This window comes from Helianthus annuus, chromosome 3 (assembly GCF_002127325.2).
Source record: "Helianthus annuus cultivar XRQ/B chromosome 3, HanXRQr2.0-SUNRISE, whole genome shotgun sequence".
In the NCBI taxonomy this organism is placed as follows: domain Eukaryota; kingdom Viridiplantae; phylum Streptophyta; class Magnoliopsida; order Asterales; family Asteraceae; genus Helianthus; species Helianthus annuus.
The window spans coordinates 36,944,879-37,016,967 of NC_035435.2; the positions used below are offsets into that span (position 1 = coordinate 36,944,879).

At 38.1% G+C, this 72,089-nt stretch overlaps 1 protein-coding gene across 20 annotated transcripts; it reads left to right on the forward strand.

Moving 5' to 3' along the window:
- The first annotated feature begins 33,735 nt into the window (after positions 1-33,735).
- On the forward strand, positions 33,736-39,094 carry LOC110886885 ((R)-mandelonitrile lyase-like). Of its 20 annotated transcripts, XM_035987879.1 has the most exons (11): positions 33,776-34,179; positions 34,322-34,395; positions 34,476-34,514; positions 34,592-34,706; positions 34,886-34,939; positions 35,157-35,257; positions 35,331-35,438; positions 35,623-35,794; positions 35,893-36,538; positions 36,632-37,291; positions 38,095-39,094. In XM_035987879.1, the coding sequence occupies exons 9-11, from the start codon at positions 36,430-36,432 to the stop codon at positions 38,988-38,990; spliced, it is 1,665 nt and encodes a 554-aa protein (XP_035843772.1). In that variant the 5' UTR covers positions 33,776-34,179; positions 34,322-34,395; positions 34,476-34,514; positions 34,592-34,706; positions 34,886-34,939; positions 35,157-35,257; positions 35,331-35,438; positions 35,623-35,794; positions 35,893-36,429; the 3' UTR covers positions 38,991-39,094. The 20 variants fall into 20 exon arrangements, with proteins under 20 accessions (XP_035843761.1, XP_035843772.1, XP_021990447.1 ...); XM_022134755.2 differs by having other exon boundaries at positions 35,619-36,538; XM_022134760.2 differs by having other exon boundaries at positions 34,653-34,706; positions 35,619-36,538.
- The last annotated feature ends 32,995 nt before the right edge of the window (positions 39,095-72,089 follow it).

Here is a 72,089-nt window from a genome sequence, read left to right on the forward strand (position 1 = left end):
GTGCGACCAGACGGCTTGTACACTTGGTTTTCAAATCCCGATTTCATTGTGGATTCGGTTACAATCTTTTAATCGGTTTCCATATTTATCTTTCAATCAACATAATTTCTAGATTCGGTTAACCAACTATAGATCAAACAGGGCAATAACCACATGAATCGTATGAACCCTAATCTAATCAAAATCAACAAGAACAACATGTAACATTCATACGGATTAACCTTATCATCTAAGCATATTATTCGAGTTCAACATCAGCCGATTACATGAACACTTAAACATCATCAATTAGCAACATCCAATCTATCAATATCATACAATAACCCGAGTATATAACATGGTGGCCGATTAACATCTCTTGTGCTTAAATATCATGTTCATCATGCAGTACAAGATCATTCTAGTCTAATCTATGAAATCATGTAATCATCAATTAACAGACAACACAAACACTAACCGGTTAAATTGAAACGAAGAGAGGATGAGCCGAAATAACACGAGATCCTTGATCCGAATAAGGATTGTTTGCCGCCGGGTTCTAATCAAGCCGAGAGAGAGAGAGGAGGTCTAGGGTTCTTGTGCGTATTGTGATTTTGGTAACAAAGTGGAATATGGTTACAACATTCCCTAATGTTAATCGGTTAAGGAGTGATGGGCCGAACCCATCACTTGGGCTGCCATCTAACCGGATTACAAGTGTTACGGCCCTAATACTTGTGCGGTTGGGTGAGTAAATGTTGTGCGGTTCAAGTGGTTGTGTGTGTTGTGCGATCAATACATACATACATACATAAAGCACATAACACATAATATCACTAAATCATATAATTCAGTTCTCAAAAGCACGTAACGTTACATCGAAGTAAGTCTAAAGTTCGAGTTGTCACATTTACGGTAGTAGTCGTCTTTTCCGAATGGATTCTGTGCTCCACTAGCTTCTCTACCTTTGCACTCCCGTTTGAAATGGCCTTTCTCCCTGCATCGAAAACAAGTAACTTTAGATTTATCAAAACCTAAAGTAGAAACATGAGCATCAAGAAAGTCATTTCTCCCAGTGATGGTTTTGAACTTCTCAGCACGTCGAAGAACACTTGCAAGACACCATTTGATATCCATGAGTTCCATCTCTTCGGCGTCTATTTGATCGTAATCCTCCTTTGTAAGCATAGGATTTCCGATCCGACCAGCAACAAGACCTTCATAGGATAACAATACAGAACCAAGAAGTGCCATGTGGTCTTTCGCAGTGTCTTCTGAAAAGCTTTGACCATCTGGAAGGTTAAGAGCTATGTTGCACTGAATAACATATCCATTTCCTGTCTTTGTTCCCTGAGATTGAAATCTTGTCTTTGACTCTTTGGGATTGACACTCGGAAATGATGAGAACCCACTACTGCTATTGCTCGAACCTTGATCAGCTTTTTCAGATGAATCCCCAGCACTGAACGCAGTTTTTTGGACTTTTCTCAGCTTCAGGAGCCGGAATACTACCTTTGTAGTACATTTTCACATCCTGTTGACCACTCGGACTATTCATCCTAGCGATCTTCTGCTGTTCCAGATTCTGACTCTCGATCTTTTCAATAAACTGTCCAATTGTTAATCCTTCATAAACACCAGTATTCTTCAGAATCATCAAATACGTTCCCCATTCTTTCTGCGGTAATGCATCAGCCAGCTTGTCTACCCACTCATCTCTGTCCTTCTTTATACTAAGCATCGACATGGATCGTACTAAATGACAATACCGTTCAATAAGCTGCTTGGTATCTTCTCCGGGTAAACTACTAAAAAGATCAAACTCTTTCTTTAGTAATGCTATCTTGCTCTTTATCATATTTTCACTGCCTTCAAACTTAATACGAAGAGCATCCCAAATAGACTTTGAAGTTTTATCATGCTGAAGCAGTATGAAGATGTCTTCTTTGATGGCTTGTTGAAGCAAACTGATCATCATCTTTTCTGCTCTGTACATAACACGTTCTTGATCCGTGAATTCTAATAATTCCTTTCAACATGCATATCTGTACACGGTAACACATATTTCTTTAGTATACCTCCCATGACCTTAGATGGTTGGCTTGAACCCAGTTTTCAAACCGGTCTTTCCATCCATGATATTCTTCGATACTCATCAATTTAGGAGGTTTTTGGGTTGTTCCTGTCTCATTATCTAAATTCATTGCCTGAAAAACTGCAGCTGGACTTGAAGGTGTTGCAAAAGCATTGTAGAACTCGGTACTCATGTTTCACACAATGAACAGTCTTCAAACGGACTACACAGTTCAAACGGTAGTTGATTCAAACGGAAGTGTAAACTCAAACGAAAGTATTCTCTTTCAAACGACCGGAAGTAACTTTCAAACGACTGGATCACTTTCAAATGACTGGATCACTTTCAAACTGACAGGTAAAGTTCAAACGATCGAATCACTTTTCAAACGAACGGTTCAAACGGTGGACTTTCAAACGAACAGAAGCTGGTTTCAAATGATAGGACAACAGTTTCAAACGATAGGAACTGTTTTCAAGCGATCAGTTCAAACGATAGGACGATCTTCAAACGGAAGGTTCATGACGTCATCATTTTGTCGAATGATTTCAAACGGACAGCCAATTTTTATCAATTTTACTTCGATTTTCAGTCTGAAACTTTCAAGGCTTTGTCAGTTATCAATTCCGAACACAGTGTGAAGTTTTGAGCTGATTTTGACCGTGAAAAGTATCGGTTTTGAACAGAAGGTGTAGAAAAACAGATTTCCAAGCTGAATATGGCAAGAACTCCTCGTCCTGAGCTCTGATACCAATTGTAGGATCGGTTTCGAGACCCGAATGAGTCGGTCGGAAGAGCTCTCGTACGTTTCAGAGGCGGAAACTAAGAAACGCACTAGAAAACAGCTTGATTACACTTTAAACCTCTTTTCTATTGATATGACAGTGATTACAGTACAAGAAAATACCGGCAGCACCTCGGTATCAAATATTCGAATCGTTACTAATGACAACCGCTTGAAGACTATATATAGATCCTACCTGGCCGTTTGAACATGCTCAAACGACCAACTATCATTCAAACGGATCGGCTTCAAACGGATGACCTTCAAACGGATGCCTTCAAACGGAACGGCTTCATTCAAACGAAAGCCTTCCTTCAAATGGCCAGCTATCCTTTTCTTGTTTACTGCTGTCATGCCTGATCAGATCTTCAACGAACTCGAGACTCGACATAAGACGAAGACGACAGATGACTGCACCAACATGTTGACACAGCAGGTGTTACAACAAATGTTTGGATGGAGGTTTGATGTTGGGGGCTTTTAGATAGTGGTTTTGGAGTATGCTTTGTGAGTCTGGATGGTATGGACTTGGGTTCCCTCACTTTTCTAGTGGGATTTCTTTTTAATACAGGATTTTGAACATCCTTTGATTTAGAACAACCCTGTGCATTCAGCTCCATGTAAGCTCTTTTCTCCTCATTCCACCTTGACAAATCCTTTGCCGCTCTGTCCCTTTTTACACTTGCTACAGCTTCATCAAGTGCATTTTGGGTAACATCAACCTTTTTGCTACCATCTGGCAAGGGAATGTTTCTGGTCATAGCATCCTTTTCAGGTTCAACATACAAACCATCATCTATACCCTTCTTTTTCCACTGCTGAATTTTCTCCCCTTTTTGGCATTATCTGGGGGCAGTTGATCGATGAAGAAAACTGTGGGGGGAGCAGTGCCAGTGGTTTCCAATATGTGGGCCTTGATAGCCTTGATATCAGCTTGAGTGTTTCTAAACCTAGACTCCAGCATGTTTCTCAGCTCTTGTACATGTATGGCATGTTGCTGATCAGCCATTTGTTGTTGTTGCTGGAGAAAAGGTTGAAAGAGGTTCCATATCTCATTTGCAGCAGATGCTTGTGGGGAAGCAGGTGCTTGAGGTGGAACATCAGGGGATTGCAGCTTTTGTACTTTCAACAACTGATGCAGCATATCTTTGATTTCTGCAACAGAGGTATCTAGTTTTTCAACTCTGGCCGTCAATTCCTGGTACTTCAAACCATCACCCAACTGAATGGGATCATCTGATTTCCCACTAACAGTGGTTGTATCAGTGGTTGATACATGGAGTGTACTCCAAGCATTATCCACTGATGCCCCTTTTTCTTGGTACTGGGGACTTCTTCCTTCAGCACTTGATAACCTTTTGATAATACCAGTGGTTAAAACAAACTCACTAGTGGTTACCAGAGGTGCTATAGATGGAATTGCCTCCAAGGAAGTCTTATTGATGTAACCACTGTCCAAGTGTAAACCAGTGGGTTCAACACTTGTAGTGGCCGCTTCACTTGGAATACCACCAAGAGTTACTTGTAACTCAAGGGGTGTAACCTCCTCAGGTTGTGTTGGTAGGTTAGCAAGGATTGATACATCAGGCCTAGTCTATTGTTGAGGCATATTCTCATGGACAGGTGATTGAGAAGGACTGGTTTGTGCCTGGTTCAAATCAATTGCATCCAACAGAATCTTTGTATTTGGTGGAATTGTGGATGTGAGGGTAGGTGTAGAAAGAGAATTTGCCCCGGGCATTGGGCTGTGGATGATGGAAACAAGTGATTCGAGAGCATCATATTGTGGTGTCCCTATTTGTACAACCTGTTCTTTTTGAGAAGAAGCAAGAGGAGTTTCAGCCATGGGTTGAGATATTTCTACCAACTGTTGTGAGGAAGTAGCAGCAGTGGTTTCTAGTGACTTTTGTGCTGTCACTGGTAGTTGCTCTGGTATCTCATCCTCCAGAGTTGCTTTTTTGGTAGGTTTGGGGGGTTTTTGGATTTTCTTTTGTTTTGGCTTTTTGGGAATTGTAGGTGTGGGTTTCAAAGCGGTTGTTCTGCTGCTTTGATCACATTGAGCATTGGGCTCAACAGCAGATACCTGAGGAGCAGTGTTTGCTGCTAAATTCTGCTCAGGCACCTCTGCTTGTGTTTTGCAAGGTGTTGACATTCTTGTAAAAATTTCAGCAGTTAAGCTGTGCATTTGAAAAGATTCACCTTGGTTTATTTCAGAAATATCATCCTTACTAAATTTCTTTTCAAAATAATAACTTAGAAATCTTGGAAACAGTAAGAATGACTTATTTTCAACAGTTTTAACTAATTCATTAAAAATTTCCTGAGAATAGTTGAAATCTTCATCTTGAAGAATAGCATATCCTAGATTTTGAATTTTTAATGGTATTTCATTAAAAGAAGTTGTTTTATTTGAAACGCACATTAGCAGGGTATGGAATAAAAATCTTGTTGCAGGAGGAGAGTAACCCTTTTGTAAGGTATCCCTCTTCATCATTGTATATGCATACCCTCTTTCAATGAAGTCAATCTTTAACTCATTTTTGGGAAAAGAATTTTTACCTTCCTGATCATTGAGTTTAAAGACTTCCGAGATGGATTGTGGTGTGATTTTGACAGCTTTACCCTTTAGAGAAGAGTTAATGGCAGTGACAGTCTCACCTTGTTTTTCAAGGGTTGTATTTTTCCAAAACTCTCTTTGGGTCGTCAAATAAATTGGTGCATCTGCTGTTAACAAAGTTTTGTACTTTGAAGCAGTGATCATATCAAGGATGGAATCGAAAGCATCTGTGGTGTCGGGTTTTGTGAGAAGACCCAGAAGATTGTGAGAAGGTTTGTGTGGAATTTCTATGGGTTTAGCCTTTTGAGAGGCTTCTTTTGAAGATGATTTTGTGGTGGATTTTGTGGAAGACTTAGATTTGGTCATTTTTGAAGAAGACGATCGAAGAAATTTTGCAAAGGAATTTGATGAAATGTGATGAAAACTGCTTTGAGAAAAGAATTTTTAAGAATTCAATTCAACAGTAGAACCCTGTTTGGGGTTTTGAAAGGGGGTTTTATGGAGAAAAAGTGAATGCTGACGTGGCAGCGGTTACAAAAGGTCTGACCACTAAGTACTGTCCACGTGCCATCCCTTGATGAAGCGAAGGACAGTACTTTTATGAAAACTACTGATGAAGGTAGTGGTTGCAACGGTAATGAGGACAGTGGATGATTTATACTATCAGTGGATACAACACTGATTTTGAACAACGGTGCTTACCAAAGAAATAAGAGAGCAGGGAATGACTTTCAGCAGTGGATAGACTTTTGAAGTAGATCAAACTTTTGAACTCATCAGTGGTTGTGGCAGACTTTTAAGGATTTAATGAAAGATTCATTTTTATCTATTTTTAAGGATGGATTTTTGATTTTCTGAAAACATTTTAATGCTTTTATTCATAGAAAAACAGGATTTTGCCTATTATTCCATGTTTAGCATGCCAATCCTAGAGATCAAGCTTTCAAAGGTGGATGTGTCTAATGCTTTGGTCAGCATATCTGCCAGTTGATCCTTAGTTGGAACATGATGCAGAGAAATCAAACCTTTTTCATAGCAATCCCTCACAAAGTGATGTCTGATGTCAATGTGTTTGGTGGTTGAATGAGAAACTGGATTTTTGATGATATTTTCTGTTGCTTGGCTGTCCAACATGAGTGGTGTCTTTAAGGCAGTGATACCAAAATCCAGCAACTGATTTTGAAGCCAGAGCAGTTGGGCTGTACAGCTTGCAGCAGCTATATATTCTGCCTCAGAAGTGGATGTGGAAACAGCTGCTTGCTTTTTGCTTTGCCAAGACACTAAGCAATTGCCTAGGAATTGGCACCCTCCTGAAGTGGACTTCCTTGTTTTATCACATCCAGCAAAGTCACTATCTGAGAAACCTGAAAGCTCAATTTTACCATCAGCTGGATACCAGATACCAAGTGTGGGAGCACCTTTGAGGTATCTGAATATCCTTTTTACAGCAATAAGTTTTGACTTTCTAGGGGCTGATTGGGATCTTGCACAGACACATGTTGCAAACATGATGTCTGGTCTAGATGCAGTTAGGTACAGTAAGGACCCAATCATGCTTCTATATAAGGTCTGATCAACCAAATCATCCTTCTCATCAGTCATGACTAATTTATTAGTTGCAATGGGTGTACTGCATAGCTTACAATCATCCATATCAAATTTCTTTAAAAGTTCTTTGGCATATTTGCCTTGATGGATAAAAGTACCATTTTGCAGTTGTTTTACTTGGAAACCAAGAAAACACTGGAGTTCACCCATTACACTCATTTCAAACTCAGCTGTCATGAGTTGCCTAAAGTCCTCACACATTTTGTTACATGTGCTTCCAAAGATGATGTCATCCACATAAATTTGGACAATCATCAAATCCCTCCCTCTCCATTTTAAAAACAATGTATTATCAATTCTTCCTCTAGTGAAACCAATGGAGAGTAGAAAGTTGGAAAGAGTTTCAAACCAGGCTCTTGATGCTTGTTTCAAGCCATACGAAGCTTTATTTAGCTTGTAGACATGATCTGGATTAAATGGATCCTCAAAGCCTGGAGGTTGACAAACATAAACCTCTTCTTGAATCTTACCATAGAGGAATGCACATTTAATGTCCATTTGAAACACCTTGATGTTGTGGTTGACAGCAAAGGCCAGAAATAATCTGATAGCTTCAAGTCTTGCTACAGGGGCAAATGTTTCATCATAGTCAATGCCCTCTTCTTGTCCGTAACCTTGAACCACAAGCCTGGCCTTATTCTTAACAACAATGCCCCTTTCATCAGTTTGGTTTTTGAAGACCCACTTTGTGCCAATAGGACTTACATTCTCTGGCAATGGTACAAGCTCCCATACTTGTTGTCTTTTGAACTGTTGGAGCTCTTCTTGCATGGCTTCTACCCAGCTATTGTCTTTCAGTGCCTCTTGGTACTTGACTGGCTGATGGAGAGATAGAATGCCAGCAAAAAGACAAAATTTTTGGGATTGACTTCTTGTGAGCACCCCTTCATTGATGTTGCCAATGATTTGGTCTGGTGGATGAGATTTCAAGAAGATCAACTCTCCTTGGTATGGGACAATGGCATTAAGTGGTGAAGGCTGCAGATGTGAATCATCTGAGCTAGCCACTGCTGGTGACTTTGATGATCCAACAGTGGCTTCAAAAGGTGGTGGAATGGGAGGTAATGGCGAGGACACATGCTGACTTTGATCGACTATTTGAGGACTTTTATCAGCAGTGTTTGATGATGAGGAAGCAGGGGTTAAAGGGCTACTTTGGTCAACAACTGTTGAGGTAGCATTGGTTGAGCTTTGACAAATGTTTTGAACACCTGCTGCTCTTCTCATTGTGGCAGACTTTTGTTGAGGAATGATGATCTCATACCCATAGTCTGGTGATGAATTCTCAGATGGACCTGGACTGTTAGTCTTGACATCAGTATTTTCAAAAGTGAATTTATCAAGATCAAACAAATCTGCAGGATTTGCTGGGATTTTCATTGATGAAAGTTCATTGAACTTTACATTCAAAGTCTCTTCCACTGTTTTGGTCCTTGTGTTAAACACTTTGTAGGCCTTAGCAGTGGTTGAGTATCTCAGATGATAACCACAATCAATTTTGGCTGCAAACTTTGAGATAGAATCTTTTAAGTTCAAAATGAAGCATGGGCAACCAAAAACTTTGAAATATGAGATTAATGGCTTTATTTTATACAGCAGTTCATAGGCAGTCTTTTGATGCCTGGGGTTGATTAAAACTCTGTTTTGAACATAGCAAGCAGTGTTTACTGCCTCTGCCCAAAAAGTTAATGGCAAACCTGAATCTGCAAGCATGGTTCTGGCAGCCTCAATCAAAGTTCTGTTCTTCCTTTCAACAACCCCATTTTGTTTTGGTGTCCTTGGAATGCTGTATTGCCTCACAATTCCTTTTGACACACAGAAATCATCCAACTCCTTGTTCCTGAACTCTGTGCCATTGCCACTTCTGAAGATTTTTACCGGAAGGTCAAACTGCTTTTTAACCTGTTTCACAAAGTCTTGTAGAATGCCTGCAGTCTCATCTTTTGAGTGTAAAAAGTAAGTCCATGTAAACCTAGAAAAGTTATCAACAATGACTAAACAATATCTCTTTTTCTTAAGACTCATGACTTTAACTGGGCCAAACAAATCCATATGAAGCATTTGCAAGCATTTGGTTGTTTTGGGAAACACTCAGGAGGTTGAATTTTACACTCATTTGGGAAACACTCAGGAGGTTGAATTTTAGATTGTCTATAAGATTGACATTTTCAAATTTTACATTACCAGATTTCACTATACCAGACCCCAGAACTTTCCCATTACTATTATTACCAAAGGATATATCACCCCCTCCATGAGTTTTGAAATCTTGAAGAAGGGCTTTACATCTTGTCATGTGCCTGGAGCCTCCACTATCTACATACCAAAGACTATCTAAGCATGCAGAAGCTCCCTGCAAATGAAGTAAAAGGATTAGTTCATTAAGGTCTCCGAAGCCAATAAGGCTTTGGATGGGGTCTCAACAGTGTCTGGGATGGTGGTAGATGCACGGAGAGTGGTTAGCTCAGGGGTTGAACATTTTTGGGAATGTTTTTCTCTAACCACTGTTGAGGGTCTTGGCCAATCACCTGTTGATAACCAAAAGGATGCCTGTTCACTCTTGGTTTGAGGGCTTTTTGTAAGCCTCATAAACATGTGGGATCCTTTAGTATGATGGTTGTCCTTTGCCTCTCCTGAATTGATTGGCAGGAGGTGCATCAGTCACTTAAACATCTCTTTGAACAGATGTTTGATTCAGCTGTTTTGTGACAGTTGTTTGGACAGGGACAAACAGTGGTTGTTTCTTGGTGAATTTGACAGATGATGCTGATGAACTTAAGGATGTTTTTGCAGTGTATTCATTCTTTTTCTCATCAAAGTTTTTGAGATACATACATTCCTTAGTTTTGTGGTTATTCTTACCACAGATGGTGTAGCTTAAAGCAGGTACAATGACACATGTTTTGTTTAGATCATATGCTTTTAGATCAAAACAGTCTTTTGTTAGATGATTTCTCTTTTCACAAAAATCACAAAACATGTTTTTCATCTTTTCTCTTTTCTTCCTTATCCCAGATTCCTTAGCAACAGAGTTTTGAACCACTGTTGGGATATCTTTGATAGGAATGACCTTTGCTTTTGGAGCTTTTACACCATCAGTAGTTGTGAAATCCATTGGTTGGAAGTTTTCCAGGATGTCACACTCATCAGATCATGTGGGTTTAAATTGATATTTCTCAATCTCCTCAAAAGTTGAGGATCCCACAGATCTTTCCAGAGTAATTTTTTTACCAAGTTTGTCAGTTATTTTAACCTCTTGGCCATCCTTGTTTGTGGGAATAACTTCAACAATGGTTTGAACAGATTCTTTGGAAGCATTGTTTTCAATTTCATCATGTTTTCTAAAACCAACACCAAATTTTACATTGCTCTTAATCTGTTTTTCAAGCATGACCTCATAACCTTTGCAAGATTCCACCCATTTTTCACAGGTAATTTGGGTGGATTCCAACTCCTTTTTGCAAACTTGGTATTTTTCTACCATAGTTTGGAGTTGAGTCTTGGTTATGCTTTGCTCTTCTTTGAGACTGCTGATTTCCTTGTTTTTTTCAGCCAATTTGTTTTTAAGTTCTTTTAATGACTTTTCAAATTTGAATTCATCAGATATGACCTTATCCCTAAGGTTTTCATTAACCTCTTTAATGTTAGCAAATGCAATTATGCATTTATCTGAACACAGTTTTTCAAGAACTTGAGGTGTTACCTTAGCAGCAGCCATCATGGCACAATCACATTGATGATCACCTTTTTCATCAGCTCTAATTTCTTTCTCACCTGCTTTCTTCTCTTCCTCCTTTCCTTTGTTTTCTTTGGACCAAGGGTCTGACAGTGGTTCAATCGGGGTTTCTGAATTTTCTCCCAGCAGTAGTTCACCAGCAACTTCAGTAACCACTGCTTCAGCAACTTCATCCACTGTTTCAGCACTTAGCTGTTCACTTTCAGTTTCCACCCCTTTTGGTATTGTCTTTAAAGCCATCAAACAAAATTCATCATAAAAAGTATCATTTGAAGCATAGAGAGCAAAATTTTCATCACCAAGTTCATCAGACATGCTGCTCCAATCAACAAAGCCTTGAGTGAAAAAGCTTTGCTGATCTGGTTGTACCACTGTTGGAGCAGCTTGTTGAGATGCAACAGGTTGCACTTGTGCCTGAGGAACAGGGGCTTGAACATACTGAATTTGTGGAACAGTGGTTTGAACATAATGCACAGGCACAGGGGTTGCAGCATAGTGAGCAGTGTTAACATGTGCTGCAGGGGTATATTGGGTATAGTGCATAGTGCTTTGTTGTTGTGGTCTAGGGTTTGAGCTGGGATGAGTAATTATTGGACCAGTGGTTTGACTCCTGCAATTCCTAGCAAAATGACCTAGCCTTTTGCATTTGTAGCACTTAATTTTTGACTTATCCAACCCCACCTTTAAATTCCCATGAAGCCCTGGGAATTTTCTCCCTGTTCTTTTGGAGAATTTGCTTGTTCTAACACTAAGCAAAGCCAATTGATGCAAAATGTCCATCTCTTCTAAGTCAGTGGGATCAAAATGTTGCAAATCATTGAGTTCAAAGCACAAATTATCTGACATCTGGTTTTCACAATTTGCAGTGAAAGCATAATTTGCAGAGTGAGAAACAGAGTTGTTAAAATTTCCACCAGCTGTTATGTCAATAAAATGATCATAACTCTGATCCTTACTACTGCTACCAGATTCTTCCTGACCAAAAAGAGCTATGCTGCCAAATGAATAATCATCAGCAACTTTACCAGACTCTTGCAACTTCCTTTTCTGGTTTAACTCCCTTTCATAGGTCAGGAGTCTACCATGGAGTTGGGTCAGGGTCAGATCTTTGAACTCAGCCGAATTTCTAGTGAAAAAAGCAATTGTGTCCCATTTTTCAGGTAGTGATCTAAGAAACCTGCTATTTTGAGTTGCATTTGGAAATGTGACTTTAACAAGCCTTAGTTCACTAATGAGACAGCTAAAACGTTCAAACTGTTGGGTTAATGATTCACCCTTGATGTGACAAAATGTTTCATACTGCTGATTCAGAATTTCCCTGTTGTTTTCAATAACCTCTTCCGTCCCCCCAAATTGTTCCTTCAATGCATCCCATAATTCTTTGGCACTGATACAATGTAACAGCCCAGCATAGATTTCATTGGGCAATGCAGATGTTGTGATGCTAAATGCTTTGGCATCGAGTTCGAACTTTTGAAAGTCAGTTTCAGTATAGTTTTTAGTTGGTTTAGGTACGAACTTCTTTGCATCCTCAGCATTTGGCACCATAGGAACATGGGGACCAAAAACAACAGACCTCCAACATCCAGTATTCTGTTGAGCAAGGATGTGACCCATCCTTCTCTCCCAGATGTTCTATTCATTACTTTTAAGCATGGGTGGTTTGAAAAGAGAGCCAATGTTATTCTTATCATCTTGAGATTGTGACGTCATCCTGGTTGTTTTACAGGCACTGATTAATCAACTTTGATGGTGATTAAACCTTGCCCTGTTTTTCAACAAAATGAACAAACTATCAGTATCAACGATTGTGAGCTGAACTATTTATGTCAAAATGATTGTTAAATCAAATTTGACTGTCCAAGCTCTGATACCAATTGTTAGGATCTGAGTTTGGTTTTGATTGTGTTTTACGTTTGAATTAAGATGAAGATGAATGAGTTGTGCAGCGGAATTAACATGGAAGCAAACTTTTCACAATCAAACAGGAGAATTGCTTTTAACATACGAGTTTAACATTGAACTGAATGATTGAATTTAATTTCAACAACGATTACAATTTGCAAGTATGCAACAAACTCCCCCTCAGCCTGAGCTCACAGTATTTGTTCGTGCAGGAAGAAGATAGTGAAAGAGCTCATAGAACAGTGCAGAGCACTGTTCTATTTATAGGCACGAGCAAACCACTGAAGCATCTAAGCTGACGTCACCATGAAAGTGACATCTAACCTCCTAACAAACTCTAACACCTAATCTATACAACCTCTGCTATGCTAACTACTATTATTACATTTCATTACATAAAGACATCTAAACTACTATTGCATCCTTCCACTGATGTGAACCCAGCAGTGTGACACCCTAGGGAAACCAGTAAACGATACAACTTAACTAGCTTCTTTAGTAACCGCATGCTAAATTTCAGGACGAAATTTCTCTCAAGTTGGGGATAATGTGACAACCCGTAACTTCAGGTTAATGCTTTAACTTAACACAATTAAGTTGGTCTCACAATCTTTAGCATTGCATGGAACTGTTCATTACTTTATGCATTATTTGACTTACATGAGAACTTTGTGTCTTGACTGTAAATTATATGTGGTGTGTGTGTTTTATGTAAAAGATGATACTTAAGGGTGAGTAGAGTAGTTAGTGAAACCTTAATAACCCCTAACCCTAACCTCTCTCACAAATCATTACGTATTTCAATCTTCCTCTACAATCATCTCCTGCAATCATCTTTTTCATCATTCTTGGTGGCACAAGCTCTCAATCATCATTTTTGATCCCTCTCTCCATCTAGAATCAATCTAAGGTAAACGTTTAATGATTATTTGTTGTTAATCATTGGTTATTTGATTCATGCAAACCCTAGTTCTCCAAACAATGGTTCTGTGTTTATTGATCATCCTGATTATTGTGAAATGGTTTGTGAATAGTTGTGTAATCACTTGTCTGACATTAAGATGCCTGATATGTTAGAGGTGTTTGATTGTTGATTAGATTACAGCATTGCCAATGTATGAAAATTAGGGTTTTTGATCGTAACCTGCAATGTAACTGTTCCATTGAAAACTGTAAAAAGGTTTTGGAAATCACGCATGTTGTTAACTCAGAGTTAAGGTCAGGGCTTGTGAAGTCACAAGTCCGAGTTTTGATTGAATGCTTGATCTGAGTTTTGTAAATGAAACATGGTCCGAATTTTGTAATGCATGTATGGTCCGAATTTTGTAATGCATGTATGGTCCGAATTTTGTTAAGCATGTATGGTCCGAGTTTTATATGTGATACATGGTCCGACTTTTGTGAATAAGCATGGTCCGAATTTTACAAGGACTTGTGGTCCGAGTTTTAGTTGATTCTCTAGTCCGAGTTTTGGTTGATTGTTGGTCCGAATTTTATAAAGGGAACTCATGGTCCGAGTATTTGATGTTTATAAGGTCCGAATTTCATTTAAGATGTTTGGTCCGAGTTTATGAGAGGATGCTTAGTCCGAGTTTGATGTGTGTGTGTGTAGTCCGAATTTCATGTATATATAAGTGCCTGAATTTATTGTAAACACCAGTATTAGAGCTTAATGATAAGACTAGGGATCCGAGTTTACATATAATGCTAAGTTCAAAACCCTGTACGAGGAACACCTTGTATGCCACTGCATGTTACTGCATGTTACTGTATGTTACTGTATGTTACCGTATGTTACTGTATGTTACTGTATGTATGTGCAATCTATGTCATGCTAATCTGTAAACAATTATCACACGGAACACAGTACTTTGGACACCAAGGAATTGTAAACCTTAATTGAACGTAAATACTTACATTGAGTTTATGTGCAATGTACCTTAGGTCGTGTGTAACGGACCTAACCATTAATTAACACTAGAAGCACAATAACAAACCGAGCAAACCAAGGTGAGTTCCCACTTTTACCAAGGCATGGGATTCCCGGAGTAGGGAATGGGATTGGATGATTATATGTATTTACGTTGTTGTCGGGAATTATGAAATACTGACCTCGGTTGGGATAGGTCACTTATAGATATTACTAGACTAGTGATACATGGGGAAGCCCCCACTACTCTTCGCACACATGCCTGTAATGGCCGCGACACTGATACTGATCTTCGCACACATGCCTGGAATGGCCGTGATACTGATACTAAACTTCGCATACATGCCTGGAGGGCCGTGATACAAATTAAACTAGTCTACAATACATGGGAAACCCCCACAAATCTTCGCAAACATGCCTGGAGGGCCGCGATGTAATTATAAACGACACATGGGTTACTAAACAAGCAAACGTTTTACAAAATGAACACTATTACTAAATAACCCACTGTGAACTCGCTCAACTAGTTGTTGACTCTCTGTTACATGCCTTGCAGGTCGTTAGATATACATGGAGCTTGCACTGGGAGGCGTGGTCGTTGTGGACAAGGATCGTGAATGCTATGATTAAACATTTTGACATTACATATTCATACTTATGTTGGGTTTATTTTTATGCTTCCGCTAAACATTGATATTGCACTTATGTTTTGAACACCTTTCATATTGGTTTGGTTGAATTACATTTACTTTTACTTATTACTTACATGTTCAATATGATTGGTGGCATGATCCTGGTCAGTCACGCTCCCAAGCGGTGATACTCCGCGGGTGGATTTTGGGGGTGTGACAGATTGGTATCAGAGCCATTGGTTATAGAGAACTTGGTTTTAATATGGGGAAAACGTTTTTATTAAAACCAGACTATAACCAGTACAATGCTCAACGATCCACAACGACGCTTCGCTCCACGTGCAAGGCTCAACATCATAGGTACTACTATTCATGTTTACTTTACCTACTTGCTAGAATTACACAGAACTTTGCTCGTGGTATGCTTAGATTACATTGCCTACTTTTCGTTATTTCTTGAGAACACTTGTGTGCTTACTCTCTTCTGTCATCGCACTATTCGCGAATGCTCTCTCACTTATGTTACCTTTGCTATGAAGATCATGGCTGGATGCATAAACTTGACACAAGCCGAGTTGACGGCTCTCATCAACGAACAAGTTCCTGCGGCACTTGCAGCCGCACAAGCAGGAGGTATACCCTGCAGTCGTAACTCACACTAGGATCTTTAGATCCTACACTCCTACACCAACTCTTGTGTTTAACCTTGTCCTGTTCTTATATACACAACAGGTCAACAAGCTCAGCCAACTGTTTGCACTTTCAAGAATTTAATGGACTGTCGTCCAAGCACGTTCAGTGGCACAGAGGGAGCAGTGGGACTCCTCCATTGGTTTGAAAAGCTCGAGTCGGTGTTTGAGATGTGTGAATGCCCTGAGGCTCGCAGGGTGAAATACGCCACTGGTACTCTGTAAGGAATCGCGCTGACTTGGTGGAATGCGCAAGTTCAACTTTTAGGATTGGCAGCTGCTAACGCTACTCCTTGGAATGATTTCAAGGAGCTGATTAAACGGGAATACTGCACCCGTGACGACATCCACAAGTTAGAGGTGGAGTTCTTTCATCTGAAAATGACCGGGTCGGAAATTGAGGCATATACTAAAAGGTCAAACGAGCTGGCCGTTCTGTGTCCAACTATGGTGGACCCTCCTATCAGACGTATTGAGTTGTATCTCAAAGGGTTGGCACCAGAAATTCAAAGCCACGTGACATCGGCCAACCTTGCTAACATCCAGGATATTCAGCGTCTTGCTCATCGCCTCACAGATCAGGCAGTGGAACAGAACTGGCTGCCTAAACGTGTCAGTGCTACCGATGCTACTACTTCCGCTACTCCTAGTGACAACAAGCGGAACTGGATGGGGATTCCAGCAAAGGTTCCGCTACAACTCAATCTCAGGTTCAGCAGCGCAAGACTGATAACTACCAGAGCCCTGGTCAGCAATCTTCGGGTAGTCAAAGACAGGGTGGATATCGGGGAAATCTCCCAAGGTGCAATACTTGCAACAAGCATCACAACGGCCAATGCAACAAGGGTCGTTGTCAGCGGTGCCTCAAGATGGGTCATGAGGCTAAAGATTACAGAAGCTCACGACCTGCGAACCAGAATCAGCAACAACAACCACCTGCTCCACGAAACCAGCAGCAACAACAGTAGCGAGGCAACAGAGGATGGTATCAATGTGGTGCTGAAGGCCACTTTAAACGTGACTGCCCCCAGTTAAACCAGAACTAGAACAACAACAATAACAACAATCAGGGCAATGGCAACAACAACGGGGGAAACAATAATGGCAACGATGCTAGGGGTCGTGTGTTCGTGAAGGGGCAAGGTGACGCAAGGAATGATCCTAACGTGGTTATGGGTAAGTTTCTTCTCGACGACTTTTATGTTTCTGTATTGTTTGATTCGGGTGCGGATATCAGTTATGTGTCTCAAAAAGTTAGTCAAATGTTAAAACGTACACCAACACCCTTAAACACCAAACATGTCGTAGAGATAGCCAATGGTAAAAGTTTAGAGGCCACACATGTAGTCAAAGGTTGTAACATCGTCTTAGTTGGTCAGACTTTGTCCATCGACCTCATTCCTATAGTTCTGGGTAGTTTCGACATCGTTATTGGGATGGATTGGTTATCCCAGCAGCAAGCAGAGATCCTATGCAAGGAGATGATAGTTCGTATTCCCCGTTCTGGTAAAGAACCTCTCGAAGTTCAAGGCGATAAGAGTGGTGCTGTGGTTGGCATCATCTCCTTTTTGAAGGCTCAGAAATGTTTACGAAAGGGTCACACTACCATTCTAGCACTTGTTACAGATGCGTCAATGAAAGAGAAGAGATTAGAGGATATCCCTGTTGTACGCGATTTTCCTCAAGTGTTTCCTGAAGATTTACCTGGTCTACCGCCTCACCGCCAGGTCGAATTTCAAATCGAATTAGCTCCTGGAGCAGCACCTATAGCTCGCGCACCGTATCGATTAGCTCCAACCGAACTGGAAGAACTGTCTAAGCAATTGCAAGAGCTCTTGGATAAGGGCTTTATTCGTCCTAGCTCTTCGCCTTGGGGAGCTCCAGTGTTATTCGTGAAAAAAAGGACGGTACCTTCAGGATGTGCATAGATTACCGCGAACTAAACAAGGTGACAGTGAAGAACCGCTATCCCCTGCCACGTATCGATGACTTATTCGACCAGCTGCAAGGGTCGAGCTACTACTCCAAGATTGACCTGAGGTCAGGTTACCATCAACTGAGAGTCTGGGATGAGGACGTCTCTAAGACAGCATTCAGAACTCGCTACGGCCACTACAAGTTTCTAGTCATGCCATTCGGGCTAACGAACGTGTCTGCAGTTTTCATGGATCTTATGAGCAGGGTGTGCAAGCTTTATTTAGACAAGTTTGTGATTGTTTTCATCGACAACATTCTGATCTACTCCAAGAGTCAGGAGGAACACAAGCAGCATCTACGACTTATCTTTGAACTTCTTCGAAAGGAACAACTGTACGCCAAGTTTTCAAAATGCAACTTGTGGCTTCGTGAAGTCCATTTCCTAGGCCATGTGGTAAACAAGGATGGGATTCATGTTGATCCATCCAAGGTAGATTCGATACGAAACTGGCCTGCACCGCGTACACCAACGGAAATACGCCACCATGTACAATCACACACTACGATTCATTGCACCAAAACGTATTCAATTCCATAGCAACAAGTTGTGCAATTAATCCACTAAACAAGACAAGAACGTGCAATAAATGCGAAATAGAATCTTGGAAATTCGAGTTGTCACATTATCCCCAACTTAAAAGAAATTTCGTCCCGAAATTTGGTACGCACTCACTGAGGAAGCTAGGTAAGCTGTATTGTTCACTGGTTTTCCTGGGGTGTCACATCATCCCCCCGTTGATTTGGAATTTCGTCCCGAAATTCAGTAGTAGTAGCTTCAGCCTCAGTAGTGGTTGCATTGGTTTCGAATCATTGGGGGTACTTTTCTTTCATTTGGTCTTCGCGTTCCCAGGTGTACTCTGGGCCACGTCGGGAGTTCCAACGAACTCGAACAAGAGGGATTCTCTTGTGTTTGAGGACCTTAATATCCCGGTCCGTGATTTCAACTGGTTCCTCGACGAACTGCAACCGCTCATCAATAGTGAGTTCCTTAAAAGGAACTATGAGGGTCTCATCTGACAGGCACTTCTTCAAATTCGACACGTGAAATACATTGTGAACTGCACCGAGTTCAGCTGGTAGGTTCAGTCTGTAGGCTACTGGGCCTATTCTTTCAGTGATTTCGAACGGTCCAACATTCCGTGGATTGAGTTTGCCTCGTTTACCAAATCAAACCACACCCTTCCAGGGTGAGACTTTAAGTAAAACCCGGTCCCCGACCTGAAATTCCAACGGTTTCTTACGCTTATCCGCGTATGCTTTCTGACGGTCGCGTGCTGCCGCCATGCGTTGTCGTATTTGTGCAATCTTTTCTGTGGCGTCCACTACAATCTCTGGACCCGTAATCTGACTATCCCCCACCTCTGCCCAACAGAGAGGTGACCGACATTTACGTTCGTACAATGCCTCGAATGGAGCGGCTTGTATGCTGGTGTGATAACTATTATTATACGAAAACTCCAGTAACGGGAGATGCTTTTCCCAGCCGTTGCCGAAATCGATAACACATGCCCGAAGCATGTCTTCAAGAGTTTGGATTGTTCGCTCAGACTGCCCATCCGTCTGAGGATGATATGTTGTGCTCATGTCTAATCGTGAGCCAAAAGATTTGTGCATCGCTTGCCATAGCTCTGACGTGAATCGTGCATCCCGATCCGAAATGATGGAGGTGGGCACCCCGTGCCTCGAAACAACTTCTTTAAGATAGATGTCTGCGAGAGTGGAGAACTTATCCGTTTCCCTTATAGCCAGGAAGTGCGCAGACTTGGTGAGTCGATCCACGATCACCCATATGGTATCATTCCCACGCTGGGATCTGGATAGGCCTGTAACAAAATCCATGGAAATTTCTTCCCATTTCCATTGCGGTATCCTGGGTTGCTGAAGTAGGCCCGCTGGTTTCTGATACTCCACTTTGACTTTTGCACATGTCAAACATTTACCGACGTAGGTTGCAGTGTGGGCCTTCATGCTAGGCCACCAGTATGTAGTTCTGATGTCGTGGTACATTTTATCCGACCCTGGATGTACCGAGTAGCGAGACTTGTGAGCTTCGTCCATTACAAGCTCTCGTAAGCCGCCATAAAGTGGGACCCAAATACGCCCCGTTACATAGTATGCGTCGTCTTCCTTTTGTTCCATTCGTTGCCTTGAGCCGCGTAAAGCTTCAGCTTTGACGTTTTCGGGTTTCCATGCTTCTACCTGAGCAGTTCGTATCTGTGCAGGAAGACTGGACTGGATAGTGAGCTGCAAGGCTCGTACGCGTCTAGGTAGAGTGTCCTTTCGACTGAGAGCGTCAGCCACAACATTGGCCTTGCCTGGATGGTACTTGATGGCGCATTCGTAATCGTTCAGAAATTCGACCCATCTTCGTTGACGCATGTTCAAATCCTTCTGCTTGAAGATATACTCGAGACTCCTGTGATCGGTGTAAATAGTGCACTTGGTACCGTACAGGTAGTGTCGCCATATCTTAAGCGCGAAAACGACAGCTCCCAACTCTAAATCGTGCGTCGTGTAGTTCCGTTCATGGGTCTTTAGTTGACGAGAGGCGTAGGCAATAACTTTATCCCGCTGCATCAATACGCAACCCAGACCCTGTATAGATGCATCACAATATACTACAAAGTCATCCGTGCCCTCTGGCAATGAGAGAATAGGTGCGCTGCAAAGCCTATCCCTTAGGTACTGAAAATTAGTTTCCTGCGTATTACCCCATCTGTAAACGATACCTTTCTGTGTCAGTAATGTGAGCGGTTGAGCGATCTTTGAGAAGTCTTTGATGAACTGCCGATAATAACCTGCCAAACCCAAGAATTGGCGTATTTCTATCGGTGTACGCGATGCAGGCCAGTTTCGTATCGAATCTACCTTGGATGGATCGACATGAATCCCATCCCTGTTCACCACATGGCCTAAGAAGTGGACTTCACGAAGCCAGAAGTCGCATTTTGAAAACTTGGCGTACAGTTGTTCCTGAAGTTCCAAGATAAGACGTAAGTGCTGCTCGTGTTCCTCCTGACTCTTGGAGTAGATCAGAATGTCGTCGATGAAGACAATGACGAACTTGTCTAGATAAGGTTTGCACACCCTGTTCATAAGATCCATGAAGACTGCAGGCGCGTTCGTAAGCCCGAATGGCATGACTAGGAACTCGTAGTGACCATAGCGAGTTCTGAATGCTGTTTTGGAGACGTCCTCATCCCGGACTCTCAGCTGATGATAACCGGACCTTAGATCAATCTTGGAGTAGTAACTCGACCCTTGCAACTGGTCGAATAAGTCGTCAATACGAGGAAGAGGATAACGGTTCTTCACTGTGACTTTGTTCAGTTCGCGGTAATCGATGCACATCCTGAAAGTGTCATCCTTCTTTTTCACGAATAAAACTGGAGCTCCCCAAGGCGAAGAGCTTGGACGAATGAAGCCCTTATCCAAGAGCTCTTGTAGTTGCTTTTACAGTTCCTCCAGTTCGGTTGGAGCTAAGCGATACGGTGCGCGGGCTATAGGTGCTGCTCCTGGAGCTAGTTCAACTTGAAATTCGACCTGACGATGAGGCGGTAGACCGGGTAAATCCTCTGGAAACACTTGAGGAAATTCGCGTACAACTGGAATATCCTCTATTCTTTTCTCTTTCGTCGCTGCATCAGTAACTAGTGCCAAGATAGCCGTATGACCCTTTCTTAAACATTTGTGAGCCTTCAAGAAAGAGATGATGCCAACCACAGCACCACTCTTGTCGCCTTGAACTTCGAGAGGTTCTTGGCCAGAACGAGAAATGCGAACAACCTTTTCTTTGCATAGGATTTCTGCTTGCTGTTGTTGCTGGCGATTCTGATTTGCAGGCCGTGGGCTCCTGAATCCTTAGCTTCATGGCCCATCTTGAGACACCTCTGGCAACGTCCCTCGTTGCACTAACCACCGTGGTGTCTGTTGCATTAGTTACACATTGGGTGAATTCCCCGATATCCACCTTGCCCCTGACCACCAGAAGTTGGCTGACTCGGCTCTGGTGATCACTATTCTTGCGCTGCTGCTGTGCTTGAGACTGAACGGTAGCGGAACCCTTGCTGGAATACCCATCCCATTTCCTCTTGTTGTCACTAGGAGTAGCGAGAGTAGCAGAAGTGATAGCGGTAGTAATAGCGCTGATACAACTAGGCAGCCTGTTCTGTTCCACTGCCTGATCCGTGAGGCGATGAGCAAGATGCTGAATGTCTTGGTTATTGTCGAGGTTAGCCGATGCAGCATGGCTCTGAATATCTGAGGCTAGACCTTTGAGGTACAATTCGATACGCTTGCTTGGAGAGTCCACCATGGTTGGACACATAATGGCCAGTTCGTTCGACCGATTCGTATGAGCTTCAATTTCTGACCCCGTCATTTTCAAATGGTAAAGCTCCACTTCCAACTTGTGGATGTCATCACGCGTGCAGTATTCCCTTTTAATGTGTTCTTTGAATTCGTTTCAGGGGTGGCGTTAGCAGCTGCCAACCCTAGTATCTGTACCTGCGCGTTCCACCAGGTTAGCGCGATTCCTTCCAAAGTACCAGTGGCGGACTTGACCCTGCGAGCCTCAGGGCATTCACACATCTCGAATACTGACTCGAGCTTCCCAAACCAATGGAGTAGTCCCACTGCTCCTTCTGTGCCACTGAATGTGCTTGGACGACAGTCCATGAAGTTCTTGAATGTGCAGACAGGTTGCTGTGCGTTCTGACCCGTTGCGCGAGAAGGATAGGTCAAGGTTAAGCGCGAGAGTTGGGTCACGAGAGTAGGATCTAACATCCTAGGATAGGTCTGAAATAGCAGGTTATACCTCCTGCTTGTGCGGCTGCAAGCGCCGCAGCAACTTGTTCGTTAATGAGAGCCGTCAACTGGGCTTGAGTCATGTTTACACGTCCAACCATGATCGAGTAGTAAAAGTAGCAAAAGTGTGAATGGTTCGCGAGTAGTGCGATGACAGAAGAGTGTAAGCGCATAGGTATTCTCATGTAATAGTGTCATGTGTATCAAAGCATACTACGAGCAAAGTTCTATGAAATTCTAGCAAGCAGGTAATAAACATAAACCATATTACCTAGGATGTCGAGTCTTGCACGTGGAGCGAAGCGTCGTTGTGGATCGTTGAGAGCACTGTTCTGGTTATAGTCTGGTTTTAATAAAAACGTTTTCCCATATTAAAACCGAGTTCTCTATAACCAATGGCTCTGATACCAATCTGTCACACCCCCAAAATCCACACGCGGAGTACCACCGCTAGGAGGCGTGACATGACCAGGATCAAGCCACCAATCATATTGAACAATATAAATAATTAAAGAAATTCATAAACCCAATTCAATACAATTGATGTTCCAACAAAACATAGTTTAAGTAGCGGAAGCATGTAAGTAACCCAACATAGTTAATAGTTTTAAATGTCTTAACAGTTCAACATAGTAATCACGATCCTTGTCCACAACGACCGCGCCTCCAGTGCAAGCTCCATAAGTACCTAAGGTCCTGCAAGGCATGCAGCAACGAGTCAACAACTAGTTGAGCGAGTTCACAGTTAACAGTTCAGTAATAGTACAGTGTGAGTAGTAGTATGTTCGTTCGTTATGTCATGTATCGTATTAGTTTCCATCGCGGCCTCCCAGGCAGGTATGCGAAGATATTAGGGGATGTTCATCCCGAGTATTCTAGACTAGGTTTATCTGTATCGCGGCCTACCAGGCAGGTGTGCGAAGATTAGTAAATTTCAGTTCGCGGCCTTCCAAAGGCAGGTGTGCGAAGATTAGCAGATTTCAGTTCGCGGCCTTCCAAAGGCAGGTGTGCGAAGTCAGTCATAATATCGCGGCCAACCCTTGGCAGGTGTGCGAAGATCAGTTCAGTAAGGGTACTAGTCTAGTCGTATTCTTATCGTTAGGTTCTATCAACTGAGTATGTACAATAGTTCATCAAATCCCATTCCCACCCGGGAACCCCATGCCTTGGCTGTGTGAACTCACCTTGGTTTGCTCGGTATGCTTAACTATGTGCTTGCAATTAATCAATCAAGTCCTATAGTAAGCACGTATACTTAATCAGTTCAAGTTCGTAGAGTTTCACATGCAATTAATACCACAGAGTATGTTTGACAGTTGATATCATGCATCATACGTCATTTAATCACATTCATACAATCCACGTTTCACATAAAGGCTTTCTCAATTTATTCGAACAATACTATCTATTAACATGTCTAACGGTGTTTAATCAGTTTAACGAGGTTCCACACTTGACAAGATTTACGCACTTAGCATAGAGAACATACGTAACAGAATCATTCAATAGTCAAAAGCCATAAATGAGTTATTGGGATCATCAAGTAACATTATCATTATCCTGACAGCATCATGGATCAGTCCACATCCATTGTCTACATGTGATACTCCATTAACCTAAAGCGACATTTGTAGGTTAACATGAGTCAAACTCCATGTGTTTATTTGTTCCAAGTTGTCGGCCACTAAACAATAGATTATCTACTCATCATGCAATTACAGTCATCACCCAATTAACAGTTTCAAAAGTCAGACTAGTACTCCCTTCTTAATAAAACTCGGACCTTCTTAAACAAGCAACAAAATCGGCCCATCAACATGTATAATATTCGGACACACTGATAGCAACAAAAGTCGGACAAGACATTTTCCATAAAAACCCGGACACACTCATCACTACAATGCAATTTGGACCCATGGCCTCTACAAGTTCGGACAAGAGGGGAAAGGCATAAAACTCGGACAGGGGGGTGGGGCTTGAAACTCGGACCATGTGTGTGTGGGGGGGTTAAAAGTCGGGCAAGGGGACCCCCTAAAACTCGGACCTTTCATGTGTTAAAGGTCGGACATTAGATTATGCTTAAAACTCGGAACTTATGCTTCTTATATCAAACTCGGACATCACAATCATTAAGAGTTCGGACCCCCTTAGCTTACAAAAGTCGGACATTACATCTACATTAAATAAAAACTCGGACCTTAGGGCCATATACTAAAGTTCGGACCCCTTTAAAGCTTTGTAAAGATCGGACCTTTTAACCTTAATACAAAAGTCAGACATATGCAATATAATTAAAACTCAGACATCAAGTATCTATTAAAATTCGGACATGGCATCAACACAAAACTCAGACAAACATTTCAATCATTCATTCTCTGTAATCGAAGCAGTTACGTTTTCTCTATTCAACAGTTACATTCTTACGACTAGAAAACCCTAATTTCATACACTGGCGATCATTGTAATCTAATTATGAATCACAATTCTAACATCTCATGTATCTTGGTCAACAAGCAACCCATTACACAACTAATCATCATCATATTACAATAATCAGCACCAATAAGCACAGAAACATTACATACAGGAATTAGAGTTTACAAGGATCACATAATCAAGGATTGAAAACAATCAAACAATCAATAACCATTTACCTTGGATTGATTCTAACTAGATTGCAAGATTAAGATTGATGCAGGAGACTTGTGCTTGATGGAGATGATGATTGCCAGAGAATGTGAAGTACGTGTTTAGTTTCTTGGGTGGTGATTAGTGAAAGGAATTAGGGTTAAGTATGATTAGAGTTTCACTAATTTCTCTATACACCCCTAAGTATCATATTTTACACAAGTACACCATTTCACAACAACTTCACAGTTTCATCACCAAGTTTATATATATGACAAGTCTTTCATAATTAACAAACAACCATGTACAATCACACACTACGATTCATTGCACCAAAACGTATTCAATTCCATAGCAACTAGTTGTGCAATTAATCCACTAAACAAGACAAGAACGTGCAATAAATGCGAAATAGAATCTTGGAAATTCGAGTTGTCACAGAAGCGCTACGCGGCTCAAGGCAATGGTTAGAACAAAGGGAAGACGGCGCCTACTACGTAACAGGACGCATTTGGGTTCCACATTATGGCAACTTACGCGAGCTGGTAATGGATGAGGCTCATAAGTCCCGCTACTCGGTACATCCAGGTTCGGATAAAATGTACCACGATCTTAGAACTACGTACTGGTGGCCTAGCATGAAGGCCCACATAGCAACTTACGTCGGCAAGTGTTTGACCTGCGCAAGGGTCAAGACGGAATACCAGAAACCATCAGGCCTACTTCAGCAACCAAAGATACCACAATGGAAATGGGAGGAAATTTCCATGGATTTTGTTACTGGCCTGCCTAGATCCCAGCGTGGGAACGATACTATTTGGGTAATCAAGGAAACTGACAAGTTCTCTACATTAGCAGACATTTACTTGAAAGAAGTTGTTTCGAGGCATGGAGTGCCAACCTCTATTATTTCGGATCGTGATGCACGATTCACTTCAGAACTGTGGCAAGCAATGCACAAATCCTTTGGCTCAAGGCTAGACATGAGCACAGCTTATCATCCCCAGACAGATGGGCAGTCTGAGCGCACTATCCAGACTCTAGAAGACATGCTTCGGGCGTGTGTTATCGATTTCGGCAACAGCTGGGAAAAACATCTCTCGTTAGTGGAGTTTTCGTACAATAACAGTTACCACACCAGCATTCAAGTCGCTCCATTCGAGGCATTATACGGATGTAAATTCCGATCACCTCTTTGTTGGGCAGAGGTGGGTGATAGTCAGATCACAGGTCTAGAAATGCTAGTTGATGCTACTGAACGGATTGCACAGATACGACAACGCATGGCGGCAGCTCGTGACCATCTGAAAAGTTACGCTGATAAACTTAGAAAACCGCTCGAGTTCCAAGGTGGGGATTGAGTGCTACTCAAAGTCTCACCCTGGAAGGGTGTGGTTCGTTTTGGTAAACGAGGCAAGCTCAATCCGCGGTATGTTGGACCGTTCGAAATCATTGAAAGAATAGGCAAGTTGGCCTACAAACTGAACTTACCAGCAAAACTCGGTGCAGTTCATAACGTTTTCCACGTGTCGAATCTGAAGAAGTGTCTGTCAGATGAGACCCTCATAGTTCCTTTGAAGGAACTCACTATCGACGAACAGTTGCATTTCGTCGAGGAACCTGTTGAAATCACGGACCAAGATGTTAAGGTCCTCAAGAACACTAGAATACCTCTTGTTCGAGTTCGTTGGAACTCCCGTCGTGGCCCAGAGTTCACCTGGGAACGAGAAGACCAAATGAAAATCAAGTATCCCCAGTTATTCGGAAACCATGCAACCACTACTGAGGCTGAAGCTACTACAGAATTTCGGGACGAAATTCCAAATCAACGGGGGGATGATGTGACACCCTAGGGAAACCAGTAAACGATACAACTTAACTAGCTTCCTCAGTAACCACATGCTAAATTTCGGGACGAAATTTCTTTCAAGTTGGGGATAATGTGACAACCCGTAACTTCAGGTTAATGCTTTAACTTAACACAATTAAGTTGGTCTCACAATCTTTAGCATTGCATGGAACTATGCATTACTTTGTGCATTATTTGACTTACATGAGAACTTTGTGCCTTGACTGTAAATTATATGTGGTGTGTGTGTTTTATGTAAAAGATGATACTTAAGGGTGAGTAGAGTAGTTAATGAAACCTTAATAACCCCTAACCCTAACCTCTCTCACAAATCATTACGTATTTCAATCTTACTCTACAATCATCTCCTGCAATCATCTTTTTCATCATTCTTGGTGGCACAAGCTCTCAATCATCATTTTTGATCTCTCTCTCCAACTAGAATCAGTCTAAGGTAAACGTTTAATGATTATTTGTTGTTAATCATTGGTTATTTGATTCATGCAAACCCTAGTTCTCCAAACAATGGTTCTGTGTTTATTGATCATCCTGATTATTGTGAAATGGTTTGTGAATAGTTGTGTAATCACTTGTCTGACATTAAGATGCCTGATATGTTAGAGGTGTTTGATTGTTGATTAGATTACAGCATTGCCAATGTATGAAAATTAGGGTTTTGATCGTAACCTGCAATGTAACTGTTCCATTGAAAACTGTAAAAAGGTTTTGGAAATCACGCATGTTGTTAACTCGGAGTTAAGGTCAGGGCTTTGTGAAGTCACAAGTCCGAGTTTTGATTGAATGCTTGATCTGAGTTTTGTAAATGAAACATGGTCCGAATTTTGTAATGCATTTTGTAATGCATGTATGGTCCGAATTTTGTTAAGCATGTATGGTCCGAGTTTTATATGTGATACATGGTTCGACTTTTGTGAATAAGCATTGTCCGAATTCTACAAGGACTTGTGGTCCGAGTTTTAGTTGATTCTCTAGTCCGAGTTTTGGTTGATTGTTGGTCGAATTTTATAAAGGGAACTCATGGTCCGAGTATTTGATGTTTATAAGGTCCGAATTTTTTTATGAGAGGATGCTTAGTCCGAGTTTGATGTGTGTGCGTGTAGTCCAAATTTCATGTATATATAAGTGCCTGAGTTTATTGTAACCACCAGTATTAGAGCTTAATGATAACACTAGGGATCCGAGTTTACTTATAATGCTAAGTTCAAAACCCTGTACGAGGAACACCTTGTATGCCACTGCATGTTACTGCATGTTACTGCATGTTACTGTATGTTACTGTATGTTACCGTATGTTACTGTATGTTACTGTATGTATGTGCAATCTATGTCATGCTAATCTGTAAACAATTGTCACACAGAACACAGTTGTTTGGACACCAAGGAATTGTAAACCTTAATTGAACGTAAATACTTACATTGAGTTTATGTGCAATGTACCTTAGGTCGTGTGTAACGGACCTAACCATTAATTAACACTAGAAGCACAATAACAAACCGAGCAAACCAAGGTGAGTTCACACTCTTACCAAGGCATGGGATTCCCGGGGTAGGGAATGGGATTGGATGATTATATGTATTTACGTTGTTGTCGGGAATTATGAAATACTGACCTCGGTTGGGATAGGTCACTTATAGATATTACTAGACTAGTGATACATGGGGAAGCCCCCACTACTCTTCGCACACATGCATGTAATGGCCGCGATACTGATATTGATCTTCGCACACATGCCTGGAATGGCCGCGATACTGATACTAAACTTCGCATACATGCCTGGAGGGCCGTGATACAAATAAAACTAGTCTACAATACATGGGAAACCCTACTAATCTTCGCAAACATGCCTGGAGGGCCGCGATGTAATTATAAACGACACATGGGTTACTAAACAAACAAACGTTTTACGAAATGAACACTATTACTAAACAACCCCTTGTGAACTCGCTCAACTAGTTGTTGACTCTCTGTTACATGCCTTGCAGGTCGTTCGATATACATGGAGCTTGCACTGGGAGGCGTGGTCGTTGTGGACAAGGATCGTGAATGCTATGATTAAACATTTTGACATTACATATTCATACTTATGTTGGGTTTATTTTTATGCTTTCGCTAAACATTGATATTGCACTTATGTTTTGAACACCTTTCACATTGGTTTGGTTGAATTACATTTACTTTTACTTATTACTTACATGTTCAATATGATTGGTGGCATGATCCTGGTCAGTCACGCTCCCAAGCGGTGATACTCCGCGGGTGGATTTTGGGGGTGTAACAAGCAGTAGTTGTCATGATCAGCAGAGGTTGACTCAAGGCAGTAGATTGAACAGTAGAGCTTTAGTCTATCATCAGTCTTTTACTTGATAAGTTCTTTGTAGGTCAGCAGTTTGTATGATCAGTAGATAGGAGGTCAGCAGATGTTGAAACCACTTTCAAGGGGAGAGACTTGTATACATAACATCTGCTTATTCTGGATCCACTAACCTGATCTAGTTTTGGCTTTAATTATCTGTTCCTCTGATAGGGTTCAATCCTACAAGTTTCTATTTCAACCAAGTTCTTAGGGACCTTATTTTCTTGAGTAACCTTTTTCTTTGGCTTTTTGGATTTAGCTTTGGATTTTGATTTGTTTTGGTTGAGAAATTTCTTGTTAGTACATTGAAGCTGAAGCAATCCCAAAGTTTTGAAGTCATTAAGTGGAATGAAGACGAAAACAATCTATGAAGCTATTATTAAGGAGGAGTATGTAGGTACATCCTTGATCACAACACCTTAATAGATAGGTCGTTTTGGTTTACAAGGAATCATTGTAATAATATTTATGTATTTGAGAGTGTTATGCAAACTAAGGACTATATAGGCGGACTTAGACTCGTTTGGAAGAGGTCACACACACTTATCAAGTGTTTCAGGGTTTAACAACTCTGTCGTTAGCATATTCGAGGAAAACAGTTTGGTGAGGATGAATACGAAAGAGAGATTGAGAACTTAGGTTTGTGACAGTATATAAGGTCTTAGGGAATGAAACGTTTGAATCAATACAATTTTGTATTATACACTTACTCTCATGCTCTTGATATTACTCATAAACGAGTCTAAGAGGATTCCTCACTCTTAGACATTGTATAGATCTCATAATCGATCCAATAACATGAGCTTACACCATTATTTTATGACCCTTTAGATTCGTTTAGACTATTTATTGTATTACAGTCGTAAGACGTTGGATTTGGGGCTCTTATACTTCACAATGTTTGTTTTCGGTGTAATTGATCTCTATGGCAAGAGATGTTTGAGGAAAACAGTGTTTAAAGACATTTAAAAAAAATATGTGGCCCATCAAGAAGTACATGGTTTTACCAGGATGCTTGGTAGCCTCGATTGCACACATTGAGACTAGGACAACTGTCTAACTGGTTGGCAAGGTCAACATCATCGCGGTGATCATGATAGCTAATACTTGAAGCAATCACATCTTATGACCTTTGTTTCTGGCATGCATTTTTTGGTGTTGCCAGCGCAAATAATCATATTATTGTCATAGAGCAACCATCAGTATTCAACAAAAATATAGATGGAGTTGCACCCGGACTTCATTTTATGAAAATGATGTGGAGTAATTTGGGGTACAAGTATGATTACTATCTTGTCGATTGTATTTACCTAGAGTGAACCATGTTGGTGAATACAATGTCATGCCTAACTTAGGAAAGAACGCTAATATTTTAGTAAAATCACGAATTGACAATAAAAGATATTGAACATGCGTTCTAGGTATCTAAAATTTGATGTGTGTCATTGTCTTGCCAACATGAACTTGGAAAAAAGATAAATTAAGGATCATTATGTATGCTTGCATAATTCTACATGATATGATATTTGAGGACTTTGGGAAAGTGATTTGTCAAGAATATATTTAAATTAATAAAAAACAATGATTACTAAATGATTTAAGTGATTGGGGTTTAGTTAGTACCATTACACCTTTATGAAAGGATGGTCTAGTTAAAGGTTACATGCTTACTTGGTACTTACATGACACTTTGATAAGCTATTATAACTTAAACCACTACATTTTGTTTAATAAAACATTAAGAATAAGTCTTTACCTAATGATTTTTCTCTCTTCTCTTTCTTCTATCTCTTTCCTCTATATCACCTTTTCTTGAAAAACCTGGTCCATATCACCTTATTTACTCCCAAGTTATAAGAGTTGGTAGGGAATTGGGTTGACCGGCTCAAACGGACTTGACCGATACTGGTTTAAACTTTTTGACCGGCTTAATAGGTGAATAGTTATACTCTACGGTGTATTTTTTGAAAGGCTAACACAAAACCCTAATTCTACTTCTATGAGCATCTCCAACAGTTTAATCCGTTGGAGAGTCTGTTCCTCGAACCACCATCCATGCGGACGAGACCTATTGGAGGTGATAACTTGGCTGGTTTGTTGAGGGGTTGGTCAGCTCAAGCAGACTAGTCCATGGTGTCATATGGTGGGCCCCACTTGATGGGGTTTAATTAAAAAATATTTTCTTGTTTGTTTTAAAAATACATTTGTTTTTTTTTTTTTTAATAAAACAAAAATACCAAATAAAATTAATCATAAAATGTATAAAACAAATTTATTAAAATTAAAAATATATTACACAAACCATATAATTAAACCTAAACAAACCATACAATTAAACCTAAACACACAAGATAATTAAACCTAAACAAGACCAGATAATTAAACCTAAACATACAAGATAATTAAACCTAACCACACCAGATAATTAAACCAAAACAAGGCGATATATTTAAACCTAATAGTCAACCTTGAACTATGGAGTTGGTATCCGGAGGGGAAGTAGGTTGCATATGTGGCTGGTTTCTTACTATTTACCAGGCTACCATGTACATAAATCTTATATTCTGTATGTTTTTATATTTCCGACAGGCCCGACCAATCGCTTGTGCATCCGTAATGCCGTCTCCTTGGGCCATCACGTGGTTGAAGCATGCATGAAATGTGCGAACCTCCTCGAACAGAACAGAATATGAAACGTAGACAAAGTTGCGTTTGAATTGCGATTGGTTTCTCCAACACATTTTGATCCTTCAAATAATGGTTTTTTAATTGACCCCACTACTTGTCTATTGTCGCATAAGTCCAACAAAGAGCCGAGCAGAGCCATCTCTTCGTTTTTGGTCCACCTGTTTCTTGCCATTTTTTATGAATATGTGCAGTGAATTATTAGTTGAGAAGTGCATATGTTGTTTGAAACACGAATTAAATTAATAGCCAGTAAAAAGTAGCCGTTGCAAAAGTAGCCATTTGAAAAACTAGCCATTGCAAAAATAGTCATTTGGAAAAGAGCCGTTGTAAGAAAACAAAAAAAAAGTTAATAACATTGTTATATAATTTAAATTTATAATTAAATAAAAATACTAGAAAACAAAAAAATAAGTTAATTACCTTGTTACATGTTTGATTTTTAGAATAAATTACTATTTTGGCCACTAAGTTTTAGCCAGTTTAACCATTTTGATCTAAAAAGGAATATTTTGACATATCAAACATTAAGATTGCATTTTGTAATGGTTTTGGCCCTAACACTAATTATGTTACTTTATTTTGTTAACTATAAGGGTATTTTAGTACTTTTATGTCTTAAGGGCTATTTATGTAAGTTTTAATGTTTCTTTTAATATTTAACATATTGTTTATGTAATTACTTAAATTAACAAAAACCAAACTACAATCTCATTCTTCACTCTCAATAGGATGCATTTTTTTATTTGTATATATTAAAAAAAAGTTTTAATTTTGTTTTTTTAATTTTTTATTGTTGTTTTGTTTTTATTATTTAGTTATTTTAATGATAATTATTTAATAAAACTCATTTTAGTTAAGTAACTTTGTCTTTTATAAACATCTTTTATGGTCGTTCTTTTCTCAAACTTCTTTTTAAACTGTTCATCTTTTGTTAATATATCGTTTATTTAAATCGTTCATATCTTTAAAACCGTCCGTTTGTTCAAAACTCTTTATTTTTTAAACCTTTTATTTATTAAAATCGTTCATTTTTTTAATCGATCGCTTTTTACTTGTTTCTAAACCCTCCGTTTTAAATTCATTTAGTAATAAAAATAATTATAACTATTAGTTAAATAAAATAAAAATGGATTATACTAATTAGTTATAGTTTAAATAAAATGAAAAGTAAGTGATGAAATGGATAATGAGCTAGAGGTTTGGAGTGGGTTGGAATGGTCGTTTATTGTTGAAGAAAAAAAATGGGGCTTGGAATGACGGTGGTTTGAAGTGACATGTCATGATAACTAGACAGTCTGGAGTTTAGAGCAAGTTTGTTGTTGTAGATGTTCGCACAAATATTCAATATCGACTTCAACCCTCAACCTTATAGTCTAGGCATCACTTTACACACGTTTATATTTTAAGTCTAGAAGATACTCTACAAGTAATAACGTAGGATTATAAAGTCTCTTGCAATTAAACAAGTAATAATGTAGGATCATAAAGTCTCTTGCAATTATTTTGATCCCGTACGTAATTATACATATATTAAATTTCGAATGAAATGAACAGTGTTTGGTTAGGGCATTTTAGGTATTCAACACAACACACGTGGGGTCTCCTCAGCCTCCACCGCTCTTCATCTTATTTTCTTCTTCCATATCAATACCCAGATTAGACAGGTCCACAGATGAGCGACGGTGACGGAGGAACCGGCGGTGGTCACCGTCCGGCCACCGATCGGTGGTCAAGGTCCGGTGTTTTTGACGCAGCAAACAACGGTAGAAGGCGATGGTGCTTAAGGGTTCTGCTGTGACACTATGACGCGGCAATAATAAACTTCCCTTCAAAGCGACCCCAAAGTAGTGGCGCTGACTTCCGGCCTTCTGCTCCGGTGATCGGCCATGACTTCCGACCTTCCGACTTCCCTATCAGTGTGATTCCTTCACATCTCGAAAGTGCTGCTTCATTCAGGAATAGGTATGTTTGATTTTGTTGAAATTAGTTAGGGTTATGCAAATGGAACAAATACCTTGCTATTTGTTTGATTTTCTTGCAATTTGTTTTGGTTATTGAAGTTATCCTAAACTGATTTGTTTTTTATTGTTCACGGGAACTTTAGGTTTAGAAGGAAATTAGGAATGGAGTCATTGGTGACCTTTATTTGGGTATAATCTTAGGTTTGAGAACTTAATTGTATGTATTATGTATAAAAGTGTGTTTTATGTTTATAATCTTCTTATTTGATGATTTGTTTGAACTTGTGGTTGTTGAAGGTTATGATGGTGGTCTGCAATGGTGACCCATTTCACAAGGTTAGGGTTTTGTTTTCTTGATTGAAGTTGCTTTTTCTTACATGGTGGGTTGTTTAAAGATTGTAACTTTCTACTAGGGTTCAAAGCATGTTTCTCAATCATTGAATCTGTTATTGCGCTTTTTGCTACTTTTTGAAGTGTTTCTCTGCCGCTCTGCGATAGTTTTCTTCTAAAAAACAAAGACAACATCAGGTACTTCTTCCATGTATGCTTAATTTTGTGCAAATTGTATGTGTATTCCAGATTCCTCATTGATTATCACAAGATTCCTCTTATTGGCGAACTCCATTTTTTTATATAGATGAGTGTCTAGCTTAATTGAAGTTAAATATTTTGTCACTTTTTAAATTGAACTGATATGTACTAAACAGGCAGTAGCTAGCGATGGACGATGGTGAAGGTTGGCTGGGCTTTTCTGCTTGGTGGTATGATTTCATTAATTTGGGCAAACTGTTATTTATTTAGTCAGATTTGAACGTTTTTTAGTTTTTTCTGTGGTTGTATGTCAACATATAAAACTTGATTCAGTGTTTTTGTTCCATTCTAATTCAGTAAATTTGCAGTTCAACATCCTATTCCCTAATCTTCGTGTCAATATAATTAATTCGCTCTTGGAAACTAAATATGTTGCTTGAATCTCAGATTAAATTGATGAAAAATAACAAAGGAGTCCATATTAGTTAGACGAAGAGGGAGCTGGCTCAGTTGGTTGACACCGGTAGGACCGTGCGACACAAATTTGGGTATGTCGTTTAATTTTTTTTTATTTAGTACTTCATCGAAATTGATTTATAATAATCATTCATATTTTATCAGCTTGGACATGTAACTTGGGAAACCAAGATGGTGGCTGCATATGATTTGATTGAGATACACCTGACTCCAAAAACATTGCATCAAAATTGATGCTCGAATACTCACCAGGTACCTATAAATACATAACACTAGCATCCCATGATCACTAACAAAAAAAAAAATTGTCTAATAGACTTGTGTGTCTATCCTATAAATATGGCAATGTGATTATATTTCTGTCGTTAAGAGGTTTCGTATCAAATGTGTATGTAATCAATCTATTTTTAATTGCCCTTATCTCATGCATAGAAAGGAGGTGAACTTTATGGTAAGTTAAGAGTTAGCCAACAAGAACCATGATGTCCAGTTAGCTGATTTTGTAGAAAGCAACTTCTTGGTGAACAGTCGTATATGAAGCTGCGGCTGATCAATGATTATGAAGGTTTTGAGGTCACTTGGATATTAGTTGATCGGCTAGGTGTATTGTAAGTGCTATGGTTTTTCAAGTGCTTGACCTTATTTTGGTTCAATTGTAAGAACGCCAGTTTTGAGTCTTATAATATGTGGCTATAATTTTTACTAGGAAGGTGAGCGGGCTCGAATTTCCGTAGTCCCCGCGCAACGCGCGGGCCGAATTCCACTAGTTGTGTTAAAGAAGCAAAAAAAAAAAAAAGAAAAAAAAAAGACGTGATAAGGTTGTACTCTCTTGTTTGAGCCTTTTGTTAAGAAGCCTAAAAAAAAAAAGACGTGATAAGGTAGTACTCTCTTGTATCTGAAGAATTAAACACGTTTTGTTAAGAAGCAAAAAAAAAAAAAAAAAAAAAAAAGTGATAAGGTAGTACCTCTCTTGTTTGGACGTTTTGCTGAAAGAACTAAAGAAAAAGAAACACGGCAGCAATTAATTCAAAGCTACTTTATCAAGTCTATTCTTTTGATCGAAAAAAACAAAACACCATTAATTAGTCCTACATACTCCTCATCTATAAATTTGTGTTATTCTCCACGAGAGTTGTAAAAAAATACCAGTCGTTTGTTACCTTATAGCCTCAGATCGCCTTGAAGAGGCTAGAACAGTCACTTCTACTTCTCATCTTTTAAAGCAGTACTGCCAACAATCATAATGTTGAACTTTCAAACAATGTTGCACAATGTTTCTCTTTTTTTTCTCCTGCTCTGCATTTGGCTACAACAAGAAGTAAATTGCTTTGTTCACCAGAATTCTCCTCCAGGCAAGAATCACTAAATCTATTCAGAATTCAGATAAAAGATCGATCTCTAGATATTGATATATATTGCTCAAATGATGTATGTATGTTATGCAGATTCAGGTTACCTTCGTTTTACATACGAAGCCACTGATTTCTCTCCTGCGAAAGCTTACGATTACATCATTATCGGTGGAGGGACTGCTGGTTGCCCGTTAGCTGCCACTTTATCTGAATCATATTCTGTCCTGCTACTTGAGAGGGGCAGTAGTTTGAACAAGAGCGTTTTATATGAAAGTAATGTCTTTCAGAATATCCTAGCTGCAAATGATAATGATTCACCGGTTCAAACTTTTGTTTCGGAAGATGGTTTACAGAACGCAAGGGCGAGGATTTTGGGGGGCGGTAGCATGATAAATGGTGGGTTTTATTCGAGAGCCGATGACTACTTTTATGATAATGCAGGTATCGAATGGGATATGGGAGCTGTTGAAAGAGCCTACGAGTGGGTAGAAAATAGTATTGTTACTCGTCCAGGACGTTTAAATAGGTTTCAAACTTCTTTCTTTAATGGATTACTCGAATCAGGAGTTGTTCCTGATAATGGGTTCACCTTTGACCACGTTCGAGGAACCAAGATTGGTGGTTCAACATTCAATGATTCGGGGATACGACATGGGGCAGTTGAGCTTCTGAACAATGCCAACCCGGAAAATTTGGATGTGTTGGTTCATGCGATGGTCGACAGGGTGATCTTCTCCACCTCTGACCCTTTAGGTAATTAACCATTCTAGCTTCATGATCTAGTTAGGTTGTTGAAACCAACATTGTTTTTGATATAATTGATATTGACACAAGGCAGAACAATATAAGATGGAATATTGGATTTTAATAATCCAACTATTCCTCGTTGGCTGCCAACAGTCCCAAGAAAAAAAAAATAACAACTGACAGTCCCAACTATTGATATATTTGCCACCAATGGACCCTAACTAACAGAACCCTAACGTCGTTAGTCTCGGGTCGCCGAAAACCGTTTTTGGTCAGAAAAAGGTTTCTAAAGGTCCGATCTAAGTTTACAAAAAGGTCTGGGACAAAAATGTTGAGTTTTATGGCCAAAAACGTTTTTCCAGCGATGGGAGACTAATGGTGTTCGGGTTCTATTAGTTAAGATCTATTAGAGGCCAATATGTTAATAGCTTGGACCCCCGATGGTTAGCGGCCAAAGGTGAATAGTTGTGATTATTAAAATCCAATATTCCATATAAGATTAGAGAAATTCAGAAGAAGAATTGTGATAAATCTAATACCCAAACCATTACATTTTTTAACTTAACAGTGAAAGATTCATGATATATAGAATAGGTCCAACATAGCTAGTAAACCCAAGACAAAAAAAAAAAAAAAAAAAAAAAAAAAAAAAAAAAGCCTAAACAACAAAAGTTTTATCAATTCTCAACCAATATGCTGAAAAATCATTAGGTTGTTGAGAAAAGCATAAAAAAGATAATTTTAATTTATGATTTTAGTATTAAAATTCATCCGCATTTGATAGCTATTTGTATTTTTTTCTTGCATAGCTGCGGTTGGAGTTGCATACCACGATTCAAACGGAAAATATCACATAGTTCATGTAAGAACAAACGGAGAGGTAATTTTGAGTGCCGGAGCCATTGGAAGTCCGCAACTTTTGCTGCTAAGTGGACTCGGGCCAACCTCGAACCTTACATCCTTGAATATTCCTGTTGTTCGGGACCATCCTTTCATCGGCCAGTTCATGGCTGATAATCCACGAACTGGGGTAAATATCTTGCTTCGAGATTCAATAACAGATTTAGGCCTCCGTGTGGCTGGGATTACCGAAAGTGGACCATACATTGAGTCGTTTACAGTCGCCCCAAACACACCTCTCACGAGTATCATACCTTTTGTCGGTTCAGTGGCAATTTTTAACTCAAGTGTGCAGATAATTGGTGGAAAGATTACTAGGCCTAAATCAACAGGTTCATTGCATCTCTTATCTGCATCTAATGTAACAGTTGGCCCAAGCGTCCGCTTTAATTATTACAATCACACCGAAGACGTAAATGAATGCTGGAACGCTGTGGAAGTTATTAGAAAACTGTTGGCTACTCCAACCATGGAAGAGTACAAGTTTGGTGGACAAAATTTCGAATTTCTTGGGTTGCCGTTACCTGAGGAGTCATCTGATTACGAGACCATTGCGAGTTTCTGTCGTGACACTTTGTCCACATTTTGGCATATCCATGGTGGATGCTTGCCTAACAAGGTGGTTGATAGCAATCTGAAAGTCATCGGGGTTGATTCTTTACGAGTCGTCGATGCTTCAACATTTTTTAACTCACCGGGAACAAATCCACAAGCAACCACTATGATGTTGGGCCGGTATATTGGTATCAAAATGCTTGAAGAGAGAGCAGCAAGTCAAGGGCATCCGTTCTTAGAATACATCTAGTGTATTGTATCTGATGTGTCATTTATGTCTTACTTCCGCCTTTTAGTAATATCACGTTAACTAATAAGATTAGTTTAATAATAGATTGAACCCTTTGTGTTGAATGAGTTCGTTACTAGAAAATTCATTTTCTGGAAAATTCTAACATATCGTTCACATTAAAAAGTTAGAACAAACTAGATATACACAAAGTAATAAAATATTAATTTAATATAACAATATATGAGAAAATCATGACATACCTTGTTGTTTGAATTGGTCCTTCAAATTCTACTACGAAGAAGTCCCAAACGTTGCTGCGGAGTATAAAACCGCGAAAAAAGCTAATGTGAGACATTTTAGCGAACCCACATATTTAAGGAGGTGTTGATAACATATGTAACTTTATATTAGAAAAACAAAACATATTTGTCGTTTGATAACATTCAAGACCATAAACAAACAAACGAAACCGTTGCAAACATGTGTTATATGATGACACCATGGATAACATTTAGAACTTTAAGAAAACCGACAAACAAGACATTGTCTGATACGTGCCTAGCCATGTGTTTCTAAACATAACAACATGAAACAAATACATAAATAAAAGTTTAGTTATGTTTCTAGTCCACCCTGAATAACGTTCTTTATGTGTCATAACTAGTTTCCTGCAACATGTATTAAAGTAAAAGTCAACATAAAGTTGCCGAGCATACAAGTTTGATTACATAATATAGTAGTGACTAAAATATGTCTCATATCCATCATGGTAATTTACAAACATTGTTTATTAACATACGGGCGGTACGTTAATCTTGTAGCGCTATTATTGTTAACATAGGCTTGCAAATTAATAAGCATTTAGTACATAAGAGTGAGTATAGCATGTAATAACAAGAATATAACACGTATCATGTTTTTAATGGATAGAGTGTTTATATGAATAAGTTTAATCGTGAGTATGTGACTTGTAATATTGTGTACATGTTGCAAACAAAGTGTGTAAAAAGGAAAATGTGATCGAGTCTCACGGTTTGCATAGTAAATCCATCGTACGTGAGTTGATGCGTTTGAGTGTTTAGAGAAACTGCCGAGTTATCCTACAAGGATTAACGAGGCGTATGAGTTCGACGGAATTTGGAATCAGAATGTAAATGTGAGATGCTTACTTTGTAAGAATGTACATAAAATTTATCATGATGAAACACCCAAATTTGGACACCATGATTAAGTGCTTTTCATAGGCACAAGGTCACCTATCGGAAGTCCAAACATGAGGAGTTCAATTCAAGATACTAAAACCATAACCCTTAACATATATTCATCAACTGGTTAGTGCTTAGTGTTTGGTTGATAGTGATAGTTTATAGATATTTATATAAATGTGTCTGTGTGTGTGTGTGTATATATATATATATATATGTAAGTTCTTTAAGTCTTATGGCCAAGTATTTTCAAGTATGTCAAGCAAGGAGGTAGGATAATTTCCATCCAGTAAACCTCAGTATATATGATTCACCAAAACACAAAATCATCAACTTAGTTGATGATTTCGGTTGGTAATGAATAGAACTTTAAAATAAAATAAAAATACACGTCTAATTCATCAAATAACCGAGCGAAACTCAAAACTAGACTTGTGCATTCCAATCATGGCAAATGTTAGGAGACTTAGTGTAGTTTGGACACATTATTACTAGTAAATGTGCTTGATGACTTAGGTTAGTTTGATTTTGCACCTCAATCTTTCTGAAATGAAGCCCCAACTCAAGTCCATCAACATGCAAGTTAGGTGGGAATAAGGTTGAGTTCATGTTGTAAGGAAAAGTTGCAAAAGATAAATGTTTTACAAAAAGCATAATTTAAATCTAACTTTGGACCTCAAATATGGTGGTGTTAACTTAGTTTACCATGGTAAACTTGTGTAAACATTTCTAGAGGTTATTAAGTGGAATGGAAGGAAAAAACAAGAAGAAATGATAAAGAAAGTAAGTTGAAAGCTCACTTGAACACTTAGAGCTTTCTTCCCAACTTAGAGAATTTCTTGATGATTTTGGAGTGTTTGAGAGTAATTTGGCGTTGTGGAAAGTGAAAATATGTCAGAGGAGGCTTGGTTTTATAAGGAAAATTAGGGTTTGTGTTTTAAAGAGGTTAGAAGGTGATTAGAGGTAAAAAGAGGTGGAAAAGGGTGAAACCCGATTGGGAGAGAAAACATGATGCGGATCAACCCTGCTCGCACCACGCGACCAGGTAAACCTTCCCTGTTGCGTGGCGCGACGGGTAGTGTAATCTAATCTTTGGTTTTTGTTCAACTTTGGTCCCTGCACTTGGTTTTAAGGTTTTTTATGTTGTTTTCTTGTGTTTTAGCTTGTTTTAAAGCATAGAACGTGTTTGTAAGTATGTGATGATTATCTTGTACGTATGATCAATAATTCAAGTGTATAATAAGTGTTGGTTTGCATGTAAATGTGTATTTGACAATTGATTGCATAAGACATAAGTATGAGTTTAACAAGACATAAACATGAGTTTCCATTATGATCAAAGTCTCGGATTAAAAGTTTGGAAGTGAAATACGAAAACAACTCGAATACAAGTTTCAAAAAAATAGAAATGTGAATACAACTTGCTAAATATGGAAAGTACAGAAATGCGAAGTACTTCTTGGGGTTTGAACACCCTTAAACGTTGAATGAACGTTGTTGATTTCTTGAGGTAAGTCTAGACGATACGCACTTGCCAATTCTCTCGAGAATCATGAAAGGACCTATAAAACGAGGGGCGAGTTTGCCTTTCTTACTGTAACGAGCCTCAAAAATATTCCTGATGACAACCTGTAATCAAAACCCCAAGTGCACGCGACGAAACTTGTAGTACTCAATCAAAAAACTTAGCGGTTACGAAAACTTGACGGTTGATGAACCAACCCACACAAAAGTACCCTTACTAAACTCAAAACTAAAAACCGAACCATTTAGGATCAAGACCCCAGCAAACACGAAAAGAACCAGCACAAAAATCGAGAAAACACATGATTTGGCGTAGAAGGTGGCCGAGGACACGTGTCACCATGGCCCGACACATGTCCAACCTACCTAGGACATGTGGGAATTTTAGGCCAGGTGGACCTCCCTTGCACCACGCAGGAGAGACCCTGTCCCCTCCCGCGACGCGCGGGAGAATCAAACCTGGCTATATAAAGGCAAGGTCTGGGACAGAATCATTCGCACCTTTTCGACTTCTGAATCGATCCTCTGAACTTTCGTATCTCTGTCTCTTTGTATTCTCGTATATTAAACCCTAATCACTGAAATGATACATTGTCCGATTGATCAATAAACTAATCAAACGGATGCCAAAGCACTGCCTGTATAACGCTATACTTTGTTAACTACGGTGTGGTTTGGATCTCGTGATTCTCGTTAAAGTTTGAGTTGGGTTTGTACATTAATACGAATTACATTTTGTGAAATTAAGGGTTAGAATCAGAAGGCTTAAAAATTCACTGATAAAGTAGATGCTTAATTATCAGAAGACTTGGAGCTATAAACTTACTGTTAATCAAAAGGCTTAGAATCAGGAGGCCTATTAAATCAAAACCCTAATTTTGCAAGTGAGTTAATCTTATTTTCTTAAAAGATTTTTAAAACCCTAAATGTTTTCCAAGTTGTATTTACAGTGATCAAGTTTCTGTATTCTTAAATTACTGCGGGTATATGGGGTTTTGCATACATTACTTGACACTCGTTGCTATTGGACAAAGAGTTAGCCAACTGTGATATGACCACGGTCGCCGAAATAGGATGTGTGACAAATACTGATTTAAGTAACTGAAAGATGAAACAAATGTAAAAACCGTTGATGCTGTAAATTACAATACCGTGTCTTTTTATATAAATGAATGAACTCACTTGTATTTCCTGCTGATAAAATATTTTTAAACGCGTGTTAGGTGATTACAGTATGTTGGAATAAGAGTTGTGATACTGCACCGAAAGGCTTAAAGAAGTGGTTTATTTTATGAATTAAATTAAAAAAAGTTGTTTTATGTATTCGGGTTTATCCCCTATTAAAGCAACCTTTGTAAAACATAAGTTTATCCTCATCTGTTTAATAAATAAAAATCCGGTGTTTCTAAACTCTGATATTTTTCTTAACTCACGATCCTGATGAAATCTCCGCTGCAATATTTTCAAAATCACCATCGGTACCACTTGATTGTTCACAGCTCCCATCCGGGGTATGGTCGGGGTTGTGACAGAAGTGGTATCAGAGCCACTAGTTTAAGCAATTAGGTGTGGTGATAATACCTAAGCTTAAACGAAAGAGTTAGGAAATTGCTATTACTGGTAGCACCCAGGATAATATTTAGACTTGAACTTAAGAAAAATGCCTTAATATAAGTTTCGAGATAAGCTAAATTACTTGCATAGATATAGTGTGATGGGTGTTGGTATGCCGTCGGGATAATGGCTAGAACATTGCGAGTACGGTAAATATGCGATAACACTTGGCCACTATTATATCTTATTTATTGGTACTACTCAGTTCTTGAATATGAGCGATTCTGTGAATACTAGATTCCTTGTTTCTTGATGAAAGCCTTAATAAAAGATGCACTTTTAAAATCATGCGATATTTTCTTCCGTGCGATTGACTGTTAATGAATATTATAATCTTATCCACACTTACGTATAATGCATGTTGACCTCAAATGTTACTGGTTGACTCCTGTGACATGGGGTGCGTCCGTATGTCAACTTGAAGAGTCCATGAATGAGGAGCTTACACGTGTCCAACAAAGGTGATGTGTCGACGGCAGACTCCTCCCATGTACTTGGCAGACTCCTCCCATTGTACTTGGCAGACTCCTCCCATTATATTTGGCCGACTCCTCCCATGTACTTGGCCGACTCCTCCCATGTACTTGGCAGACTCCTCCCATTATACTTGGGAGACTTCTCCCATGTATATGGCAGACTCCTCCCGTATACTTGGAAGACTCCTCACATTGGCTCGACTGACTCTTCTTCCTAACGGCTTGGCGGACTCCTCATATTTTGTTTGACTCCTCCCATTGCTCGGCTGACTCCATACATTTCTATTTAATTCTATCAAATATTTATATCTATTTAATATAACATTATAACATAAAACATTATAACATAACTTAAAAATTAGAAATATAACATAAAACATTACAACATAACTTAAACATTACAACGTAACTTAAATATTACAACCTAAAAAGGTGACATAGGATGTTATTAAGAAAAGAGGACACTTAAATATAAATTTTCAAACTTTCAAACACAGAAAGGCGTTCAATAGGTGTAATTATATAGCAAATTGAATTTAAATAATCCAAATTTTCTCAATTTGGCTGTAATAATCCCATCTCAATTATATCCTGATAATAATCCGAATTGGTCCACTTTTGGTTGATAATAATCAGCATTAAAAATAGCTTAACGGAGTTAATTTTTTTTTCTGAATTACAAACTCATGTTTTAGGGCTTTTGATTAGAATGAGCATAGGAGTTGATTGATGTAAAAATTTACCTCAAAATATTGTCGTTAAAAATTATATTTGACTGTCTTCTTTTTATTTTTTTAATAACATGCTATATCACGTTAATAGGTTGTAATATTTAAGTTATAATGTTTAAGTTATGTTGTAATGTTTTAAGTTATATTGCTAATTTTTAAGTATTGTTCTAATGTTTTATGTTATAATGTTATATTAAATAGATACAAATATTTGATAGAATTAAAAAGAAATGTGAGGAGTCAGCCGAGCAATGGGAGGAGTCAGGCAAAATATGAGGAGTCCGCCAAGCTGTTGGGAAGAGTCAGCCGAGCCAATGGGAGGAGTCTGCCAAGTACATGAGAGGAGTCTGCCAAGTACAATGGGAGGAGTCTGCAAAGTACAATGGGAGGAGTCCGCCGTGGACGCATCACCTTTGTCGGACATGTGTAAGCTACTCATTAATGGACTTTTCAAGTTGACAGACCGACGCATCCCATGTCGTAGGAGTCCGTCCAAGAACGCAGGAGGGTAATATTTTAGTAATTTTGGTTCATCAAGTGACATTTTGGTAATTTTCACTTTGAATAATTCTGTTTTGATAGCGAAGTCATTTTTGTGAAAAAGATTGAAAAGGAATCAATTCCAGGATGTTGTTGATCTAAAATAACGTTTGGTGTGTCATTAATTTTTGATAAGGAGAACGATGAAGTTTGAATCGGAAAGATGAATAAGTTTTGAACGGATTCCATAGAATTTGACTGTTTGTTGAGTTGCAGAACTGAATTGATATTGGTAGTTGTATTGTTAAACGAAAAAGAAGATAGCAGTTTGAAAGAAGTTGTTTGAACTTTCGAAAAGAAAAAAATATTATATACGACAGGTGGTTTGTGTTAGAAAAGAAAAAAATGAAAGGTTTGATATCAGTTGTAATAGATATGTGTCATAAAAGGTTTTTAGGTTTTTAGTTTATAGAAATTAATAATAAATTGAACTGGTGATTGACATTTCAAAGGAAAATATTTTTAAAATTGATTGAAATGAAGACATTATGATTATCTCTTTTTAGTTTAAAAATAAAAAATATACAATTATTATTATTATACATTATATATATTAATTAAAATTAAAACTTGTGATAAATAGTAGATCACAATTTTTATATATTTATGTGTTATTTTTAGTAATAAATAGTAATAGATAAGTTTTAAGTATTTTTATTTTTTATTGGTTATATTTTATTGATTATTTAATTTGCTTTTTGGTGTTAAGTTTTTATAAAAAAAATAAAAATTAAATAAATAAATCCGTGTCTATGTTTATTTATTTTTTAACATTTCAAGTTATTTGCCTACGCGTTGTGATGGTATGTTACCGCGTTCATTAGATCGGAATCGGTTTGGTTCGTTACTTTACCAAAACGATACATGCACTTGGTATAGAAATCAACACATGTTTTACATTGCCGAAAACGATAAAAACAAACATCAGTACTAGCATGGATGTTGTTCATACGACACCCATCGGTTTAGAGTGTCACGGTACTGGTAGGGATGTGCAAAAAACCGAATTAACCGAACCATAACTGAGTTAACCGAAATAACCGAACCGAAAAAACCGAACCAAATAAAAAATCGATGGGTCGGTTAATGGTTTTTTTGAAAACCGAAAGTAGCGGGTCTGTTATGGTTATCATTTTTTCCATACCCACCATAACCGAACCGAACCGACATGTAATAAATCTTTGTAGGATTTAAGACTTTTCCCCATATTTTTAATATTTGATGTTTTTGACTGAAGATTTTTAGTACTTATGGGTTTTTCATATCATTTTATGGTTTTGGTTGAAAATTTATTTGAATTTATGGAATGTATCATATCACTTTATTTGAATATTTGATCATAATTGGTATTAATATTATAGATTATATGTATTTTTAATACTATGTAATATACTAATATATACAAATATGCAATAACAATTATCAAGTTAAAAAAATTAAGCTATTTTAGCTAAGCTAAATACACGGTTAACCACCCATAACCGACCCGCTATAACCATTAAAACCGAATAACCATAACCACCGTAACCGATCGGTAATGGTTGGTAATGGTTATGGTTATCCAATAACTGACATCGCGGTTATGGTTATGTTTTTTGATCAAAACCGACCCAAACCGACCCATGCACACCCCTACGTACTGGTAGCGTTATTGATGTTCGGTATGGTAGGGTAGCATTACAATGTCAGTTTATCAAAAGAAAAAATATATAAATAAACTCCTAAACCAAAAATGATGTTCTTTAGTTAGGTATAATACTGTAGCGATATAGTATCAATTAATCAGAATGAAAATGAAAATAAATAAATGTTGGTATCGATACAAATGTTGTTCAATTAATCAGAGTGAAAATGAAAATAAATAAATGTTGGTATCGATACAAATGTTGTTCAGTCGGTTCCGGTTCGGTTTGGTATGATTGCGGCACAATATTCGTTATATAAAAATGAGTGAATTGCAAGTTTTGTCCTTTATCTTTATATCACTTTGCAGGCGCTGTCCTTTATGTTTAAAATTGACGAGTTTTGTACTTTATGTTTTCAAATCATACACGTTTTGTCCTTTAAGCCAAACTCAGTTAATTTTTTCTGTTAAATCTGATCACTCAAGAGCAATTTGGTCTTTTTACCAATTACTTTAACAATAAGTTAATAATTAAAACAAATTTAAAAAAAAATATATATTTATATATAAAGAAACACCTCTCTCTAGCTCTCCTCAGCCACCACCAACAACCACCTCTGGCCACCACTGCACAACCAACAACCACCTCCGACCACCACCCTCAACCACCTCCGGCCATCACTACACCGTTGTGAAACCCCACAGCCACCAATGATACTTGATTAGTATGCAGTTGTAATTGGCCTATCAGTTACACAATGATAATTGATTAAACTGAAACCAATAATGATACTTAATTAAACCGACAGTGAAGTAAAAACATTTATGCAACTGAAAGTGATTTAAAATTAAACAAATCCAAAAGTATCCCAAAAAGATGCAAGTGATTTAAAATCAATGATGCTTGATTATTATAGTCATAACTCACTTTAATTGGCCTAACTGGTAACGGACAAAAACAAAAGTATCCTAAAAACCTGAGCCTTCAATAACCATCATCAACAGAAACGACAATTTTTGACATTAAATTGGCAAAGCTTCTCCATTTCATTTGTAACCGGCCTGCAACACAACCACAACCACCTACAACACAACCATCGCTACACCGCCGTGAAACCCTAACATTCGTGAAACCCCACTGATTAATACTTTGAATGGCGAAACCGTAACTGTTGCCCGGTTTTGCATCTACAATCGTCTAAACATTGAACGATTCACCCTCGTTACTTGTAGCTGCTATGATGATTTGGTCTGAAAACCCCTAATCGCCGTCTCACCACCATCCACTGGGTGGTGGTTGGAGTGTTGCGGTGGCTAGGGGGTTGTTTGTCAGGTGTAGAGCAGTGGGTGGTGGTTGTACTCGATAGGGTGGTGCTGTGGGGTGGATGGTGGTGGTGGTGGTGGGGGGTGGATAATGGTGGTTGTGTGTGAGAGAGATGTGGTGTGAGAGAGATGTGAGAAATCAGAGGGAGAGATAGTGAATGAGAGAGAGAGAACACTTTATTTACTGAAACTTTTTTTAAAGTATTTTTTTATTTTTAAAAAATGTTGGCTATTTTTATTATCTACACAATTAGTCCCTGTAAATATGAATTGACAAAAATGTCCTCTTGTGCAAAGCACATGACCAAATTTAACTGAAAAAACTAACTGGGTTAGGCCTAAAGGACAAAACGTGTATGATTTGAAAACATAAAGTACAAAACTCGTCAATTTTAAACATAAAGGACAGCGCCTGCAAAGTGATATAAAGATAAAGGACAAAACTTGCAATTCACTCTATAAAAATTTATATCGCAATGTTGAAAAAATAAATAAACATAGAACGCAAACCAATTGAATCGATATTAAATGAACAACATAGGTCCCGTATCGATATTCGTTTTTTGTTTCCGAACGATGTAAGGTTTTCTCTTTTGATCACTATAGGCTATTGCAAGTACAAGTATTCTAAGCGCGAAGGAAATCTCACTAGTTATACATATGATTTCTAAGTGGCCATGAACAGTAATTGAAAATTTTTGAGAATTTGTTTTTTAGTAGTTTTAAATTTATTAGTTAATTAATAGTGGTTGTTTTACTATTTTTTATTATTTTTAATGTATGTATTGTACTGTACATATGATTTCTAAGTGGCCATAAACAGTAATTGAAAAATTTTTAGAATTTGTTTTTTAGTAGTTTTATATTTATTAGTTAATTTATTAGTATTTGTTTTATAAAATACTAATTTGTTTTTTAGTTAATTTATTAGTATTTGTACCAAAAATTATAAAAACAAACATTGTACCGGCACCAATGTTGTTTGAACAATGGTTCAGATTGTCACGCTAATGGTACCAATATTCATTTATCGTCACAGATATAGTTATATAAATGAAAGTTTTCGAAACCAAAAACCATAAAAATGAATTTAGGTATCGGTACCGATGTTCCGTGTGGTAGCGATACAGCGTCAGCTTATCAGCTTATCGAAAGAGAACAATAAAATAAATATCGGTACCAAAACCATTGTTGTACGTCCGGTTCAGTACGATAGCGGTACGATATCAGTTATCAAACATGACACCATAACAATGAATACATACCAGTATTGATGTTGTCCAGTTCAGTTTCGTACGGTATGGTAGTGATACGGTGTCAGGTTCTCCAAAGCAAAAGCAATAAAAATAAATACAAGTATCGATGCAAATGTTGTTCAATCGGTTTGGTATGATAGCAACATAGTGTTCATTTTCAATAAGAACAAATCAATATAAAATGAACAACATCAATATCGGTATCGATATTTGTTTTTATTGTTTTCGATCGATAAAAGATTTTCTCTTTCGATTACAATAACAAGTGTCGATACTATATCGAACCAGACTAATACCAATTGATTTCCGCCGCGAAGCGCGGGAGAATATAACTAGTTCTTATTATTAGGTATTTCAAGGTATTAAATTGATTAATGTCGTTCCTACTTGTGTACTTTGTTACTTGACTAATGTTCAAATTATATATAGGATTGTATTGGATGTATTGACGGTACACACATAGGGGCTTGCATCCCAGAGAGTCAGCAACTACCTTATATTGGTAGAAAAGGGGTGCCAACTTTCAACGTAATGGCAACATGTGATTTCGATATGTGTTTCACATTCGTATCAATCGGATGGGAGGGATCAGCACATGACACGCTTGTTTTCATTAACGCGACCCAAAATAGTAAATTCAACTTCCCACGACCACCTGAAGGTAATATTTCGAATTACTTACACATATATTTGGAATTGTTTCATGTTACTTTTAATAAATTCTAACGCCTTTTGTTTTTCAACTCCTTTATCTGGTAGATATTATTTGGTTGATAAAGGATATCCAGATAGAAAAGGATACCTTGTATATATTGATTTCGAGTGATTATGAATAGTAACTTTATTTTTATAATAATATATAGTTTTTATTATTTTATTATTTAATATATTATAACAGTTTATTATAATATTTACTTTAATAACATATTTTTCTTTTTTTAAACATATATTTCCTTTACCTTTTTTTAATAATTATTTTTTTTCGTTTCTTAAATATATTAATTTATCGATAAATAACTCTTTTCAAAACTTAAGTACGTAGTTGTGCTTGATTTCTTTCCCTAACATTCCGTTATAAGTTTTGTTAAAACAAGGTTATACTCAAAATAAAGTATTTATTTGGTATAATAAAACGGTACGATGATAAACTAAATCGTTCTAATGGTTTGGCTTTCTAAACAACATGCTTTATTTTCAAATCACGTTTGTTTTACATTATTATTTGTTCGATTTCGCAGCAACGCGCGATATAAAAAAACTACTTCTTATAATATCACAAGTGACGTATTATATGTTTAGTTGTTGTGATTAGTTATTCCAAGAATAAAGAGTAGAGAAATTTAGTGTTTGATAGCGATAGCATGTATAAAATAAAATAATTTTAAAAAAAGATTTTTTTTCCCATATTTGATACATTGGACCGTGATTTGTGTTGGAATTTTTTTTAAGAATGTATATTGGATTGTGAAATTTTTGGGCCGCGTAGTATAAAATTTTTGAGCTGAATTTTGGTGTGAACCAAGATTGGTTTAGTGAGTTGTGTTTTTGTTGGACTGAATCTACAGTGGGCCTTTAATAATTGTTCATTTGGGCCGGGTAAACTTGTTTTGTACAATTGAGCAGAATTTTGGATTTCAAGGCGAACCAAGAGTGGATAAGTGGACTGGGTAGTACACTTGGGCTGTGAATTTTGTATTTCGAACTACAAGCGTTTTTTAACCGGGTTTTTAATTTACAAAATTTTCGAGTTTTGACTATTCGGGTTCAAGAGAATACAAATATCTTTACCGATAGAAAAACAATGTCGATAATGAAAAGACAAGAGGGCGTTATTAAAACAAGAATTCAATATGTTTTCAATGATTGAAGGTGAAACTCTGCAAGAGTTTGTTAAAAGATTTCGCATTCTTGTTGTTGAAATGAAGAAATCAAATACTGAATATGAAGAAGATTGGTATACGGAAAGATTGTTGGAGGTGTTACCAAGTGCTGAATGGGAAACATTTGCATTAAATCTTCAACCTAATTGAAAAGAATATTCAAGACTGACTTTGGAGAAATTGATAGAAAAATTGGAAGCACATGAGCTTGAAGTTAAAAAGATTAAAAATGATGTCTAATATTCTACCACTAAGGCTTTATGTCTAGAATCAGAGATTGTCCGATAAATGTCAAAGCAAAGGCTATGTCATCAGAGATTGCCTGAGATTGTCTGATAAATTCAAGGAGAGGATCGTCGGATGAGTCTCGGGGGGGGGGGGGGGGGTTAAAGAAAACTGAGAAAAAGAAATATGTAAAGAAGATGGTGAACATTAAAGAAAAGCCCAAAGAATGTAAAGTGAAATTATCACAAGGGCAGAAAAATAGATTGTGAAAGAAGAAGAAGAAAGTTAGAGAGTATTTGAAGAAGATTTTGTCCTCGGATACAGCAGTTGGTTCAGATAAAAGTTCTGAAGAATCGTTTTGCTCTCCAAAGAATGATCAGTCAAGTAAAACGAATTCATCAGATTTCTGAGGACATAAGAGAAAACGGTGGAAAAGAAAATTGTTCATCAAACAGTTGCAAAACCAAAGCAAGTTTGGAAAGATAAGGTTTTGAATGACTCAGAATAAATTTTGAAACTGTTTGATGACAAACGAGATTGTGAATGGAATAATGTTTCTTATTTTGATGTATTTGGTCAACCTAAATCCAGTATGGATTGGTTTCCAATTTAAAACTGATTAATGTTTATTTGAATGCGCAGGATAATCAGGCTTCATACAAACGTCTATTCAAAAGCACAGGTTGTTCATGCAGAGTTTGAGAAGATGAATAATGGGAAAGAGATTAAAATTTTGTTTTCCACACAAACAAAATGATAGTCTCGCGTCACATTCATAAAAATTCGTTGTTTGGTTAAAATGGAAGATTTTTATTTTTTTTTATTTCAAAAAGATGTTTTCAATTTTAGGGGAGGAATAATTTTAGAAATTGTCAAAATACAAAATTTCTGTAAAATTGAAAAAATCATTTCATAATCATTTCAGATAGATAAATTTTTTTGAAAAAACCAAAAACAAGAGAAAATCTCAAAATCTTAAAAACATTGAAAAATGAAAAATGAGATTGGTTGTGTAAAAAGAGGAAATGATAGTAAATCAGTGGACTATTAGTGCATGCTAAAGAATTGTAGTGTTTAAAATGGTTAAACAATCTCACTAAAGATGTGTCGGTAGACTCAACTAGACTAGTACTTTTGCGAAAATGATACAAACTAAATACAAAAGCCTAGTTCTAGTGGGAAACGTGGTTGAAAGCATAGTACTTTGTTTTGTCCTTCGTGTCTGTGTACATACTCGGTAAATTGCTGAATGCTGAAAAGCATAATAGCCGGTTATTTTGTGAACTTTCAGAACTTACTAAAAAGGTTAATGTGATTGTGTTTTCATTTTGCAAAGATTTAGATTTGCTTTATTTCTTAATTTTGTTTAAACATTGGACATCCTCGTCGTATATGAAAGTATCGAATTGGATGTAGTGCCTGAATGTTTCTGCTTTATTTTACTTGGTGTTTCGTTTAAATCTTAGATCACCTCAGCATATAAGCATATATATGAGAATATTGAACTGGTGGTTAAGATCTAAACAATTTCAACTTGTTTTTATTTCTTGTTTTGTTTAAACTTGGACTTTATTTGCGTATCGAAAGATCGACCTGATTGTTAAGTGGACAACAATATCGAAAATCTATGTGAATTCTTTAAATTGAGTGTTTCATCAAGATCAATGGTGCAACTGATATATCTCTTTAAACTTAAACTGATATGATCCTCTAGCACGTTTTCTCACAAAAAATATAATATGTAAATATTACATTTCAGTTTGTTTACAATTTTGCATTCTATATACAAAATCAAAAAAGTTTTTTTTTTTTTTTTTTTTCAAAATCTTCCATGGAAACCTGATAATTTTGAATGTGAGCCGGACCAACGAGACTGTTGAGAAACTGTTTGTGTGTGGATACGTGTGTTAATTCTTAAAAGTAAAATCTTAGAGATTCGGAGCATCATTCAAGGGTGAGATTGCGTTTTCTCTTGAAGATGTTATCCGAGGTAGATCAACACTTAACCTCACAGATTTCTAGCTATGTCCAAGGGGGAGATTGTTAGTGCACTATTGGTGTGGCCATAGTTGAAATCTAATTGTACTAATTATGTCAAATATCTTGAGTCTATATTATACCGTACAGAGGCTTTGCTAGCTTTCACTAGGTAGCGTTAAGATACGTCAGGATTTGGAACATCACGATACAAAGAGAGCGGGCATGAACGGAAATTAAGTCATCACAATCTTGTGATGACATCACAATTATACATCACAATTCTACAAGATCATTAAATCATCATTATACATGTATGGTAATATGGAAGTCAACTAGTAACATTTGAGGTCAACATGCATTATACGTAAGTGTGGATAAGATTATAATATTCATCAGCAGTCAATTGCAAGGAAGAAAATATCGCACGGAAGAGAATCGTTTCATTCATACGGACGTCATCATATGTAAAGCATTCAAGTTCTTCCGCTCAATGATACACCTCCGTAAAGAACATGTCCGCACAAGATCACAACTTAAAGAACACATACGGATCCGATCTAGAATAGGCTGTGTGTGTGTCGTAGAGTCGAAACTCTGGTTGTCATCAAAGCTTAATAAAACTTTGATTATTTACGATTGTGTAACGATTACAATTCAGTTTAACAGATTTCGCACGTTAAACCGAGCTAATTGCAGATCTTGTGTTTGATGACGATTCGATCCTACTCTCACATCGAGCATCTCGAAGCCTTTCGCTTGCTTTCAACCATTTATTTTCCTTTTTTAATTAATACACTAAAAAGAAAAATAAAATATAACAATTCTACGAAAAAAATTTCTTTTATACTAAGTCACACACCTCACAAGATTGTTCGCTCAACACTCTAGCCGATGATTATGTTTAACTGAACACTCGAGTCAAGATGAACCAAGCAAATATCATAAGCTTGATAAGTATCGAATCATCAACCACTTAATACTTAATGAAACAAGTATCAAGAGGTCTTTTATTGGGTTATAATGTAGGCCTGGGTAAGGTGTGGATTATTTGGGGAGAGTGGTTAAAATGGGTAGCAAAACTATTTTTAGTTTCAAAAATAGTTTTAAGGGTTTTCATGACTTGGTAAAGGACCTGTGCACTAGCTAAGTCAAGTTATGACCGTATTTGATTTCAGATTATAATCTCGCCTGTAATTGCTATATACGAAGTAGAAAAAGCTATACAATATGTAGTATTTTTTTAATCCTGCCATTTTGGGTGAGGTCCTCAGAGGATAGATAGTCATGAAAAAACGTTTTATTTTTTAAAACTATATTTTTATTACAAATGGGTTTTTAGAAGAGAAAATATTTTGAGGTTCCGGTGGGGGTTTTTGTTTAGTTTGGATTCAAGAAATGAAAAGGGAATTTGGCTCAAAGTTGGCTAACTAGTGGGAATATGTAGAATGGGTAGACATAAATTCGTATACGCCTGTCAAGTTCTAAATTTCCAGTAACATTAGACTATCACACTTATTAAATAAATGATGAAGCATATATATTTTTTTGGGTTGTGCTCATTAGGCTCAAATCCTCACATGGAAAAGGTGGGAAGTAGTGTGATTTTTATATAAAAGAAGATTTTATTGTTTCTACTTGTTATACCTAAAAGTTTCCTTTTATATCTACAAATTAAAAACGTTTTCTGGTCTTTAGCGTTTGAAATGTGTTTTTGATGCTAGTTTCTTTTGTACAGATTGATTTTTTACAAAAATAAATTTTATTTATGTATAAATTGAAAAATTTTGGGGGTAACAAAGCGGTTCCAAGAGAGTTTGTGAACGCTTGGTTTAGTAGATTTTCAATAGATTCAAGCCTTTTATTTTTAAACTTGTGTTTCCTTCCCCATGCTTAACCAAAGTCATATTTATTGTAGGATAACGTAAATAAAAAGTACAAAGAGGAAAAGAAAAAGACACCCTTTTGTTTGAAGTCTAAGCAAATCTGAGAGACGAATGCCTAAAAGTCACCTCGATTTGTCACCTATTAACTATAATCTTCTACAAGCCAATCCACACAACAATATATTTAAACAAAACAAGCATCCTAATATTACCATTGTTTAAAACATACCAAGTCATCAAACATAAACATATATTGTCTAAAAAAAATAAAAGTAGTCTAGATGCAAAAATAAATAAATAAAGTTGTTCAAATGCAAGGAAAATAAATTATTCAACAAAACAAAAGCATAGATCAGTTAAGGCTCACATAAGGATCACCACCATTATCTTAACCCATAAAGAATCCACCTCGACCCGTCACTTGTCATCATCCTCGTCATCATCAGCCTCCTCCTCCTCTATCTTTGTTGTGTACTGTGTATAGAATGCCCGACCATATCAATGTGAAACATCCTCTCGGAAAAAGGTGAAAATTAGAATCAACGACATCGAACCTATGGCTAATGTTTTCCGCCATGACATAAGTTTGTTGGGGTTGGCAGATAGACTACGGTATGCTAGTCAATAGATCCATCATGCTAGGGAAAACAGACCCATATTGAGTCTGATAAGAGGGGCTAGCTCCTTGGCTGGAGGATGTGGGGAAAGTAGGTGGCTACTAGTACTGGGTCATATCCTCCTCCATGTGAACAACTGGGTGGTCCCATTCCCAAATCTTTCTATACCTATCCTTAAACCTATATGACCCATCGGCTAGCTAGGTCACAATCCCTAATTGTGTATAGTGTGCTAAGTCAACAAGGTGTGGCTTAACTCCCCTAGTTAGTCCTTGTGGCATGGCTATAGCTACCTGATATTTCCTATATAAATAGGCAATCATGGGACCGAATAAGATGGAGGTGGACTCACCTTCTTTTGAATTCATATCAAGATGATGGCACCATAGGTAACTTAGGTTTAAGGGGATTTGGTACGCAAGAATGTAGAGGATGAATAGTTATCTCAAACTAACTACCACCTGAGTTCCCCCTTTGAGTGAGGGAGTGGCTAAGGTTTCGATGGATCTACATGAGGGGTGGGTCTCAGATTGATGTGCTTTCTAACTTACTCGAGTTGTACTCACCTGAAGCTATCTCGGCCCAAAACTGCATCCTAATTTGACCAGGTCTTCCTCTGTCAGGCTAGTCAGGGAACTAGATTAGCTTCCCAAAAATAGTTCTTCACGGGAATATAACGCCAAGGCTACCCCAAATTTTGGTACCGATTTTTCAACCAATTTAGTCCCGAGTCTAAATTGCACATTTCCCTTCTTGTGTATCTGAGACTTTCATATGAAAAGCAGAAGAAAGGAAAGAACTCGTATGTACATTCATTAATGCACCTTTTATCAATCTCCAAAAACCTTCTTAGTTGGGGTGGAACCAACTCCATTTACCTCCCCATTTGCCCGAGTGCCTCTAGAGCCTCATAGCACATGATCCTCGGTGCTTATTCCCATCGCTTTAACAAGACATTGAGCCTTGCTCGACACTCATATTCATTTCTTCTTGGGAAATGCAACCAAAGATGGTCATAGAAAGCCATACAAAAAAATTTATTATCAAAACCCGGTGAAAACAAAAAAAATGATGTGTCTCGAGTCTGCAGAAATTCCGAAGTTGTTCAAGAAAATCCTGACCAAGATTTTCAAATTTTTTTAGGAGAAAGTAAAGCAACCAATATAAATCAAATTCCCATAGTCGGTTTTTCCATATCACACCCCGTTTTTCCTAGAGTGGTTCAAATGGGTTAAGAAGAAATCAACCAAATCGGGTCTAAATCTGCAAAATTTATGGGTGCATGTTATTTCTAATCATTAATCTATATCTAAACATCAATGTTCATCAACAATTTTGGTCAATTTGGGTTATAAATCAAATTCCCCAATTTTTCCAACCGTAACTTGAATTTGATGAAGAACAAGTGTGTAGATCCATAAAAGTTAAAGATGGAACGCATACATTGATAATGAAATCGACAAAAAACTTTTGAGGAGCACATGGTGGTCAAGAGATTAGAGGATCCAAGACAGAAACAGGCATGTGTGAGTGACAAATGACTTTGAAAGTGACCCTTTTAACCCAAACCCGGTTTTGAAGTTACTGTTGCGGAGACACAGGGCGTGTCTCTGGGGACATAGGGCGTGTCTCAAAAATTTTATTTTTTTAATACGTTTAGGGACTTATTTTTTAAAGGACATTTTAATTTTATTTTTTTTTTGAAAAATTATAATAATAATATCTTTAAGTTTTTACTTGACCTATTTTCCCCTTGCCTAGTTTTGCGAAGGAAGTTTTCCCTTTGTTTTATCTCGTCTGTGACAACCCGAACTTCCAAGGTCAGTGCCTTTTTAGTCACGTAACCCCTGTTTTCTCATCGTTTGCTTTTACCCCCTGCGATAGTATAAATTGTTACAAACGTGTGTGACTTTAATAAACTTACTAAATGAAAAATCCGGTTTAATATGGTTGAGTGTTTAGTGGGTTAGTTTTAGTTTATAGAGTTATGTAGATAGGCACCTACATCTCGGTTACCTCATAATTTAACAAACCGAACCACTTGAAGCCCAACCCACCTCATGTATTGATTGGCATGCACTCCTCTCCTTCGGCCCATAACAATCAGAGTGCAAAACCGAGCCCACACACCCCTTAAGCCCACATGTCCTTATGTGTATATTGATCCCCTATATGATGATCTTGTTTACGTGCTTCGCATGATTGCATTCATGATAAAATTCCAAACCCTAAACACCTCTACATACAGCCGACACCCTTGTGCTTCTTCTCTCTCTCTCGACTGAACTCCAGCGACCAGAGCATAACCCGGCCGGCGTCGTTTCTTCCGACGCCCACACCCCACCCCTCCTGTTTCTTTCCGGCGAAGTTTCTCCGGTGAAACTTCTACACAGCCGACTGCAGCGGCAGAGTTGGTAGGTTTGCTGCTGACGACTATGTTGATGATGGATCGATGATATTGATGATGGCCTACGAAGATTTACGGCGGCGGCGACAGTTTCCCAACCTTCCTTTACGGTTTCGAGTGATGGTGTAAGGTTTCTCGACAAGTTTCTCTGATCGTTGACGATGTTCGAAGATGATGATGGAGCCGACGGCAGCGGCGGCCGCCGGAGCTCCGGCCAGTAGACGAAGCAGCAACAACCGATGTTTAAAAGATACCCTCGGTCAGTAATATGTTATGTGAATATTTGTGTTCATGGTAAATTCTAGTTAGAAAATCATGGGTGTTAACTGATTTGCATTCATTTGATTTAAAAGTGTGCTTATGGGTGTTAACCGATGGTATATATATTATTCGAAAGATTGAATTGTTGATAGTTGAATCTTAAGGATCTTTGATGTATGTGAGCTGGTTGGCGTTACTGCCTTCTCTTTTATTTCTTAGGGTTTTATTCATATGGCTATTATAATCTGAATATATGTTTGATAATTGTTTTGTTTGGACCGAACACTTTAACAACTTTCATATATATATTGTTTGGTGTGATAATTATTTAAAGGGATTATTAGAATTATTGGTTGGGTTAGTAGTTGGGCCGCATGTAAATGTTGGACACACACATGCATATAAATTGACTTATTGGTTTGGGGTTAGTGCATGATAATAGTGGATGTAATGATAACGTTGGCATGTTGATGGTGGATTTCATGAATACATATGTTTATTTAAATATATATATATATAGTTAGACAAAGAAGTGGGGTTTTCTTATAACTAATGTAAAACATACTGTGAGGCATGATTTTTGGAACGAATGATAACAAAGGCTGTAAACTTAACTGAATTAAAACTGTTTGTTGATTGGTAAATGTACGACATGAATAATGTATGGTACAACGGTTTAATGCACAACCGCACACTTATATGATTTGGGCTGATGTGTCAAGTGGGTTGCACACGTTTATACTAGACTGCACACTGGTACTGATTTGTTGAACTGTTATGATGAAACTTGTTAATGTGTTCATGATTGGTAGAATACGTATTACTTGTACACTACTTGATGACTACATGTTAGATACGTCTAATTAATTACGTGATTACTTATTTACAGCCCTAACAAATGGTAACAATAATAGGATGTGGTTGACCAACGTAACAAAAAGTAAATTGTCTACCGAGCAAAGCAAAGGTGAGTTCACACAGCCAAGGCATGGGTTCCCAGGGTGGGAATGGGTTAGATTATTTATTTGTGATTACCTAGCACATGGAACTTAGTTATATGATCCTCGGGTGAGGAAGGGTTATTGATAAGATACAACTAGACTAATGGTACTAAATTGAACTGATCTTCGCACACACGCCAGGGTTGGCCGCGATATTATGACTAATCTTCGCACACATGCCTAGGAAGGCCGCGAACTATACTCTAAACTTCGCATACATGCCGGGTGGCCGCGATACAAACATACCTAGTCTAGAATACTTGGGAAACTTTCCCCTAATCTTCGCATACATGCCTAGAGGGCCGCGATACGAACTAATACGATACATGACTTAACGAACAAACACAAGGCCTACTCTCCTATTACTATTACTGAATTGTTTACCGTGAACTCGCTCAACTAGTTGTTGACTCTCTGCTGCATGCCTTGCAGGGCCCTAGGTACTCATGGAGCTTGCACGAGGAGGCGTGGACGTTGTGGGACATGGACTGTTGAGTTCCATGTTAAACTTATGAATCTTTAACTTATGTTTTGGGTTTTAAACTTTATGCTTCCGCTGATAGCTTTAACTTGGTTGAATTGTTTTGACACCAATTATATTGATTGGATTGGACTTTTATATACTTAATTTATATTGTTCAATATGATTGGTGGCTGGATCCTGGTCAGTCACGCCTCCATGCGATGATACTCCGCGTGTGGATTTTGGGGGTGTGACATCGTTGATATTTCTTTCTTTTCTTTTAAGGTTTCTAGTTGGGAAATTTACAATTGTGTTCGGTATTTCTTTCTTTTCTTTTAAGGTTTCTAGTTGGGAAATTTACAACTGTTTTGATTGTTTTGCTAGTGACGTATGTGCGAGTGGTATATAATTTTTAGATATATTTTAGCTCTTTTTACTCGCGAATCAAGTTTTAAATTTATAAAACCCGATATAATACTATCACTCTACACACACGTTAGGGCAAGTGCACCCATCGCGGACGTAGTATAGTGATGGCAAGATACCAAGGTCGTCCAAGGACACAAGAGCTTTTAATACCGACTTATCATTAACGTCTAATCTAACCAAATTTTGATAAAAAGTTTCAAAGTTATAAAAAGTAAACTAGATAATTAAGTAAGTTATTAACGCGAAAAGTGGTTGGCCCTCTTCCAGGCAGGGTTACCCTCAACCCATTGGTCTGAGTCAGCAAGGATACAGTCCCGCAGGGTCGGTTTAAAGTTTTAATAGTAGTTTATAGATAAGGGATTCATGTGGTTTCTTACTTCTCCCGAGGCGGACATTACCACCCACTCATGATGTAAGAGTTTGGCCAAGCACGGCCTTTGTTTGACAAGAACTCTTAAGATCGATCTTGGATCTAGAGACTACTACACAGTCTAAATGATGGAAGATGGATGATGGTGGTGGGTTTTGGTGTTATACTGGTGGTGGAGTTGTGGCAAGTGTGAGAGAAGTAGTTTGCCAAGGGATAGATTGGAATGGAACCAAGCACCCCTATTTATAGCTAAAGGTAGATGATCAACACGGCCCGTGCCTGCCTGGCACGGCCCCGTGGCCATCCTTCTCTCTCTTCCTCATTAACTGCAGTTTCAGGTCTTGTAATAACACGACCTCGTGTATCAACCGCACGGCCTGTGCCCATTGAACTTGCTGTACTATCTCAGATTCTACGAATCTTAGAGTTAACCACGCCCCGTGTTGCGTTGGCACGGCCCCGTGTTGGTGGTCTGGTTTATCATTTGCTATTATCTTTTCTTCTGCATAGAATCTTGAGTTGGGCACGGCCCATGCCTGGTGGGCATGGCCCCATGCCAGAGCTTCTGATCTTGTTATTTTGTTGGTTCGGATGTGGATGGGGGCTTGGCGAGTCCTGTCAATCCTCCTTCTTTGTATATATGTTGGTTTTTGATGTTAATTTGCTTATTTTGTGCGTTTAACCTTATTTGACCCTGTAAATTAAAAAGGAACAAAGAAACATGCTTTGTCCAACATTAGTACCGAAAAAGGGTTGATTTTACGCCGTATGTGATATAATTTATATGTTGTATTTTACGCACATCAAATACCCCCACACTTGAATCTTTGCTTGTCCTTAAGCAAAACTCTATAATGTGGCTTACACACCCAAGCAGAATAAGTAGAAGAGAAGGTTTCGGGCTTATCTTTAGAGTGTCGGGAATCCAAGTTCTAAATTTATTTTGTTTTTATTTTATTTACAATCTTATTCATCATGATTTATTTAAAACACAAATTAAGAAAAATTGTTTGTTTTGGGCATAACATGCCTTTATAAAATTCTATTTAGTTATATACAAACTTACACACCTCATGTGATTACTCAACACTCAGCCGAAGTTGTTTAAGTGAAAATGCTCATGCCCGGTTTGGAACTTAGTCCTACTATAGGCTTGACAAACAATCAAACCTCCTCCTTTTTGACGTTTAAACTTCGTAAATATCAAGAGGGCCTTAAAGGGTAGGTTGTGGTTCGGGTAGGTGTGTTTGGTAAAAAAATGACGAAAGGCGTAAAAGGTATCGGTTTTTTCATTGCTTTGTGGCTTAGAAAAAAGTGCTTTGTTTTTTTTTGCCAAAGTTGAAACTAAGCCATACTTGTAATTTTATAACCGATCTCTTTACAAAAAATAAAAGGGTGTGAATAAAAAGGTTTGTGGATGTGGGTGTTTTTGCAAAAGTATGTATTTTTGCGGGTTTAGAAATGAAAGGCTTAAGGGTCAAAGGGGTTTATATAGGGGGATGTTTTTGGTTACAGAAAGAAAAATAAAGGTTTGAAGTGAGAAATGGGTTTGATCCAAATGCCTCCATCATTTACTTACTTGGATTTGTGTCGGTAAGGACTTGGAATGTATTGCTTTGGCAAGTTCTAGATTTGTAAGAACAAAAAGGGCTATTCACACAAGAAACGAAAACTGAGCAATTAGTATAAATGTGTATTTATATGCTCGATAAAGGCTCAAAACTCACTTTTATGGGAAAAGGGGTTATAGTGTAAAAATGTATATGAAATCAAATTTTACAAAGATTTGTTATGCCCGATATTATAATTTTCTTAATTGGTTCTTTTTATCACGACCCTATTAGGTGTAAATTAGTAAAAACATAACTTTTAGAACTTATTTTGCCCAAGGCGAGTTTTGTGTAAGGCTTGTTTTTAGGACAAACGATTCAAGGTTTTATCATCCCCCCACACTTAAATTACACATTATCTTCAATGTGTCCCAAATAGGATTTATTTTGATTAAATTTGTAAAAAGTGGGTAAAAGATAACAAATTTTGTGGTTACTGGCACTTGCAGCACGAGGGCGTGCTATGGGGGCATGGCCCCGTGGCCAAAGTGCCAGAAACAATGATCAGAAAACTTACAACATGGTGGACACGGGGGCGTGCTGAGTGCGCACAGCCCATGCCACCTTCTCGGCATAAAATTTTTGGACATCAGAAAGTTAAGCACGGGGGCGTGCCTGGTGGGCATGGCCCCGCACTACAGACACTGATTTGTAGTTTGTGAAGCGGGAGGCTCTGGTTTACGTGCATGGGTTCCATTTTTCATCGTCCGATTGGCGTTTTCAATTTCATTCACACATTTATTGATACCATCATCCAACATACTTCCATTTCATTTAGATAAAAGACAAATACAAGAAAATAAAAATTACAATCCGACGTTAACCTAGACTAGATAGATAGATTCTTGATGGATACCCCATGAGATCTTATTTAAACCCGATAGCTATTTCCTAGATCTAAGAATGTGAGGTTTCGGAGGAGTTGAGCTATTTCCGAAACACCCAATTAGAGGTCATTGCGCATTTCCTTTATCTCTCTTGGAAGGAAGATAAAAGGCTCCTCATCGACCTATTCTTGAGGTAGGGGAGAGGGATTTACTGGAACCTCAAAGGCGATATTGAGATGAGGAGGTTCCGGGATCTCGTCATCTCATCCGGTGCGTTGAATGATCTCGTTTGCAAGGTTCCAATCCTCTTGAGGCCAGATCGGTTCCATTGGAGGCATAAACAAGATGTTCAACCGTTGATGTAAAAGGTTGATCTCCTTGAAGCAATCTTCTAAGCCCATGGAGTGGTAGTTCTCTCGGTCGATTAGAACCTCTTCCATCGCAGTCATTTCCTAGAATGATTCCCTTAAAGCACTCACGTATCTAACGAGAGTAGCCTCAAGAGAGAGTCTCCTCCCTCGGCGGTTATTCCTTGAGCTATTTGATGAAGTTCCACTCTGTTGGCTCGACATTCTAGGAAAGATGACAACCCATTACAATTTTGGAATAACAGACTACTTTGCACGGCCCCGTGCCTATGTGCCACGGCCCCGTGCTGCACCACTAGTTCTGAAATATTAGCTCAAGAAATTTTATTTTATGTTAAATGTGTTTGATTTCTTACTTTTCTGGATGTAAATAACTTAAAATAATGTTTTACTATAGTATATTTGTAAAACCTTGAGCTAAAAATCATGATTTTGACCCTCCTATTGAAGCTTTTTGAGCTTGAAGCTTCAAGCTTCAATGGAGGTTTGGTGGTAGGAAGAAGAGGAAAAGACTAAAAGAAGTAAAGACAAGAAGGTTATATGAAACCTTTTTAAGAACATGCTGTCACACCCCGGCCGCGTATAACACGCAACCGCGGCGGAAATGCCGGGGAGTGTTGGGACAGAATTAATTGTTTCATAACCATGGAGACCAAAGTTACATTTTATTTATTTAACAAGCGTAATACATTGTCTTAAACAGGAAAACAAAGAGTTCGTGACATAATTAAACTAGTCTATCTTCATTTTTAGTCTCCAAGGCACAGGTCCGCCCTAGTGTCATGATCATCATCCTATGGAACAGCTCCTGAAAACACGTGTGAAAGTAGGTACGTCAGCATAAAAATGCCTGTGAGATACATAGGTTTTGTGAAAATGGGATTCATGACTTGAGTTTAATGAAAACGTTTAATAACAGTCAGTCATGAACCTTGTGATTTGTTTTTGTTTTGTAAATCGTATGAAAAATGATAAATTCAGATGATACGTATAAATAAAGTGTAAGGTTAAATGTATAACCTAGTAAAATGAATTTGTATAAGATAAGTTGTTTGTAAAAATAATGTCTTGTGAAGAAGATGTTATTTGTGTAAAACGAAATATGTCTAAACAGAAATGATTTAGATAACGCTACGATATGTAATATTATACAAACATTTATATATAGGAAGTACCAGCGGCGTATCCACCATGTTTGCATCATATTACATACGCCACGTTACTCAAACCATTTACCCAAACCAACCACCATGTAAATTGTTCATGTATAAATCAATTGCCAAGTGTTATTGTGTAAGCCATATCGAAATGTCTATGTTCAATGTAAACCACCAAATGCGTATATCAATGTCAAAATGTTTATGTTTAATGTAGATCATGTAATGTGTACCCAAAATATATCATGCCTGGTAAGTGAAATGTATCAACTAAACCATATGTAAAATGCACAAAAACAAGGTATTGAAGTAAAACATGGTTTAAATCAACGTTATGTTTTGTGGAACAAATGCATGCTATACCGATACAAACATTTATGCGGTATTGTGAAAATGCATACATCCAAGCCTTGAGACTTACGATAAACCCTTAAACAAATTAAAGGTTATCTAAGTTATGTATATCGAATTCGGTCATTCCTTTCATCCAAACCAACCTAGGATGTCCGGAACGGGAGTTGTCAATTCCTATGGTACCACTACCTACTAACGAACGGCGTAGCTAATGTTAATGAATGTATTGTTCCATGTTAAACAAACCTAATGTTATACCAAAATGAAGGCATGTGATATAAACAATTGTACTAAGTATGCACACAATGGGCATAAATAGCATGAAATGCAATGTGAAACAATGTACTAAGTACGCACACAATGGGCATACATAGCATGAAATGTAATGTAAAGCAATGTACTAAGTACGCACACAATGGGCATACATAGCATGAAATGTAATGTGAAGCAATGTACTAAGTACGCACACAATGGGCATACATAGCATGAAATGTAATGTAAAGCAATGTACTAAGTACGCACACAATGGGCATACATAGCATGAAATGTAATGTAAAGCAATGTACTAAGTACGCACACAATGGGCATACATAGCATGAAATGTAATGAAAACATGTACTATAATGTACTAACGAACATAGCAGGCATATGATGTGAAAACAGGGAAAGCATGAAAGTAACAAGTAGGCACATGTGTTTCACCCCAAAACAGTTTGGAAAACAGTAAAAGAGGGGTTCAATGTACTCACCTGAGATTGCTTTGAAGTTCTTGTATAATAACCAAATAATGCTAGAGATCACGGAATATCAAACGGCACCTAATAGGTAGCTATATTAATATGCCGGACCAAAATCGGAAGGATCAGATAGTATGCAGGTTCGTAAACCAAACGAGTATAAAGACTCGTGTAATATGGTTTAACAAAGCCTACATACTAAAATGAAACCTAACCTAAGTGCTTACGACCCATCACGACCCGTTTAGGTAGCTTATGTTACCTTAACGCGTCGTTCGCGAAGAACGCGTTTGGAACGCCTAACATCGTGGCCATAAGGTATAACCTCGGAAGGTTATAGCTATGGTCACTAAATGTGTTTGGTCGGATCCTAATGATCGACCAAATGGGTCGGGTTCGAAAGTATAAGCGATGGTTTAGATCGCTTACCTTACGACCCTATATAAGCACTATACTAAAAGTAACGAGCTAAGCATGTTAGAACATGCTTAAATAGTTTAGAAAACAGGTTTCGCATCAAAACAAACGGCTTTGATGCTCACGAGTAGTTTGGTTACAAAATACGCAAGAATGCGCATTTTGGCCGAAACTACGACTCGTCACTGAGCCTAGATAACGTGGTAATCAGTAGGTATAGTCACCACGGACTATAACCATCATGATCACGCTCACGTTATGAAGTTCCAATGAACTTCGTGTTAACCATAGGCTGGTCACGCAGAAAGTCAAACAAAACGTTGACTTTCGGACTCGAAAAGCGAATAAAAGAACGAAAGAACACTTACGAAGGGTCCCCGAAAGCTAATCTCGATCCAGGAGGTCAGGTATGAGAGCAATGGCCTCAACTTAGAGCTTTAGATCAGATTTTTGTGGGTTTTAACCAAAAGGGGGGGGGGGTATTTATAGGAAAAGTAAAGCCGTTAGGATCGTTTCTTGAATATCGTGCCACGATCCAAGCCGTACACTTGTCGCAAAGTTGTGGTGCCTTATTTTGCCCCCACCATAGGAATCCGACACGTGGCGTGCCCTTTGGGTGATCAAAAGGCCAATGCAAGTGGATCAAACATTGAATCTGGTCTGCATGTCTGATGCGGCCCGCGTCAGGATTCACACAAGGCTCAGGCGGGCCGCCTGGCCCTGTCTGATCCGCACAAACTTTCAGCAATTACAGTTTTAGTCCATGTTACGTATTTAAGCCATTTCTGACACTTCTAAGGCCCGTAAAGCCAACTTTAAGGCCCTAAAATGATGCCTAAACATTGTGGACATTAAACATGCTCAAAAATATGTCATATGTTGGTTCGTTTGGCCGTACGATCGCGATGTTTGGTTAATTACGACGGAATGCGCATAAGCGCGAAAGACGATCCAAATGACGCGACGAATGGATTTTTCTCATGCCAAACACTAAAGCATAATATAAGGATGCTTACATAAATTTTTGGATGTCCGGATGTATTCAGAACGTATGTTATGCGCGAAAGTGCAAACTTGTGCACTTTTTGACAGTTTTAGCCCCTGAATGATCCAAAAGTTTGTTTTAGCATACCAAACCCCTCAAAGCCTATTTCTAAGCTATGTAAAGGATATTTATGGTATGTTTAATTTATGGACATGTTCCGGAATGTTTGTTACAGTTCAAATTGGCATACTTTCGCAGTTTGTCAAGTTTAGTCCCTGTAAGCGAATTAACTTGTTTTTGCCATACCAAGGCCTTCAAAACTTATTTCTAAGTTATGTAAAGGTTATTTAAGGTATGTTGAGTATATTTTGATGTTCCGGAGTATTTGTCGCATTAAACTGAGTACGTTTACGCACCCGTTTGCGTATAATTCTCCAGAAAGCGATGTAGAGTTTGAAATTGAACAAAAGTTAAAACATGAAAAATGTAAAACACAACCAAACAAACATTGGGATCAATTAACATTTTTTATTGATAATTGAACTGTTCACAATGATTACAAGCACAAATGTTACACATGCCTTTTTGGGTATGTGTCCAAGATCTACAGGATCTTGGTCTTTTTAGAATGGCTCCAAACATTCTTCTCAAGGCCGACTTTATAGATAGTGACAGCACGTCGACACGACCCCGTGTCTAGGTGGCACGGCCCCGTGTCGTAGGCATGAGTTAGAGAATGTTGTCCGAGAGTGAAACACGGCCCACATCATCATTGACGCGGCCCCTTGTTGGAAAATACGAGGGGCACGACCCCATGCTAATCCAACACGCCCCAGGTTTTGGAAGAAAATTGGACACAACCCCGTGATCGAGGAACATGACCCCGTGTTTAAGGGTATTTTTGAAGTTTTGTCTAGGGTTTCTTTAAGGAATTGTCCGTTATCGAGTGGTTCCTTATTGGATGGAACAACACCGTATTACCGGATATACCTTAGGCTCTGGCGAGAGGTACGAAAACGCAAGAGGTTGTCGGAAAGATAGAATCCTATTTTAAAAATCGAAAAACGGAACCATCCCTTATTTACCTTATCCGAGCTCTTGTTAAAGAAGGTATGAGTTGGATCGCTCCTGCCCAAACCGTCGGTGTGAAATTCACACACTGTAAAGGGGACCGTCATCGCAAAATCAAAACAGGGACTACTACCGCCTTTATCTTAGCAAGTGTCTAGGGTAGGTTTTTGGTCTCGGTGTTGTTTGTACCTGATTTTTCTTCCATCGATTCTCCTACTGCTGAGATCCTTGATGAACATCGCGCCTTCATCAAGGATTCTATTTCTTTGAGTTTTTGGAGAATCCTCTTTTATATTTGACTTACGTCTTCTAAGTCTAATAGGTAAGAGGGTTGATGGAGTTCAGGTGGATGGACGTTATTATCATTTTTACTCCCGCTCATCTTCAGGTGATCGTCACAGAAAAACGATGGGGCTAAGTAGCGGGGAGTGAAATCTAGAATTCCACATTCTAATTCTTCATGCTCTTCTCCACATAACTCGTACCATTCACCGTAAGAGTGGCGGGGGTAAAAATAATCATAAAAATCCATGTTTTCCAAAAAGTTTTTAACCATTGGGATCAGACAGTTACTATTTTCCTACAAACCGTCGATCTGACATGGCCCCGTGTGAATGTAACACGGCCCCATTTGAAGGTAACACGGCCCCGTGCCACAGTTTGTATCTGGCAGAAAATAGTTTTGAGGTTACTGGAGAGATGACACGACCCGTGTAGATCGCACACGGCCCCGTGTCACTTTTGCAGAAAGTGAAAAATTGGGGAAAAAGAAGAAAATCTTAAAAAGAACAGATAAAAAAGATTAGGCCGTTAATTTTAAGCTTTCTCCAAATACTTGTGTCCCGACAAACGGCGCCAAAAACATGACGTATGTGCAGGTGGTATATAATTTTTAGGTATATTTTAGCTCTGTTTACTCGCGAATCTAGTTTTAAATTTATAAAACACGATAATACTATCACTCTACACACACGTTAGGGCAAGTGCACCCATCGCGGACGAAGTATAGTGATGGCAAGATATCGAGTTCGTCTGAGGACACAAGAGCTTTTAATACCGGCTTATCGTTAACGTTTAATGTAACCAAATTTTGATAAAAATTTTTAGAAGTTATAAAAAGTAAACTAGAAAACAAAAATAAAATATAAGGAAAAACAAATAGACAAGAAGGAATCACTTGGTTCCAACTCTTCTTTTATGTATCCTTTAATGATTTCCGTACTTTGGGCATTTTTAGAGATTATCTTTAATTTAGTAGTAGGCCCCCTTCCAAGCAGCGTTTGTCACACCCTGTCTTTTGCGGAAGCGTATGATGTGTGACTAGCTTGTTATCATTGCATTCAATCATCATAAACAACTACATGATTTAAAATGATGTTCATCCATTTAGAAAATTTTGAATATTACAAACACTTGTTACTTAAGTTTTAAAACACGACCTTCGTTTAGGTTACAATTCAACAAAAGTGGATGACATCTAAGCTTGTATTCTACTTCTAGTTACGACACTTGCGCCCAAGATCCATCCTGTCACCTGAAATACATGTAATTTTGGAAAACATCAACATAAAGTTGAGCAAGTTCATGCGTTTTGCATACCTTGTATGGAAATAGGGTATGTATCTTGTTTAAAAAAATATTCTTGTATAAATCAAGTTTTCTTGTGTACACCACGTACTAATTGAATGTTTGTACAAGGACATTAAGGCATGTGAGGACATATGGAGCATTAGTGTTGGCTCTTTTAAGGCATGTGAGGACTTATGGAGCATTAGTGTTGGCTCCTTTAAGGCATGTGAGAACCTATGGAGCATTAGTGTTGGCTCCTTTACTGTGTCGATTAACCTCGACTGTGTTGACTAACCTCGACTGTGTCGATTACCCTCGACTGTGTCGATTACCCTCGACTGTGTCGATTACCCTCGACTGGGACTCCGAAGCACTACTAGGTACTAGTTTTGACCATGAGTAGGGTTCGGCCGTACCCGTTAGATCTAACCCTCGTCCCTAATTAATGAATGTTTTTAATGGCTTGGTACTAGTTTTCATCAAGACTTTATGGCATTTTTAGTATTTAATCTATGCTCACATGATCTAGTATTTCATAGGCATTTCATACCGTTTAAGTATTTGTACATGTATTTCACCCCCGAGAGTTATAAAACCAAAAAGAGTTAAAGAAAAGGGGGAGCATGAACTCACAACTTTGCGTTCCTTGCGTCGTAAACTTCACCGGATTTGCTTAGCTAGCATCGTGACCTAAACGTGTTTTATTAACGTTAGTCACTAGACTTGTGTCGCACAAGCACAAGTTACTATCTTTTGTGTACGTATTCTTGTGTTAAAAATAAGTTATATTTTTAACTAAGTGTCTTACTTATATTCTTTTCTCGAAAATAAGTATAAGTATTTTGTATTTTGCACTTTGCACCCGAATTATGTATTTTGTCTAAATATGTTGTATGTGTATCTGCAAGTCCTAATATACTAGCACGTATTATACATACCACATACATTTAGCACAAAGTTTAGTAATCAACAAATATATATATTTTTCCTCAGATAACATACTCGACATTTAGACACGCAAATTACCACTTATGTCATTTCAACTTAAATATCCAAAACTGGACTGTTTTCGAGCATTTTAATAAAATAGTTAACTTATTCCAAAAACTTTCAAATTTTTATTGAATATCTCAAACAATCCAGATATTATTGTGTAAAAATATCGGGGGTCCAGTTCATTGCCAATATTTTATAAAAAATCATTTTCTGGACTGAAATCAGATTCATTATTTTCTGACTGCAGCCCACGGAATAATTCATTAAAAATTCATTGTAGGTCGGATTGATGAAATTCCAGTGGGACAATTACTATGACATCAGTTTCCATCTACAGTACCAATTTCATGATCTAATCCTACCCAGGTTTCAAGTTATGACTGAAAATATAACACCCATTTATTGCTGTAAAAACTCAGCTTCAGTTGCTGTTACAAATCGGGTCTTTAAAAATAGTAAACAAAGTGAAAAAATTATGGTTACAGTGCCATTAGAACCGTATTTCATAATACATAAATCTAGACTTTAGAAAATACATTTTTTGTTAAGTTACGGTCTGGTTATAGCCAACTGAAGTTGGCTGTAAAATCCAACCAGCTTTCTGTTTCAGCTTTCAACTTTCTAATCTGTCTTTGATTGATTCTGTTAACATGTTTAGTGATTACAACAACATCAAACATCAATATTAACAAGTAGACCAGCAAGTAATCAGCAACATAATCAACATATAATCACAGCAACACAAGATTTACATCATTTACCCAAATAACTTCTCTTTATCCATCTTTATTCCATATGTTCAAGAATTTAGTGTTTCATAATTTTAATCATTAAATCACCTATTTACCACTTACATAACATGAAAGATGAACGGATCTAAGTTCTTACCACTAGCTCAATACTAGGAGATTTCAAGTGAAGAAAAGTGACGGTTAATAGCGAACTAAGAAGGTCCTTCGAGATCCGTTGCTTGCAACCTTCCTAAATAGGCTCGAGACACCTTAGAACCATCTTAGAACACTTGGGAATTGGTTGAAAATGATGAGGTTGAGGAGGGGTGTTTGGGCCGTATGTTAGAGGAGGAAGAAGAGTGGTTTGTGAGTTCTCATATGCTAGAATGTAATGACCAAGAACTTGTGGGTTTTTATAAACAACTTCCACATTAAGGATGGCATATGGTATCTTGTGTGGGTATATTCCACAACAAGATCTAATAA

What these genes read in the sequence shown, in the direction of transcription:
- LOC110886885 (XM_035987868.1), top strand. Translation starts at nt 36,430, where the DNA reads ATGTTGAACTTTCAAACAATGTTGCACAATGTTTCTCTTTTTTTTCTC. An exon ending in TCACCAGAATTCTCCTCCAG is followed by an intron (nt 36,539 to 36,631) that starts GCAAGAATCACT and finishes TATGTTATGCAG; the next exon opens with ATTCAGGTTACCTTCGTTTT. An exon ending in CTCCACCTCTGACCCTTTAG is followed by an intron (nt 37,292 to 38,094) that starts GTAATTAACCAT and finishes TTTCTTGCATAG; the next exon opens with CTGCGGTTGGAGTTGCATAC.